Raw genomic sequence first — 72,089 nt, 5'->3', positions numbered from 1 at the left:
TTTGTATCTGCATCCTGAGGACACACATACAAGTGAATGTGGCAGTCGCTTGCACCGGGGCCCCCCTCATGTCCGGTGGCGTCGCTGGTGTCAGGCAGCACTGGCCCCCTGGGAGCCTTTGGCCCCAGGCCGTTCCCCGAACCGCCCTTATGATGATCCGCCACAGTATGCAACAACCAAGGTGTGTTATGTGTAGCACACTGGCTGGGCTATGTACAGCTCCGTCTTATATTATCTGTTATGTGTCACATGATCTTACAGGAGACTCCTGAATGGTTGTTTACATTTTTGGTATTCCGCAAGCAAACCTGAAAAAATTATATTTTCTAGAAATCTTAGGTAAAACATTTTGCTTATTACTATCCAAACATAGGAGGACCTAAACTTCAGAAACTTCGGAGAGCAGATGTGCCATGTATGCATTTCATTTCCTACCACTGATATAGATGTACCGTATTTTTCAGACTATAAGACGCACCCAGGGTTTAGCCAACCGAAAATAGGGAAAAATGATTTAATATTTTACTACTTTTACAAAGAAAAAACTATTAGTTAAAAAAAACCTGTTCTATTTCACCACATTCTGAGTGCCATAACTTTTGTATTTTTTAATCGATTGAGCGGTGTAAGGGCTTATTTTTTGCGGGGTGAGCGGTCGGTTTTTATTGGAACCATTTTTTGGAATGTACGATTTTTTTTATCACTCTTCATTAAAAAAAATTTAGCGCTAAGGTGACCAGAAAACAACTATTCTGGTGTTTTCATTTTTATTTGTTTTACAGCTTTCACCACGCAAGTTAAAAAATTGTGTATTGTTATAGTTTGGACTTTTAATGACGCAGCGATACTAATTTTTTACATTGTGCTTGGGAAAAAAATGGGAAAATGTTTTTTTTTTATTTTTTTACCCTCCTATCTACTTTATCTAACTTCTTTTTTACACGTTTTATTAGTTCCCCTAGGGGACTTGAACCAACAATCATTAGATCGCTGATACAATACACTGCAATGCAAATGTATTGCAGTATATTGCAATTTTTACAGGCTTCTGTTAAGCCCTGCCCGAGGCATGGCTTAGCAGAGGCAAACAGAAGGCAGATCTGGGGCTTTCATTTATTTTTCCCTTGACATAACCGTATGGGAGTTTGACTTTTGCGGAATGAGTTGAAATTTTCAATGCCATTTTTGGGTAAATATAATATATTGATTAACTTTTATTAACTATTTGGGGAGGAAATGAAAAAAACAGGTATTCCAGCAATGTTTTTAGCGTTTTACATTTACGCCGCTCACTATGCAGCATAAATAATATGTTATTTTTATTCATTGGGTTGGTACAATTACGATGATACCAAATATCGATATTTTTTTTGTTTTACTACTTTATAATAACGCTTTTCAAAAAAAATTATTTGTTTTTGCATCGCTGAATTTCAAAAGCCATAACTTTTGTAATTTTCTGTCAATGTAGCCATATGTGTGCTTGCTTTTTGCGGGATGAGATGTCGTTTTTATTAAGTACCATTTTGGAGTACATGGGACTTAATGATTGACTATTATATTTTTTGAGCAGGAGAATGATAACAAAAAAATAAAAAATTCTGCCAATGTTTTTTTGCTTTTTTTTTGTACAGCGTTCATCGTGGGGTTTACAGAACATTTTAACGTTATTGGTTGGTTAGTAGCCATCACGGCAATATCATATATGTGTATTTTTTTCTTTGTTTACACTTTTACAAAATAAAACTATTTTATATGAAAAAAATGTAACTCCAATTATTTTTTTTAGTCCCACTAGGGGACTTACAATGCAACCTTCTGATCGTTGATATAATGCTTAGGTATACTTTGTATACCAAAGTATATCTGCCTGTCAGTTTAAAAGGGTATGTTCACACACAGTGGTTTCAGACGTAATTTCATCGAATTACGCCTGAAAAAAATGCCCCTAATACGCCTACAAACATCTGTCCATTGCTTTCAATGGGAATTACGATATTCTGTTCCCTCGAGCCTTTATTTTATGCATCGCTGTCAAAATACGGCGCGTAAAATGACGGCTCATCAAAAGAAGTGCAGGACACTTCTTGGGACGTTTTTGGAGGCATTTTTCATTGACTTCATTGAAAAACAGCTCCAAAAGCAGCCGTAAAAAATGCTGCGAAAACCGCGAGTTGTTAAAAAAACATCTGAAAATCAGGAGCTGTTTTCGCCTGAAAACAGCTCCGTATTTTCAGACGTTTCTGGTCACTGCGTGTGAACATACCCTTAGAATGTGCCTCTGGCACGGCCTAATAGGCATACAGTCATGGCAGACCTGGAGCCTTTGTTAAGCCTCCAGCTGCCATGGCAACCCATCAGTGGACGGTGATCATGGGCCAATGAAGGGTGACAGAGGAAGCCCCTTTGCATTGTCAAACCTCTTAAATGCTGCGGTCGCTATTGGGGTTGGCATTTAAAGGGTTAAATGGCTGGGATTGAGGCACTTTTTCTATGTGGAGAGGCTAAGTTTGTGGGGTACAAAGGGACACTATTACTGTGTTGGGCCAAAGATGGGCACTATTACTAGCTGTGTGCCACTGTTATTTTTACAGGCCTATCTGTGTGGCACTATTAGTTTTGGGGCAATACTTGTGTGGCAATATTTTTGCAGCAGTAGGACAGAGGTAAAGGCGGTACCAGGATGGGACGTTTCCTTAAAAGTTGAGGATGTGCTGGTAAAGAAGAGAGCTGGAGACATCTAGGCAGCAAACTCGTCCGGGACAAGTCATGGCCAGAAACAGCCATAGCGGTCTGGGTCGGATGGAAAAAAAGGGAGGATAAATGACTAGAATCACAAAAGACATCACCTGTGAGTCACTGAATAAAATTGTACTATACATTGTGATTATACTGTGCAGAGCGCCTGTGTAGCCCTGGTATGTGACCATTGCATGGTGATATCATTGGTTATGTGTGTGTTCCAATATTGCCTGAGGAAGGAGCCGATTTGGCTCCAAAACGCGTCGCCTGTAGTTCATTAAAGACTTTTGATACTTCAAACCTTGTTTGCTTCCTTATGCAACACTAAGGACTAACAGACAACTACTATCCAGGGAACAAGCGCCGCTTCAATGGTGAATTTTTCTGAGTTTTATTACCGTCCCTGGTTTTGATTCTTACTACTCCACTATCCAATTAAGAACCGGTCCAAGGTTTGGCTTCCGGCACAACCCGTGGCTTGCAGTTTCCCTGATATCTAAAACTACAAATCTTAAGTCTACATCTTCAGGGATGTCGTGCGCCCAGCACGACATCACCAGGTGAGCAGTTCATCATCACATCATTTATTTCTCATTGTGTGTAGGTAATGCCCTATGGTTGCGCTGGTTTGTATTCTATTTTTCTTCCAGTGAAACTAATTTCACATGGAGCTGGTTAATGTTCGTGCCCAAGGGGGGGGGGGGGGGGGGCAATTCAGCAGTTTGCTGTGGGGCTCAACTTTTTCTAGTTACACCCCTGGTAGTGTTTAAATATCAGAAAAACCTATACAGGGCTAATTTAGCACCAACACCACATACATTTTTTTGCTACATTTTTTTTTTTTAATCGCAATAGTAGTAAAACCCATGGCAAAAACGCACATACAGTATTTGCATGCAATTTTTTCACGATGCAGTTATGTTAGGACTCAATGGAACAACATTACTGCTGGTGTTAACATGTTTTTTTACCCCTAATTACATTGCGGACAAAAGATCCATAAAAGAAAGCTATATTAGTTTCACCGCACAGTTTTTGATTGTGCGGCACTCTACCATGCATACAGAGTTCTATTTAAATATTGGATTTCAATTTTTCATTAATAATAAAACTAGGGCTTTGTGGGGGGCAGTGGTCTATGTAGACGTGTGATAATATATAAACAGGTGTAGGAGAAGTGCACTATTAATTACACTAGTTGGCATTAAGTGTGCTTGTACTAGCACCAGCCGTGCTGCGGATGTGTCTCGTGCAGCAAAACCGCACACGTGGTTTTATCACTAATTGCTGTGGACTTGCGATGCATAAGTGCTACTTGTACAGATAGCCTATACCTTTCCAATAGGGTCTCATCGTAAAAACCAAAAAGTATTCTGCATGGATTACATTTTCTACTGGATGCCTCTAGATTGAATAGTGTAGTCAACTACGTTTTTCCATACAGTAAAGAAATACAAAAAATTTATGCCGACACAGTTTCCCAACCTATCCTAATCCTATGGATACGGTAAAGACAACCTTAAATGTAAACCTAACTAAACATGTTATGTAGATTATACAGTATGTTGCAAAATGGTGTCTGAAGGTGGACATACCCTTTAAATTCAGCTACTTATTAGATATAAGGGTATATAATTTTTTTCTGTTGGAATAGTACAGAATATGACAGAAAACAAACCTCTGCATACCTACATTTGAAATCGGAGGTATACAGAGGTACAGTAGAGGGTTCATCAGGGGCGGACATATATGCAATCTGTGCACCTGCACAGGGGCACTGCAGGCAAAGGTTTTCCCTGTCCTCATAAAGGGGCATTCCCCACTTTTACATATATGACAAATAAACAAGATAAACCAATATGTCTGATAGGTGCAGGTCCCAAAGTTGGTACTTACATGTATCTCGAGAACGTGGGTCCTCCCTGACTGATGAGGCGGCTGCTGCATCCAGGCGGTACTCAGTGGGAAGGTGGCCGATACCACCGAAACTTAGCTGAGCTACGGCAGTCATGGAAACAGCAAAGCACAACGTGATACTGTTTCCAGAACAGGGGGTCGTAGGACCCCCGTTCGAGATAGATGTGGGTCCCATGGCTGGGACGCACATATCAGACATTTATGGCGTATTTCGTGGCTATGTCATAAATATTAGACGGGAGTACGGGAGGACCTACTGTCTATTCGGTCATGTATAAGGGGCTACCACTCTAAGTCACACAAATACTGGTGAATTGATACAGTAGTGAGGGATTTTCTGGAAAGCCATGAATGAGGTGATCTGTGGCTAGCACCTTATTGTCATCATTAGCAGTTGGAAATGAAGGAGCCCATATACTGCCCTCTGTTGTAGGTGTATGTACGCCCCTGGATCAGCTACTGTGCTATCACATGCGTTTGTCAGGTAAGCTACTGTGACATCACAAGTGAGTTTGTCAGGTAAGCTCCTATGACATTTTAAGTGAATTTTATCAGGTAAGCTCGTGTGACATCACAAGTGGATTTCAATCAGGTAAGCTCCTGTGACACGGCAAGTAGGTGTCAATCAGGTGAACTGCTGTGACATCACAAGTAGGTTTAACTCAGGTGAGCTCCTGTGACATCAGAAGTAAGTTTAAATCAGGTGAGCTTCTGTGACATCACAAGTGAGTTTTAAAGGGGTTTTCCCATCTTGGACAATTATGGCATATCCACAGGATATGTCATAAAAGTCCGATAGATGTGGGTCTGACCTCTGGGATCCGCACCTATCTCTAGAACGGGGCCCTCTAAATCCAGTTCTAGCTTACTCGGATCCCGCTGCCTCCCTGCCACTTCCTGGTTTGGTGGTCGGGAGTTACGGAAAAAGAAGCTGAGCTCACTGAGCTACGCTGTTTTTGTAACTCTCATAGAAGTGACTGGGAGTTACGGAAACAGCGTAGCACGGCGAGCTACGCGGTTTCCATAGCTACAGAGTTCTGGAAACAGTGTAGCTCACCGTGCTACGCTGTTTCCGTAACTCCTATTTACTTCTATGGGACTTACGGAAACAGAGTAGCTCAGTGAGCACTCGGCTGTTTCCGTAACGCCCAACCACCTAACCAGGAAGTGGCCGGGAGGCAGCGGAGCCGTGTAAGCTAGAATGGGGTTTAGGGGGCCTCTTTCTAGAGATATGTGTGGCCCCCAGAAGTGGGACCCGCATCTATTTGACTTTTATGGCATATCCTGTGGATATGCCATAATTTTCCAAGATGGGAAAACCCCTTTAGGGGCCATTCACATATATCCGGGAGGTCCGGCGCCGTATCCTATTTTAACTGTGGCCGGATGAACGCCGGGTGTTGCCGCATCCACCTTCCGGCAGCACCCGGCAGAAAGGTGGCCAGGGGTATGTCCCACTGAGTTGAACCCAATTCTGAAGCAGGGAACCATCAGCTCCCTGCTTCAGAATTAGTTTAGAGCGGAGGAGCAGAGGGAGCTCCTCCGCTGGACGAGGACTCCACGGGCACAGCGCTACTTTAAGCGCCGTGCTCGGGGAAGCCCTTGACGTCACTGTCCATATATGGACTGTTACGTCAGTGGCTACTGATTGAGCGGAATCTCCATTGCCGATGTGGTCGGGGATTCCGCTCCTAGAGGAAACTCCTGAGGTTACTGTCCGTATAAGGACATTGATGTCAGGGACTCCTCCTGGAGCGGAATCCCCGGCCAGAGTCGGCAACGGGGATTCCGCTCAAGGAGTAGCCACAGACGTCACTGTCCATAAATGGGATACTGTGGCATTACATACAAAGGGCACTGCAGCATTATCTACGGGGGGTGTGTGGCACTATCTACAGGGGAAGGGTGTAGCGCTATATACAGTGAGGGTGGCGCTATATACAGGGGGCGCTGTGTGGTGCCATCTACAGTGGGCACTATCTACAGAGGGGCTGTGTGACATTATCTACAGAGGGCACTGTGGCATTATCTAGAGAGGGCACTGTGGCATTATCTACAGAGGTCACTGTGGCATTATCCACACATGAAACTCATCTATTTTTAAAAATGTGTAAAAAAACGGAAAACACTGACATGGAACGGATACAAAACGGCCGTCAAAAACTGACCTAGATGGCCGTTTTCAATGGCCGACACCTGAGCCCTGTTGTGTGAATAGAAACAGCAGCAATCCCTATGTGGTGTGGGGTGGGTAGAAAATGCGGTGTGGGATTGGATAGCTGTAAAAACGCCAAAAACTAGCTACTCCCTGAAGTTAGGGCTAGCGTTTGGCATCTTTGCAGGCTCACAAGGCTGCATCGAAGATCTGAGTGGCCAGCAGCTGCCTTCTGGGCTCTTTCTCTCTCAGCGCCGGCCTTGGCGCTGCACTGAATATAACACACATGATATTACAATGTGTGTGTCAGACTTCAGTGTAGCGCTGAGGCCGTAGCAGAGAAGGAGAGCCCTGACATGATACACAAGTATCCAATCTATCATGTATCCAATCTATTAAAAGTTATGCACCACTCTGAGAAAATTGGCACATTTTCAGACCCTAGACTACCTTTTTGATGGACCATTGTGGTAAAAACGGATGTTAAAAACGAATGGTAAAAACCGAGGACAACTAACGACAACTGATGGTTTTCTAGCAAAAATCGTGAAAAAGCCTGATGGCAAGCAACTGATATATTTTTTGTGTCAGTTGTAATCACTTGAGACAAAAAAACTGATGCTGATGCAACTGATATATGTGAACGCACCCATATTCAGATGAGCTCCTGTAAAATCATGTATTATTCAGGGAAACTACTGTAATTGTTCTTGACGGAACCGATAGCGCAGTCGACTTAAAAATCGATATAAAAAGTCTGTTTGTAAAAACGGCGTGTAAAAAAACGCCCCGTAAAAAGAAGTGCATGTTGCTTCTTGAGCGATTTTTAGAGTCGTTTTTTATTGTCTCAATAGAAAAACAGCTCCAAAAATGTCCGTCAAAAAACGCTTGATGCTTTAAAATCAGTCGAAAATCTGAAGCTGTTTTCCCTTACAGACGTTTTCAGTTTAGCGTGTGAACATACCCTTAAGGTAAAGTCACACATGGCATATATGCCTTGTATTTCTGCAGCGTAAAAATAAGCTGTAGAAAACGTTACAATGTAAGACTATGGGAAAAATATTCTGCAAAATGAGAAATCTGTTTGACGGCTCACAGTAAATGCTCCTAATGTGATCAGATCACTATTCTGAGCGATCGGTGTATATTATTTATAATCTTATTTTGGCTTTCCGATAGATCTGTAATAAATGTTAGATGTCTGTGATTTCTGTTGTCCAGAAAAAAAATATCAGGTTGGCAACACTGGCGCTCATAATATTGTATAGCTGTATACTTTGTTTCCTGGGTATGTGCAGAAGAATAACAAATGATAGCAATTCCCACTGCTATAATGTCTTGTCAGATGTGTCATAGGAACTTCTTACAGTCTGAACTAATTGATCATTTTTAATAACTGTGTGCATAAACAAATCATTAGCTTTGCTTCCTCTAATTTAAACAACCATGTCTGAAGTGAAATGTTACTAGTCATGTTTAATGAAATATTTTATTAATTTGTTGCAAAGCACTGTGGCATATGTTGGTGCATGTTAGAAGTATATTATTAGAATTACATTTGGCTACAGACATCTGGATATTGGAGTTTGCGCATCTGATGTCGGATTCTGCAGGAGTCATTAAAACTTGTGTTAGTGAGCCCTCTAGTGGTTTTAATGAAAATTACATTTTATCTGGCAACATACGCTTTCAAGTTTTGTAAAAAAAACATAGGCGGTGATTTATTAAAATTAGTGCAAAAGTAGCAGCCAGATTCTACCTATTTTATTTTTTTGATTAAAAGCTGCAGCCTGATTGGTTGCTATGGGCAAACCCTCCACTTTCCATTGCACCAGTACCAGTTTTGATAAAACTCCCTCAATGAGTATCAATTAAAACTGTCAAACAGGAAAGTCGGCCTTGTTGCCACAACCAATTAAAGTGCAGATTTTAATTTCCCACAGCAGTTTAAGGCTGTTAACATCAAGTTTTTGTCCTATGCTTAGAGTGTGCATCGGGAATGCTCCCAACGTACACGATAAATGTGTCCATAGGGTTTCATTTTGAAATTTAGCCCAAAAAACTGTCCTTTTGACCTCCGTCTGTTTGGTATACCCCCAAAAAAATAAAAAGTATGGAATAGCATTTGTGTTTCTGGTGTTCTGCTTCGTCAGAGGGGCAGAACGAAAATACCAGAAGAGCGGGTTCCGTTGCATGACGGACACCATTGGTGCCTGACAGGCCCCATTGACTTTAATAGGGTAGGTTGGGTTTCCGTCATATTGTCTGTGGTTTTACCGAAAGCAATAGCGCAGCATACTGCGCTTTTTTTGGGCCGGATTCGTGACGTAGGCACATAACGGAGCCTTCAACGCAAATGTGAACAGGCCCAAAGGGTTAATTCAGAACCTCATCCGAAAACCACATCCGAAAACTGTATATAATTTTTTTCAATATTTGTTTTATGTTTTGCAAATTTATTTTTTTGTAAAATTTACATTTTTTAAAAACTTAGTCTAATTAGGAACATTTTACTTTATGCCAGTACATTATTCCTGTGCATCATCATCATAATATCTGTATTATCACAGGACAGCCCTGGGGTCCTTTCAAATGGCTTGACCTGCCTGTATAAAGTGGTGGACAAACAAATGCCCCTAGGCTTGGTTCATCGGAGCTGTGAACCGCGGCAAACCTTGCAATTTCGCCCAGAGCCTTAGTGCACACTCCATGGACATTTGCGATCATTATTGATTGCTGTGTTTAAGGGGTTAAACATCCAGATTGTATCAGTAAACCATCTCTGTTAGGCTAGATTCGCACGAGGGTGGGGAAACTCAGACGTAAACAAAGTGACGTTTTTCACGCCCAAGGTGCCCCCGTGCGGGTCCCGTTTTCACGGATCCCCATAGACTTGAGCCTATGGCGGGATCCGTGATAACAGAAGATAATAGGACCGGTTCTATCTTTCAACAGAACCTTCACACGGTTCGTTGTAGCAACGGTCGTGTGAACAGCCACATTGAATTACATAGGTCTGTGTGACGGTCATTGTTTTAACGGCCGTAACACGAACGTAAAATACGCTTGTGTGAATCAGGCCTTAGTATGAGAGGGCAGCTGTCAATAAAATCAGTCCACCTAGTGGTGATTGCATTGGCGAAACTGTGGTGCCTGCAAACGTATTGCTGAGATAGTGGGAACTGATTTGCAGCGGTGATGTCATGTCGGGTGTGGAGGGGTTGAAGCCGTCTTAGGACATATTTATGGAACCACTTATGTGGAAAACCACTTTAGGGAACGGAATTTTTTTAAACATGGTTTTTGGGAAATAAAAACAGAGTATGCTGCAAAAACCAAAGCAAATCTTAAAAAACTGTGGTTTTCCAATGCAAAGTATGTTTTAGAGTTGACTAAATCTCATTAAAATGTAACCTCAACAAAATGCTGCGCGAGTAGTGCCTAGTTTAGATGAACTGCACCGAACATAAACCTGGAGTAACAAGAAAAGGGGGAATTTGTTAGTCACTCTGCTTCATGTCATTTCTTCAGAAAACATGTTCACAGCCGTTATCACCAACTTACTAAAAACAGAATTTGTGATGGAGCGCAGCACTGAGGGTCAGGACTATGCTGCTGTGTTTTCATAATGCCGATCACCAGCCACTTGAATAGGTACAATAATTAATTTTAACTCCTTAATGACCAGGTGACCAATTCCATTTTTTTCATTTTTGTCTCTGCCTTTCAGCAGCCAAAACTTTTTGTTTTCATGGACGTGGCTATATTGGGGTAGATGTACTCAGACTGTCGTTTCATACACCAGTCTTAGGCCTCATGCACACGGCGGTGCCCGTAATCACAGCCCGCCGATGCCCGCGCGCCGCATTTTCGTGCCGTGCTCCCATACAAAGTATGGGAGCATGGCCCGCAAAATCCGAAAAGTAGGACATGCTCCATATTTCCTGGCACGGTTCTACGGCACAGACACTTTTCCGTAGCGCTACGGAAAGGTGTTCGCGGCCAATAGAACCAGACGGGTCCGCAATTACGGAGTTTTTCCACGGTTGTGTGCATGGGGCCTCAGTCAGAAGCCTGTAGGAGTAAGATGCGAGTAATTTATTAGGCACGCACCTTAGTAACTTAGTCGGATCCTGTGCTGTCCGGGCGCCTGAACGTGAAATCTACAGTAGCTCCAAGTTGCCTTAGATTTCCATTATAACTTACGCCAGCTTCTACAGGAGTAGCATTCCCACCAGCCCTAAGTGGAAGCCCGATAGGTGTGTTTCTTGCCGGTAATGGTTAATGGGATATTGCTTGATGTTGGTAGTATTCTTGTCACGGCAGTGGGAGCCCATGGAGTTGGTTGAAAAATATGATGTGCCCCACCGCAAAAGTATGTATCCCTCTAAACCGTAAAGGCGTTACTTACTCTGTCTGGCTTGATGGTGGGTGGCTCCGAGGGGGGGTCGGTGGCTGTTTAACTTATGGCATCTGCAGGGTGGCTTGGTGCAGGGTCACGGCTGGGGAGGAAAAATAGGTGTGCGCAGTTTGCGGACAGATTTTGTAGCTCCAAGACCCTCACGTTATATATGTTTGGTTTTAAATGTTTGCCTGGTTATTTATTGTGATTATTTTAGAATTTTTCTTAATAAACAGCTCCTGTGGCCAGTTAATCCAATCCTTTGTTTTCGAGTAGTTTAGCTACTATTGTTATAGTGTTGTGAAAATAAGGGGAGCTACAACAGGGATAAGATGAGGAAGATGTAATTGGTCCTCTGATCAGATGAATTTCATATATTCATATGTACTATTGACTTATGAAAAAAAACATGCTTAGAAGCAGCAATGGTATTATTGGCCTCCATACAATTGAGACTTTGGGGCTGGAACTGAAAATTAACCACTCATGGTAAACAGGAAATTGACCAAAAAAAACAACAAAAAACGCAATGTCCAAGGTAAAGCTCTGTAACTGCGGACAAATGTGCCTCTTCTAAACCTGGGAGGGGGGGGGGGGGGGTGTTAACATATCACTATTAAATTATATACTTGAATAGGGCTAAGCTGATGTACAGAACGGGTGCTGTTTTAGTGCAAAAAAATAAATATATACAACTAAACCGTGTTCCAAATTATTATGCACATTGGATTTAAGTGTCAAACATTTCATTATTAGTTTTTTAATTAAACTCATGGATGGTATTGTGTCTTAGGCATCATTTAGACGAGCGTAATATATGCATGTGCGTCGCGCGTGCTTTTCACACGTGTCGTACGCACCTATATTAGTCTATCGGGGCATGCAGACAGTCCGTGAGTTTTGCGCAGCGTGAGTCCGCTGCTAAAACTCACGACATGTTCTATATTTCCCCGTTTTTCGCGCATCACGCACCCATTGAAGTCAATGGGTGCGTGAAAACCACGCAGGTCGCACGTGCTTTTCTGTTTACAAGCATCCAAGCGGAGTGTCATAATGATGGTGGCAGCGCGAAAATCACGCAGCCGCACATCATACACTGATGACACACGCAGCTGTTAAATGCATTTTGCGCACGCAAAACGCCACATTATTTGCGTGCGAAAAACGCACACGCTCGTGTAAACCAGGCCTTAGGGCTCTTTGGATCATTGTAATTAATCTCAGACACCTGCGATAATTAGTTTGCCTTGTGTGCCCAATCAATGGAAAACTACTTAAGACGGACATTCCACATTATTAAGCAGGCCAGAGGTTTCAAGCAATATGGGAAAGAAAAAGGATCTCTCTGCTGCCAAAAAGCGTGAAATTGTCCAAGGTATTGCACTAGGTATGAAAACATTGGATATTTCAAGAAAACGTAAGCGTGATCATCGTACTGTGATAAGATTTGTGACTGATTCAGAGCACAGATGGGTTCATTCAGATAAAGGCATAATGAGGAAGGCTTCTGCCAGACAAATTAATAGGATTAGGAGAGCAGCTGCTAAAATGCCATTCCAAAGCAGCAAACAGGTATTTGAAGCCGCTGGTGCCTCTGGAGTCCCGCAAACCTCAAGGTGTAGGATCCTCCAGAGGTTTGCAAGTGTGCATAAAGCTATTATTCGGCCACCCCTAAACAATGCTCACAAGCAGAAACGGTTGCAGTGGGCTCAGAAATACATGAAGACTAATTTTCAAACCGTGTTGTTTACTGATGAGTGCCGTGCAACCCTGGATGGTCCAGATGGATGGAGTACTGGATGGTTGGTGAATGGCCACCATGTCCCAACAAGGCTGCAACGTCAGCAAGGAGGTGGCGGAGTCATGTTTTGGGCTGAAATCATGGGGAGAGAGCTGGTAGGCCCCTTTAGGGTCCCTGACGGTGTGAAAATGACCTCTGCAAAGTACGTAGAGTTTATGACTGACCACTTTCTTCCGTGGTACAAAAAGAAGAACCATGCCTTCCGTAGAAAAATTATTTTCATGCATGACAATGCACCATCTCATGCTGCAAAGAATACCTCTGTGTCATTGGCTGCTATGGGCATAAAAAGGAGAGAAACTCATGGTGTGGCCCCCATGTTCCCCTGACCTCAACCCTATTGAGAACCTTTGGAGCATCCTCAAGCAAAATATCTATGAGGGTGGGAGGCAGTTCACATCAAAACAGAAGCTCTGGGAGGCTATTCTGACATACTGCAAAGATATTCAAGCAGAAACTGTCCAAATACTCACAAATTCAATGGATGCAAGAATTGTGAAGGTGATATCAAAGAAGGGGTCCTATGTTATGATGTAACTAGGCCTGTTAAGTCTTTTTTGATTGAAAGAGCTTTTGATTTCTGTAAATATGACCTCCTGATGCTGCAAATTCAACAAATGACCATTTTAGTTCTCTTTACAACCTATAAAATGTTTTGATCTCTGTTGTGCATAATAATTTGAAACAGTGCATTTTGAGTTTTTTTACTTCTAAAAAAAAATCTGTTATCATTAGGAGATTTGTTCAATAAAATTTGCATTATACTCCAACGGTTGATGGCTTGAAAATTATTACTGACTGTCATTTGCATCGACTATTTAGGAAAATCAGCTAAAAATAACATTTTCATAATAATTTGGAATGCATTGTAAATAAAAAGGAAAATATTGGTATGGCTTCTCTTTTCTAGGAGTCGATCCGGTTTTTGGTGGATGATTATGGACAAAAGAGACAACAGATCTTTGGAAGAAAGAAGAGGACAGAGTACAAATAAATGAGCATTCACACAACTATTTTTTGGTCTGAGTTTCATCCATACCTTTTCACAAATTTAACCCGTTAGTGACCGGCCCATAGTCTTTTTACATCGGTCACTAACGGGCCTTATTCCGATGCCATAGACTTTTTACGTCGCATCGGAATAAGTAAACAGAGCAGGGAGCTGTCAAACCTCCCTGCTCTCAGCTGCCAGAGGCAGCTAAGGGCTGGGGGCGTCCCTGCTCTGCCCTGTGAGATCAATATCAGTATCGATCTCACCCGTTTAACCCCTCAGATGCGGTGCTCAATAGCGAGCACCGTATCTGAGTGGTTTTGGAGAGAGTGAGGGAGCTCCCTCTCTCCCCCACCGATACGATCGCCGAGTGTATGTGTCTCCAATGGCAGCCGGGGGCATAATAAAGGTCCCCAGGTCTGCCAGTAATGAATGCCTGCTAGATCATGCCGCATGCATGACCTAGCAGATGCCTGTACGTTTTAAACGAACAGGCAGTAATACACTGCAATACAAAAGTATTGCAGTGTATTATAAATGCGATCGGACCATCGCATAGTGAAGTCCCCTAATGGGACTAGTAAAAAAAAAAGTTTAATAAAGTTAATTTAAAAAAAAATGTGAAAAAAAAAAAGAAAAACCCACTTTTTCCCCTTACAAACTGCTTTAGTATTAAAAAAACAAAATAAAGTTAAAAAGTTTAAAATGGTGAACGGCGTAAAAATTAAATAAAAAAACGACGGAAAAATTGCTGTTTTCTGTGAATCCTGACTTTAAAAAAATGTGATTAAAAAAGTGATCAAAAAGTCGCATCTACTCCAAAATGCTACCAATAAAAACTACAAGTCGTCCCGCAAAAAGAAAGCCCTCATACAACTGCATCGGCGAAAAAATAAAAACGTTACGGCTCTTAGAATATGGAGACACAAAAACAAATAATTTTGAAAAAAAAGTGTTTTTACTGTGTAAAAGAAGTAAAACATACAAAAACTATACAAATTTGGTATCGTTGCAAACTTATTGTGTTATTTATACTACACGGTAAATGGCGTAGATTTAGGATGCAAAAGAGTGTCGAAATTTCAGGTTTTTTTCTATTCCCCCCCCAAAAAAAGTTAATAAAAGTTAATCAATAAATAATATGTCCCCCAAAATGGTGCGATTAAAAATACAACTTGTCCCGCAAATAAGACCTTATACAGCTATGTCGACGCAAAAATAAAAAACGTTATAGCTCTCGGAATGCGACGATGGAAAAACGTAAAAAATAGCTTGGTCATTAAGGTCTAAAATAGGCTGGTCATTAAGGGGTTAAGAGAATACTTTCTGACAACGTTTTTGCGTGTGCTTTAGCCAAATTAAGTGTTAGGACTTAAAATTGCACGAGCCTGTGCAGAACCTGAGTGCATGTTCCTACACACAGGACACACTGCAAATTTTCCTGAACAGAAAAAAAACAACCGCTGGTAAATCTGCCACAGAAATCCACACAAAATGGTGCATTTTACCTGCGGATTTATTGTTAAAAGCAAAGCGTATATACGTGCACATGCGAATTTCTAGTGTTTTTTACTGCATTTCCGCAACATAAACTCTGTACAAAACTGAACTTGCCTATTTTAGTGTGAAATTTATGCTACCTATTGAAGTTTATGGGCCAAAAACGCAGCATCTCGGCAAAGAACACTCCACATAAATTGACATAATGCGCAATTAAAAGTCGCACCGGAGAACACATTCAGCACAACTTTTCTGTGTTTTTTTCCACAGCAGGCGGCTTATTCTCATTCACTTTGCTGCTACCGTTAAAGCCGCAGAATTTCCGCACAGACTTCCAGTTTACGCTACGTCAGAACCTGGCCTAATAGTTTGTACTACTGATGTTGTAATAAAGATACCTAATTTACTGAAGAGTTGCAGTCTAGCAGGTGTTTCCTTTTGCTAGTAAAGATTAATTTCAGTATACACATTGATTGTTACTCTTGTTCGCTTATATTTCCGTGGTGCCTCAACCAAACAAATATACATTACAGCAGGTTGCTCCTTCTGGACAAATCCCGTCCATACGCCCTATTAGTTATGTACGTTTCAGAGCAGAATTCACTTTAATAATCTAGAATTGTTTTGGATAAGAAAAGAAATACAAAAAGGAATAAAAAAACAAAACCTGAAACAAGCTTGTCACTATGCCGATAAAACCAGAGAGAATGAGGGCAAGTCAGAGGATAGTTACATTACATTAACTGGTGCAAAGGGGGAGTTGCCCATGGCAACCAATTAGATTCCACATTTTTCAGAGGCCTTTTGGAAACTAAACCAGCAACCTGATTGGTTGCCATGGGCAACCCCTCCACCTTTTTCTTTGCACCAGTTTTGATACATCTCCCCCATTATCACCAACGCAAAAAACTGGAGCCCGTCTACAGTCCAGGGTGGCATGAACCCCTATCTTATATTTCAGGGTACAACCACAGGCATCAGTTTTGGTTTGTTTCCGCAACTGAAAAATGCGTTCTATACATGTGAATGGGGTTGTTTTTGCAGCATGTGCGTGTCATTTTACAAACCCCATTCAGATTTACAGGATGGATTTTTTCAGCCATTTCTGCAACGAACCTGCCACATGTGAACTTACCATGAATATTCCACAATCACGCTTCATTTACCGTGCGTCGTGTCCCTTCTCCATCCAGGTCACATGGTTATGATCTCTTCAGTAACCGGGACAGAGGATTGGGTGGAGAATTAGTCAGAAACATTTTTTTTTCTACAATTTCCAAAATTTTAGACTATGTACCTTTTAAATGGTCCGACAGCGTTTTACAATAACTGTAGCGCTAGTCTAGACAATCAGAAGGGGCGTCACACTGATCACACGTGTCAATATAAATCTTTATCAAGTAACATATTCCCTTCTCCTGATGGGATTCCTGCAGTGTTGTAATGCCACGGTAGTGTCGACATCTGCACAGAAACTTCCGGTCATGTGACTTTTACAAATAACACATTCGTGAGTGGCGGTCACGTGACAAAAGTTGCACGCCCAGAATAGTTTCGTATATTTACTTGGCTGCTGCAGTTAGACCAGGAAAAGGCGAAAATAAAGCCAGTAAACAAACGTCATTCCTTTCCATTTATAATCCCTTTTAAAAAGTAACCTCGAGCAAAAGTACAAGAAATACACTTACAAATAACAGATCCTTATGGGTATGTGCACGATAGCAGGCATTAACGTCTGAAAAGACAGACTGTTTTCAGGAGAAAACAGCTGCGTCGTTTCACACGTAAATTCTCCTCCTCGCATTTTGCGAGGCTTCTCTGACAGCCGTAAATTTTGAGCTGTGCTTCATTGAGTTCAATGAAGAACGGCTCAAATTACGTCTGAAAGAAGTGTCCTGCACATAATGTATATAAGTGTCCTGCATATAATGTATATGTGTCCTGCACTTCTTTTGACGAGGCTGTATTTTTACGCGTCGTCGTTTGACAGCTGTCAAAGACGCGTAAATGACGTCGTCTGCACAGTACGTCGGCAAACCCATTCAAATGAATGGGCAGATGTTTGCCGACGTATTGTAGCCTTATTCTCAGACGTAAAACGAGGCATAATACGCCTCGTTTACGTCTGAAAATAGGTCGTGTGAACCCAGCCTAAGACCTCATGCACATGACCGTAAAAACACCCGTTATTGCGGGTCGTAATTACGACCCGCAATAACGGGCCCATAGACTTCTGTTAGTCACGGGCACCTTCCCGCTTTCTCACGGGAAGGTGCCCGTGCCGTTAAAAAAAATAGAACATGTTCTATTTTTTCATTTTATGGGCCGTGCTGCTATACTTTATAAAGGGAGCACGGCTCGCAAAAGCAGCCGGCTGCCCGTGGCAGGCCGTGCTCGTAATTACGAGCACGGTTGTGTGCATGAGGCCTTAGCCTTACACACGCGTATTCAGGTTTTCTAGATTTCTTCAAGGGAGAAATCTCAAATACAGAGGCAATGTTATACTACGCAGTTCTTCTCACATTCATAGTGCCACTTACATGCCATCATTTTCAATCCACACATTCGGATGCCATATAACAGCTGCAGTCTTCCCCTAGAAGTCAATGGTGCCTGAAAAAGATTTATCAATAGCAATCCCTATTTTACATCCATATGGAATTTGTATTACGCATCAGTTTTTGTATCTGCAACATGGCAGAAACCCCCCCCTCCCCCCCCCCTGAAACCAATGCAGATTAAGGTCACTTTCACACCGCAGTATATGTAAGCCAAAACCAGTAGTGTAAATCTTTATTATATTTTCTCTGTCTTGTAGACACTACTGCAAACCAGTGCTGTGTAAATGAGGCCTAACCCAGAGCAGTATAAAAACCTCACTCCTGCTTTTCTCTTGCAAAAAGAAAAAAACACCAAAATTGCAGCATGCCTGAGAATATAATATAGCCATGTGAATGCAACTAAAAAGGAAAAATCGTGTGTAATCCTGGGCAACTTTTGGCTGCTTGCAGAAAAAAGAAAAATAGTGGCATGCTCTTTCTTTGATCTGTTTCCGCCTCTGACTTCACATAGAAAATCTATGGGAGGCAGAAAAAAAAAAAAAAAAGCCAGTTGCCCACAGTTCTTGTATTAGCTTCAACTACTTAAAAAAAAAACAAGCGAAAAACGCAACTCAGAATCTGCCTCAAAATTCCTGAAGCCATTTTTAGGCTATGTTCACACAGAGTTTTTTTTGACGCGGAAACAAAGCAGCAAAACTCGTCAAAGACGGCCCGAAAATGCCTCCCATTGATTTCAATGGGAGTCGGAGGCGTCTTTTTCCCGCGAGCGGTAAAACCGTCTCGCGGGAGAAAGGGACATGCCCAATCTTCAGGCGCTTACGCCTCTAACCTCCCATTGACATCAATGGGAGGCAGAGAAAGCGTATTTCGCGGCGTTTTATGCCCGCGGCGCTGTTGCCGCGGGCAAAAAGAACGCCACGTAGGGAGATGAAAATCTGCCTCAAACTTCCAAACGGAAGTTTGAGGCAGAAATTCCGCCTGCAAAAACTGTGAACATAGGCGAAGGCCTTGTTCACACTGAGTTTTTTGCAGGAGGAAAATTCTGCCTCAAAATTAAGTTTGGGATTTTGAGGCAGATTTTGTCCTTCCTGCACGTCATTTGCAGCGATTTTCGCCCACGGCCATTGAGTGCTATGGGCAAAAATCGCCGCGAAATACACCCCCGCCTCCCATTGAAATCAATGGGAGGCATTTTCGGCTGGTTTCTGCAGAGCGGTTTCCGCTCCAAAAAGCTAGTCAAAATACTCCGTGTGAACAGGCAGATTTTTTTCTGCCTGACAAAAAAAAACAAAAAAACAGTGTGAACTGATCCTTAGGCCTCATTCACACGGCAGTATTTTGCCTCAGTATTTGTAATCCATAACCAGAAGTGGAACCCAAAGAGAAAAGTATAATGAAAAGATTTGTAACTCTTCCATGTTACTCTTGGTTTCAGCAAACACTTAAGCAAAATACTGACCAAAATACTGCCATCTGAATGAGGCCTTCCAGTTTTAGTAGCGCAAGGCCATGTTCACACATCATATTTTCAAGAGACATTTCAGTGTAAATTTCTCGTATTACACTTCCAAGTACACTTGAAATACGCCTGCAAACCGCTTAATTCAGACAGAAAATACGCTGCGCAGTTCATACCAGGCGTATTTTCTTGCTGAATTAAAAAAGGCCTTGTAAAAGCATGCTAAAGAAAAAAGCGATACGTCTACAATTGAAGCGTTTAACAAGTAGATTTTTCCCATTGCCACTTCAAAAATAAGTTTCAAGAACGCTTGCAAAAATCAGCTCCAAAAAGCATAGATTCAGAGGTGGTTTTCTTTTGAAATCAGCCTCGTATCCTTCAGCTTGAACCTATGCCATACACAACCTTTACTGGTCTGGAAACCGGACACTACTATATAATACACATACATTCTCCTCTGTAAGGCCCTGGTCACAGATTTTTTGCAGGAAAGAGCGCGGCAGGAAAAAAACCTGCCTCCCTTTGAAATAAAGGGGGGGGGGGTTGGGGGGCTGTTTCAGATATCAAATTTAGCGTAAAAAAAAGTCACTGTAAACCAAGCCTAAAACTCTATTCACACCATGTCAATGCGAGGTCTCAAGTGGCTACATCTGGTAAGGGAGAGGAACAAGAAAAATACATAGCCTACGACATATCCATGGGCCAAAAGGAAAGAAACAGGTTGACACAAGACATTGTACTTTTTAGTTTTACACAGGTTTACCACACAAAACAAAAAATATGGTATACGTTAATGTATAGGTTTAGTTATTTTTCTTTTTTTTTAAATGAAAGTCAATGGCAGACAATGGTAGTTGCATTGATATAGTTGCCTGACTTTTTTTTTTTGGGGGGTTTCATGTCAAACCTGGAAGGATGCCCTATTAAACATGCATGGGTCATAATTAGGGTGGGCTCACATATATCACTTACGTCATCAGTTGTTTGTAACCCTAACCACAACTGATGACGTTTCATGCACCGGTCCGGCGTCCATAGTCAGACAGAAAAACTGCTGCCTGTAATGTTCTTCTGGCCGGCGAAATTAGACATCCACCATTAAAACGGAAGCAACTGATGCCAGGAACGATCCCACAGGAAACCATGAGATCAGATATGGAATCCGTTTCCCTCCAGTGTGATACAGAAACTACACCAGATACAAGGGAACCGGGCCCATGGCAGCATCCTGGGGGTATGTTGGCCACGTCTCCTAGAACTCTTCAGGAACTCCGGACCATATAATGGCAAGACTGGACTACATGCCACAATCTTGTGCTCAGTATGCCAGCCCCCCCAGAAATAAATAGTATGGCATGGTAACCTCCAGGAGGCATTTTTTTTTTTTGGGGGTGTGGGGGGTTCCAACCTCTTAGATTGCAATCTTCTACATATCAGGTGGTCTGGTTACAGTCAGATGGGTGGAAGAGTCTCAAACAATGTTAATTTCACCAAAGTATATTGCAAGTGACCCTACTATGAGAGTAATATCAGTTTTATAAAGGTCTCTTAGAACATATTATATTTACAGTCTTAATTATAAGTTTGTGCCGTTCTATGCAATAAGGCTGGGTTCACATCCGCAATGGAAATTTGATTGTTCTGCTCAGTCAGAAGAGCAGAACGGAAATACTGGAAGCGCCGGCTCAGTGACAAGAAGGACACCACCGGTACCCATTGAGTTAATTGGTGTTTGTGGTTTTACCGGAAACAAAAAGCGCAGCATGCTGTACTATGGTTTACGGCATGGTCAGCCGGATCTGCGACCGAGGCCCCAAACGGAGTCTCCAATGCATATGTGAACGAGGCATAAGTCAGCTGCAGTTTAAACAAGAGCAAAACTAATGTACGCAAATCACAGACTATTAACTCTTAAAGAGTAGCGGTCAACTATCCGGACCTGTCTCTTTTCGTAAAAAAAAAACAAAAAAAAACTTGTATACTCCTGAAACAACAATGTCTGGGGATCTTCTCTTAGAACCCCGATTGGTAGCGTTTTTCTTCATGGTAACATGAATAGATCAACAACTAGGCTTGATCACTCCCCTGGCCGTTAGGCTGTTCCTACAGTCTGAGGCCTCATGCACACGTCAGTATTTTGCTTCAGTATATGGAAGCCAAAACCGGGAGTGAGTCTAAAATACAGAAGAGGTGCAAATATTTCCATTATAGGTTCTCTGCGCTTATGTTCCAGTATGGATTTTGGCTTCCAAATACTGAAGCAAAATACTGACCAGAATACCGACATGTGCATGAGGCCCAACACTGCCCTATCATTGCAGAACGTGCCAAACTGTAGGAATACGCCCATTTAACAAGGGATTGGTAACACCCAGTATTACAATTTGTAATGTTTCCAGTAAGAATAATAGAGGAATGGCACAATCCAAGTACAGGACTAGAAGTTGTCCATCATTAGCAAAACATGGCTGCTTTCCTTCTAGAGCCAATACCACATACAAGCTGTGGAGATGTGTGGCACGGTTTCTGGAAGAAAGCAGCCATGTTTTTCTAATCTTGGACAATCCCTTTAAGTATCGTTTAGCACCGCATTTACAGCCATAGACTAGTAAAATCAGAGGACGGAGCTGTAGACGAAGTTTGGGCATTATGTCTCCATACGGCAGCTAATAGGGCTGTAATTTGTTGCCACTAACAAAAATGACAATGATGAAACAAAAATCCCTACAGCTCTGTAAGCAAAACACTATTACCAAATTTTGCCCGTCACTAACAAAAGTATATTTATGTTTTGAGTGCTAACCATTAGAATAATTTCTGGGGGGGGGATAAGATCAAACTGCTACCCAAACAAACTGGAATCTCTGCACAGAATAATGTACACCATTTTATTATAATACTTGCAGAATTTGATGAATGCTTCATGCAGTTATAAACACGTTACTCTTACCAACACTGTACATGCTTGCTTTTTAAAATGGGGAACTGGGTCATGAAACCATTTAACTTAATGAAATGGGAACAAGAACCCCCAAAGGAACAGCACAGAGCGAGCAAACTAATATACAATGGATGATGTGGCAGCGGACGTATAGCTGGGACCTGCACAAGAAATAGAAGCACCCATCGGTTTCATGTTTTTTCAGGTTTAAAACTTTTATTCTCATTTCAAGTTAGCAGCCTCAGGTTTATATTTCACATATTAAAACAAGAACTCTGCCCCCTGTTTCATGGTCAGACCATTGCGAATGCAATCTGTAAGCGGATAGCCATGTGTATATGTGAATTATGAGCAAGCATCAGGTCAGACAGATCGTCTGCTACACATTACAAACCCTGTGCCGGGACAGTGGCCGCAGGATGGCGCTGCTGCTACAAAAAGCTATACATTTTAAAGAAAGGGACTTTTTCTTTTTTTTTTTATTTCAACAAGCATAGACATTTGTTATATTTCACAAGATAAATATTCCAAATCGAAACTAAATCAGCAATTTCTACAGTATGTCAATTAAAATGGGCCTTCAGACATACAGAATGAGAAAAATCTGACAAGTGTCTTTATTTACAGAAATCCTAAAGTGAGTTTACACATGTATACTTTGTCCTTGGGTTTTCACCAAACTAATCTCAGACATCATTTAGAATCATTTTGTGGCCATTTCACCCCTTCGGTGCTGGGAAGGAAGTTTCATTTTATTTTTGAACCTCCCAGCAGCTTTCGTAAATAAGAATACCCGAACCCCCCCCAAAAAAAGTTAAGGAATTATATACAAAACATAAAAGGAATAATTCTGTGCAAAAGAAAACCCTCTTTTAAAGAAAATAAAAATATGTCACTTGTTAGATAAAGCTATGCGGTGTCATGTACTTGATTCTAACCCAGGCATTCACTACCACAGAGTAACATCTAGAATGCAAGGCACAAATGCATTCAACGTCCCATGCTACAGTGCAGGAAGACCCTAAACACATGATAGGACAGTTGGCATTAAAAACTAACTTGGTTTAAGAGAATGGACATTTTAATCATATGGCGGGTACTTGAAAGTCTGAGCGGCACTAACTGACCATTTAGTTGTCACACCCTAAAAAAAGGACTTTAAAATATTTAAAAGAATATTTAACTCCTGCTTTAAACATAAACCATAGTAATAAACGGATGTAGAAAAACACTGCGTGGACTATGACAGAATACCATGTCAATAACTTATAAGTGCTTAGCACAAAGGATTTAGATACCAATAACTAATCTGTTGCTTTCTTATGCAGACTGCTCTAGCCCAATGCCTACCATGTTTCTGGATGACCAGCCATTGCTGTAGGGGCCCAGGGAACAACTGCCGGATGGCGGTCCAGCATGCGGTCTCCCTTACTTACAACTAGGGTCAGGTTCTGGCAAAAATCGGCAATTTTTCCTCTGGCTGCCGGGATGACTGCAGACTTTATGTCTTTCATATTCCAATACAGTCATCTCAATGTCACCAGCGTGGCCATGGAGTACATGTGGTATCCTGGTTCTGGAACGTAAGAAACTGACTAGTCAAGGAAAATCAAACTGATTGAGCGCTACTTAAAGCTATTGTGTATGTCAGCTGGGAAGATATCTGCGGTTTTATTAAAGCACTACTTTCACCGTAACTATTGAAAATGACTACATAAAATCCTCAATCCTTGTTCTTAAATGATCTGGTTCAACTTTAAAACAGAGGAAGCTCCAAGCTTCACTGTACGGTAACGGGTGGGTGGGGGACCAATACCCTGCATTTAGAAGGTGTTTCTGGTAGGTTAAACGCATGCATAATGCAATTAGAACCCAGGAAAGCACAATGTGAGCAATAACTGGTGCCTATTTACAAGAATGTGCTAGTCTGGCAATGCTGTCATATGGCCAGAGAATTTAAGGAAGTCTAACCATCACAAAAAATACAAAAAAAAATAATCTGTAGGCAAAGACAATAAGCATAAAATGTACCACTGAATAGATTTAAGGCTATTCCTGTAAATGTTAAACCTTGACTTAAAACACAAGTGATTCTCACAATGATCCCGCTTGAAAAGTCTAGTAAACCAAGTACTGAGACGATCTTCATAGGCATCATTCCAGCACTGAGCTCTAGAAAGGTTCTGCTCCAGAAGGGGTGTAAGGAATGCCATCCTTGCAAAGTAGATGTTCCGACCGTAGTGAAATGCAATATTTTCATAAAGTTACTTTTCGTTGTGGACCACGTTTGTTTTTTGTTTTTAACAGGTTTTGTATCATTGAGATTGTGAGGGAGGAGAATTAGAAATGTTTAATTTCAACAGGACAACTCACTCAAAGCAAAAATCCTATTTTAAGCACCACTCAAAAAGTGGTCATAAAAAAGCATTTTTTTTTCTCCTTCTCCAAGCCTAGAAATGGTGGCTGCTTAGTAGACAGTTTATAACAACCTGTTTACACAACACTTTCTCTGTTGCCAGAAATCAAAACAGCTCGGCGACAGATGGGACAAGTAGAGTTTTCAGAAAGCCAACGATCAATACAGTGGACATGGTACTCATGAGAACAGGGGAGCTTGCGTAGTTTGTTCCCTTCGGTGTACTCCGTTATGCACACACTACAAGTTTTCAGGGCATCATTTTCACCATAATTACGGGTTGACAGGTTGTCAATTTGTTCTTTGGTAAGTCCCCTTGGTTGATCATCATCATCTTCATTGAGCAAAAAAAACTGTGCCAGCCTAAGAAATGGCAGAGATCCACTTTCCTCAAAGGTTACGGATCCTCTGTTGTTACGAACTTCCCTCCTACCCCCAGAGGTTGAAACTATTTCTGCATTGGCATCATCAGCTTCCACAACAGGGATTGGTGGTTCAACAGGCTCTGGTACAACTACAGGTGGTCTGGCAGTTGTTGGAATGGGGTTCGGAGTTTCAACTCCCACTGTTACTGGTTGAGGGGCAGCTGCAGGAGTGCCAGGCTCTGCATCATTATCACTATACATGAAGTAGCTGAGCTCCCCAAAACCAGTCATTATCTGCCTCAGCATGGTCTGGATAGCGACAGAGGTGGTTTCACTCAGGCCTGTGTTTAGTATCCTACGGATTGGGATTCTGATGGTACTGACATATGTCCTGACTCCAGCTCGCTCAGACCTTGAGAAAGTGCGCCGGAATCCTCCCCGCTCACTCTCGTAAGTAACTGTATTGTTAGGGGTCTGTGAGCGCGAGCGTGTCCTGTTTGCAATGCTATCTCTTTGACGATACTCGCCTGGACGAACCCTCCTAACCTGAAGATCTAAAACTATAGTTGGTGGCCTTTGACCGGTGCCTGTAGGCTCTGCATTTTCTGGAGTCTCTGTGGGAGGAGGCTGGGGAGAAGCGCTTGTCTCTGGATTTGAAAGCATTGCATTAGGATTCTGAGATTCGCTAGCAAGTGCTTGTTGCCTGGAAGTTATATGCTGTCTAGTTCTGGAGCTTCCCTCTGCCTCAGATGAAGAATTACTCAGGTATGCAGTTACAAGCTGCCTGGTTCTAGAGCTACCCTCTGCTTCATCAACAGTGGTAGCATCAACAGTCTGTGATGCACTATGTTGAGCCCTTCGAGTCGGCGGTTGCTCCACCGGTCGATTCAAAGGCGACCTGCTTCTATCAGTCCTTACCCGGATCCTTCGTTGGTCTGGGCTTCGGCTTCTTGCTCTCCTTTGACCTCTCTGGGGATTTGGCTCCTCAGTAACTACCTGCTCTTGTACCACAACAGGTGGTGGAGGTGGAGGTGGGGGTGGGGGTGGCGGCGGTGGTGGTGTAATTTCAGGTTCTGGCTCCGTCTCGGGTTCACCCTCACCTTGACTGCCAACTTCCATATCTTCCACTCCATTGGTTTCTGATGACTGCTCCGCTGAGGGCATATTCTGATTAGCAGCACTACGATTTACGTTTATTTCCAAACTAAACCTAAAATCACCACTATTCGGATTTGTTCTGCTCACTGCCCTCCACGATTGGTTGCCCCGCTGGCCGCTTCTTGTTGTATTTCCGGTCTGTCTGACTGAATTCAACCAGTCGATTATTGAATCTCCATTGGAAGAGTCCTCAGTCGTCTCCCCTGTAGGAGCTTAAAACAAAAGGATTTTCTCATTAATATAGGTTAATACTGTAGAGGTGCACAGAAAATAAATTGCAGAGAAATGAACTCTTGACTCTGAATTAATTACTAACATTAAGGCACTATTAACCCCTTCAGAACCAAGCTTATTTTGGCCTTCTGGACAAGCCCCATTATTCAAATTCAAGTGATTGAGAGTTTTTTCTTAACACATTGCTCTTTAGGTTAGTGGTACATTTTGTATGATCCGTTTACTCTTTATAGAAAAAAACCTAAAATGTAAAGAAAATTCTGAAAAATTTGCATTTTCCTACATTTTAAATCCTCTGCTCTCTTTAAATGGGACCACACAAATTAGTAAATAAATAAGGTTTACAAAAGGTCTTCTTTAAGTGGGCATTTTTTTAATTTGATTTTTAGGACGTTATAAAGGCTTTTAAGTTTACTAGCAGTTTTTCAAATATTCCACAAAGTTTGCAAAACATTTTTGTAGGCACTATTTCAGTTTTGAAATGGCTTTGAGGGGGTCTATATATTAGAAACCCATCATAAGTCACCCCATTTTAAAAACGTCCTAACTTTATTTTCCCGTTGCGTTGATTGAGTGGTGTGTGGGCTTGATTTTCATGGGACGAGCTTTAGTTTTTATCAGTACTTTGGGGTACATGTGAATTTTTGATCAGTTTCTTTTAAATTTAAGAGTTGGGGAGACAAAAAACAGCAATTCTGGAACTTGTAGATAGCACCCCCCCCCCTCCCTTGTAGGAGCAAAATTCCCTGCCAGGATGGGGTCTGGACGCTGGCCGTTTTTTACAGCTGTGTGAATGTAGCCTAAGAGCCAAATCATTTTTTTTTTGTCGACAGCGCAGTGTGAGGGCTTGTTTTTTGCGTAACAAACTAGGAGTTTTTATTGGTACCATTTTGGCACTTGCGACTTTATGATCAGTTTTTACTCAATTTATTTTTGGAAAGAAGGGGACCAAAAAAGGAAAAAATAAATAAATAAAATATATATATTATTTTTTAACGGTGCGGGATAAACAACATGATATATTTTATAGTTTAAGCCAATACGAATGTGTCAATGCCTACTATGTATATGTATTTTTTTTCTAATTATAAAGGACTTGATCAGAGAAACAGGGAGATTATGGTTTGTATTACTTAAAACTTAATCTAAAACTTTTTTTTTTTTTTTACACTTACTATGGGACTTAAGGCCTGATCTTCTGATCAATACACTGCACTACTTGTAGTGCAAATAGTGCAGTGTATTCTGTCATTTTTCAACTGACAGTCTATTCGGTCCTGCCTTTGGCAGGACCTAATAGGCTTCCGTACACGGACACCCAGGAGGCAATCGTTAGGCTTCCTGGATGCCATAGCAACCAATTGGCACCCCACGAGCCCCCTCCCTCTGTCAACCACTTGGATGCCGCAGTCGCTTTTGACTGCAGCATCTATATACATGTATTTAGTATCGTCAACCGTAACAAATTTATAGCGTCACTTATGAGGTTTACACGGTTATAAAATAAAAACGGCTTTCTTTCACTTATTAATGCGAGGCATTATGAATTTTGAACCTCCATGTGCCTAATAATACTAATTAACCCCATTATGTACCTCACACATTAAACCAATGTTGTCCATTATGACTGAGGAACATCATGGGGTTAATTACTATTAATGTGAGGCACATGGAGGTTCATAATGCATCACACCACGTGCTTCACATCAGAAAGTGGATTTTTTTATTTTTTTTATTTTTTATTGTTGGCAAAGTATCATTTTGGTATAGAGTATCGCAATACTACACGAAGTATCGATTCCAGTATCGTGACAACCCTACATATGAATATGGCCTTGGTGTGTTTACACGTTAACCTGTGATGTCAGTAGTATGTGAGAGGCCACCTATCACACAGATGTATGAGAGATAGATCACATTGGTGTACACCACCTAAGTAATATTATATAATTGAGGGAAGGAGAAGAGGAAATTGTGATCTATTAATATATAACTTTTCATAATGTTTATTAAAATTGACAAATAAAGATAACATTTCCAATGGTGCAATTGGATATGTGCGAGTGACCCCCAAACTCACATACCCTAGGGCCATATAAACAGTGTAATAATTTGTGTCACTGTAAAAATAACAGTTGAATGTGTGCTGCCATGCGATTGGCAAGCAGCTAGGTGTGAATAGGTTCCAGCCAATTTCCCACGATGGTGCTCCCTGTGACAGGAGCAGCAACGTGGCAGATGACTATTAGACTGGATCGGAATTAACAAGGATTGTTGACAAACTGCAGCGGCGCCCCAGCTGGCAGCAGTGTCAGTGGATCGTCGGACTGTGATCCCGGAAGTGCAGAACCCGGCACCAGCGTTGTGCCTGTGTGCAGGGCGGCAATGCAGAGAGCGCTGTACGACAAGGCGCGAGATATTCTCGCATGGTGAAACGGGGCAGTAGTACAGAGAAGACCGTACGGTGGAATATCCGACGGCATTCAGCAGTCAATACAGCAGGTAAGTGTTGGGTCATACCCAGCTGCTGGAGTGAGGCACAGCGGGGTTTGTTGCCAACTCCGCTATTGCCCTCGTGGACAGCTGACAGCCGTCAGCCTGTCCGGTCGCGATGAGTTTAGCTGCCTGCAGACTACAATTGTGCTGTGCAGCTAAAGGCCATGTTAGTGCACCATGGAATTAAGGAAGTGCTAAGCACCAGACGCACGTTTCGCCAGCATTCTGGCTTCTTCTAGGGGCCACTAACATGGCTTTAAGCTGCACAGCACAATTCTAGTCTGCAGGCAGCTAAACTCATATCACAACCGGAGGACAGGCTGACGGCTGTCAGCTGTCCCAAGAGCGCAATAGCTGAGTTGGCAACAAACCCCGCTGTGCCTCACTCCAGCAGCTGGGTGTGACCCAACACTTACCTGCTGTATTGACTGCTGAAAGCCGTCGGATATTCCACCGTACGGTATTCTCTGTACTACTGCCCAGTTTCACCTTGCGAGAATATCTCGCTCCTTGTCGTACAGTGCTCACTGCATTGCCGCCCTGCACCCAGGCACAACGCTGGTGCCGGGTCCCACACTGCCGGGATCACAGTCCGACACCTGGACGATCCACTGACACTGCTGCCCCAGCTGACAGCTGGGGCGCCGCTGCAGTGTATCAACAATCCTTGTTAATCCCGATCCAGTCTAAGGCTGGATTCACACGAGCACATTACGTCCGTAATGGACGGAACGTATTTCAGCCGCAAGTCCCGGACCAAACACACTGCAGGGAGCCGGGCTCCTAGCATCATAGTTATGTACAATGCTAGGAGTCCCTGCCTCACAACTGTCCCGTACTGTAATCATGTTTTCAGTACGGGACAGTTGTCCCACAGCGAGGCAGGGACTCCTAGCATCGTACATAACTATGATGCTAGGAACCCGGCTCCCTGCAGTGTGTTCGGTCCGGGATTAGCGGCCGAAATACGTTCCGTCCATTACGGACGTAATGTGCTCGTGTGAATCCAGCCTTATAGTCATCTACCACGTTGCTGCTCCGGTCACAGGGAGCACCATCGTGGGAAATTGGCTGGAACCTATTCACACCTAGCTGCTTGCCAATCGCATGGCAGCACACATTCAACTGTTATTTTTTACAGTGACACAAATAGTAACACGGTTTATATGGCCCTAGGGTATGTGAGTTTGGGGGTCACTCGCACATATCCAATTGCACCATTGGAAATTTTATCTTCATTTGTCAATTTTAATAAACATTATGAAAAGTTATATATTAATAGAACACATACTTTCCTCTTCTTCCCTCAATTATATATAACCTGTGATGTCAAAATATCATATCTCGGCTCGTACTATATTAAAAACAGGTTTTCACATTTTTAATGAACATTAATAGGGGTATCCAGCTTGTTACGTTTCTTAATAATTTTTTTTACTAATGGCAGCAAATGTCCTATCAGGAACACAAGACCTGAGTCCTCGGATTGGCTGTAGCAGTCACATGCTGCCTGCATGTAAACAATCACCAGGGGGGCCACCAATACGTCAGCACTGGATCAACAGGGAAGAGACAGTTAAGTGTTAGCCGTTTTTTGTTTTTTTTTGCAGCCATTAGTAAAAAGAAAATTAACAACACAGATAACCCCTATAATGGTCTTCAATTTTCTTTTGGCAGGTCTCTTTTAACCCCTTCGCGCTCAGGTCAGTACTATTACGTCCTGCTGAGCGCATCGTTCGCGCTCAGCTCAGTAATAGTACTGACCTGAGTTAACACGGCGCCATCTTTCCCCGGCGCGTGTCTGAGCTGTGATACCTGCTGTTTCCGACAGCAGGCTATCATAGCTTAGTGTGCAGGGACCGATTGCGGTGGTCCCCGCCGATTAACCCCTTAGAAGCCGCGTTCAATAGCGATCGCGGCTTCTTAGGGGTTAAGCTGCCATCGCCGGCCTGCTACACGATAGCGGGCCGCGATGGCTACTATGGCAACCAGAATCCTAACAATGGACTCTGGCTACGCCATCGATGGAAGCCTAGTGGGTCCTGACAAAGTCAGGACCCACTATGCTTGCTGTCAGCGAACAGCTGACAGCTCTAATACACTGCACTACGTATGTAGTGCATTGTATTAGAATAGCGATCAGGGCCTCCTGCCCTCATGTCCCCTAGTGGGACAAAGTAAAAAAAGTGTAAAAAAGTAAAAAAAAGTAAAAAAAAGTTGTGTAAAAATAAGAATAAAAGATTTAAAAGTAAAAATCCCCTCTTTTCCCTTATCAGTTCTTTATTATTAATAAAAATATATAAATAAACAAATAAACTATACATAATTGGTATCGCCGCGTCCGTAACGTCCTGAACTACAAAACGATGTCGTTATTTATCCCGCTCGGTGAACGCCGTAAAAGAAAATAATAATAATAAACCGTACCACAATCACAATTTTTTTGTCACTTCATCTCCCAAAAAATAGAAGAAAGAGATCAAAAAGTTGCATGTACCTAAAAATGGTACTGATCGAAACTACAGTTCGTTACGCAAAAAATAAGTCCTCGCGCCACTTTCCTGATGGAAAAATAAAACCGTTATGGCTCTAAGAATAAGGTAACACAAAAAGTGAATTATACTTTACAAAATGTATTTTATTGTGCAAACGCCATAAGACATAAAAAAAAAACTATAAACATCTGGTATCGCCCCGCAGAATAAAGTGAATATGTCATTTATAGCGCACGGTCAACGCTGTAAAAAAAAAATTGAATTAAAAACAATAGTAAAATTGCTGTTTTTTAGTCACCACGCCACCTAAAAATAGAATAAAAACTGATCAAAAAGTCGCATGCACCCCAAGAAAACTACAATGAATTCCTCAAGGTCTCTAGTTTCCAAAAAGGGGTCACTTTTGGGGGGTTTCCACTGTTTTAGCACCACAAGACCTCTTCAAACCAGACATGGTGCCTAATAAATTAAATTAATTAAATGTCACCTCTACTTTGCTCTAAATTCCTGTGAAACACCTAAAGGGTTAATAAACTTTCTATATGCTGTTGTGAATACTTTGAGGGGTCTAGTTTCTGAAATGGGGTGTTTGATAAGGGTGTCTAATATATGGGCCCCTCAAAGCAACTTCAGAACTGAGCTGGAAACTAAAAAATAAAATAAAAATGAGGCAATACTTCGCTTCTTACATTATACTCATAATGAGCCGTGCCCACCCCGAGATGACCCCAGTTTTGACCGTTTGTATAAACGGAGACCCCTATTAGCCCATTTCAGTGCCCGGTTCTCCCAAGCATTCACCCCCGAGAAGTGTATTTCTGTTGATGAGTCCTTGGTACATTTTAAAGGGAGGCTTCAATTCCGCCAGTACCTGCCGGGTAAGAAGGCAAGGTATGGCGTGAAGATGTATAAGCTGTGCGAGAGTGCATCAGGGTATACCTACAGGTTTAGGATATATGAAGGGAAGGACGACAGTATTCAGCCCCCAGAATGCCCCCCCTTACTGGGAGTTAATACAAAAATTGTGTGGGATTTGGTGCACCCACTGCTGGACCAGGGTTACCACCTCTACCTGGATAATATTTATACCGGCGTCCCACTCTTCAACTGCCTCGCTTCCAGAAGTCCTGCGGCATGCGGCACTGCTAGAAGAAACCTGAGAGGCCTCCCTAAGACACTGCTAGGGCAAACAAGAAGGGGTGAGAGCAGGGCACAATCCAGCAGCAACATATTGTGTGTCAAGTACAAGACCAGGGAGATGCCACACCAGTACCCATGTACCTGTACGAGGTACCAGTACAGAGACCCCCAAACCAGACTGCATCCTGGACTACAATAGGTACATGGGAGGGGTGGACTTGTCAGATCAAGTCCTGAAGCCCTACAGTACTTCTGGAAGCGAGGCCACACGCATCGTACCAGGGCAACACTTTTTAGGAGAAGTTCCCCAAACTGGCAAGAAGGGAAAAAGTCAAAAGAGGTGCAGAGTCTGCTATAAGAGGGGGATAAGGAAGGACACAATATATCAATGTGACGCGTGTCCCGAAAAACCAGAGCTCTGTATGAAAGAGTGTTTTAAAATTTATCATCCATCCCTTTATTTTTAATTTACCCCAATTTTACTCGCTCTGATCCACTTCGCACAGCTTACCCCTCCTCATCTTTCCCCTCTGAGCCAAGCTGCGTGCCCAGGCAGCTGATAACAGCCACATGTAGGGTATTGCCGTACCCGGGAGAACCAACATTACAGTTTATGAGGTGTATATCTCCGGTGGCGCATGCTGGGCACAATATATCGGACACTGAATTGGCATATATGTATAGAAAATTGCAAATTTCACTCTGCACCTACTGCTGCACATTATCTTTTACACAATACATGTGGGGTCAAAATGCTCACTACACCTCTAGATGAATGCCTTAAGGGGTGTAGATTATAAAACAGGGTCACTTCTCGGGGGTTTCAACTGTACCGGTACCTTAGGGGCTTCTGCGTACAAGACTTAGCACCAGAAAAGCTTCAGTAGGCCAAATGGTGGTCCTTTCCTTCTGAGCCCTGCCGTGTGCCCAGGCAGCTAATAACAGCCACATGTAGGGTATTGCCGTACCCGGGAGAACCCACATTACAGTTTATGGGGTGTATGTCTCCGGTGGCACATGCTGGGCACAATATATCGGACACTGACATGGCATATATATATAGAAAATTGCAAATCTCACTCTGCACCATCTGCTGCGCATTATCTTTCACACAATACCTGTGGGGTCAAAATGCTCACTACACCTCTAGATGAATTCCTTAAGGGGTGTCGTTTTTAAAACGGGGTCACTTCTCGGGGGTTTCAACTGTACTGATACCTCAGGGGCTTCTGCACACATGACTTAGCACCAGAAAATTCCCAGTAGGCCACATGGTGGTCCTTTCCTTCTGAGCCCTCCCATGGGCCCAAACGGCAGTTTATCACCACAAATAGGGTATTGCCACACTCAGGACAAATTGGGCAACAAAATGGGGTATTTTATTCCTTGTGAAAATAAGACATTTTGAGCCAAAACTACATCTTATTGGAAAAAATTACATTTTTTTAAATTCACAGCCCAATTCAAATAAATTCTGTGAAAAAACTGTGGAGTCTAAATGGTCACAACACCCATAAATGAATTCCTTGAGGGGTTTTGTTTCCAAAATGGGGTCACTTCTGGTGGGTTTCCATTGCTTTGATACCTTTGGGGCTCTGCAAATGCGACATGGCACCCGAAAACCAATCCAGCAAAATCTGGGTTCCTTTCCTTCTAATACCTCACATGGGCCCAAACGGAAGTTTATCACCACAAATAGGGTATTGCCGCACTCAGGACAAATTTGGCAACAAAATGGGGTATTTTATTCGTTGTGAAAATAAGACATTTTGAGCCAAAACTACATCTTATTGGAAAAAATTACATTTTTTTTAATTCACCGCCCAATTCAAATAAGTTCTGTGAAAAAACTGTGGGGTCTAAATGGTCACAACACCCATAAATGAATTCCTTGAGGGGTTTTGTTTCCAAAATGGGGTCACTTTTGGTGGGTTTCCATTGCTTTGATACCTCTGAGGCTCTGCAAATGCAACATGGCACCCGAAAACCAATCCAGCAAAATCTGGACTCCTAAGAACACATAGTGCTCTTTTCCTTCTGAGTCCTCCCATGGGCCCAAACGGCCGTTTATCACCACAAATGGGGTATTGCCGCACTCAGGACAAATTGGGCAACAAAATGGGGCATTTTGTTCCCTGTGAAAATAAGAAATTCTGATCAAAAATGACATCTTATTGGAAAAATTGTCATGCTTTTAATTTCACAGCCCAATTCAAATACGCGCTGTGAAAAAACTACGGGGTCAAAATGGTAACCATAAATGAATTCCTTGAGGGGTGCAGTTTCCAAAATGGGGTATGTTTTGGGGGATTCCTACTGTTTTGGCACCTCAACACCTCTCCAAACCTGGAATGCTGCCTAAAATATATGCTAATAAAAAAGAAGCACCAAAATGCACTAGGTGCTTCTTTGCTTCTGGGGCTTGTGTTTTAGTCCACGAGCGCAGTAGAGCCACATGTGGGACATTTCTAAAAACGGCAGAATCTGGACAATACATATTTAGTAGTGTTTCTCTGGTAAAACCTTCTTTGTTACAGAAAAAAAATAGAATAAAATTGAAATTCAGCAAGAAAAATGAAATTGGCAAATTTCACCTCCACTTTGCTTTAATACCTGTGAAATGCCTGAAGGGTTAAAAAAACTTTCTAAATGCTATTTTGAATACTTTGAGGGGTCTAGTTTTTAAAATGGGGTGTTTTATGGGGGTTTCTAATACATAGGCCCCTCAAAGCCTCTTCAGAACTGAACAGGTACCTTAAAAAAAAGCTTTTGAAATTTTCTTAAAAATATGAGAAATTGCTGTTCATGTTCTAAGCCTTGCAACGTCCAAGAAAAATAAAATGTTCAAAAAACGATGCCAATCTAAAGTAGACTTATGGGAAATGTGAACTAGTAACTATTTTGGCTGGTATAACCATTTGTTTTACAAGCACATGCATTTAAATTCGGAAAAATGAAATTTTTCTCTAAATTTTGCAATTTTTCACAAATAAACACTGAATATATCGACCAAATTTTACCACTAACATAAAGCCCAATGTCTCACGAGAAAACAATCTCAGAATCGCTTGGATAGGTTTAAGCATTCCGACGTTATTACCACATAAAGTGAAATATGTCAGATTAAAAAAATAGGCTCTGAGCCTTAAGGCCCAAACTAGGCTGCGTCCTTAAGGGGTTAACCACTTCTTTCTTTGGCCACTTTTGACCTTCCTGACAGAGCCTCATTTTTCAAATCTGACATGTGTCCCTTTATGTGGTAATAACTTTGGAATGCTCTTACCTATCCAAGCGATTCTGAGAATGTTTTCTCGTGACACATTGTACTTTGATACTGGCAAAATTTTCTGGATACATTCAGTATTTAATTGTAAAAAAATACTAAAATTGAGTGAAAAATTGCAAAAATTTGCATTTTTCTAAATTGAAGTGTATCTGCTTGTAAGACAGGCAGTTCTAACACACAAAATTGTTGTTAATTAACATCCCCCATAGGTCTACTTTATGTTGGCATCGTTTTTTTAATATTCTTTTCTTTTTCTAGGACGATACAAGGCTTAGAACTTTAGCAGCAATTTCTCACATTTCCAAGAAAATTTTCAAAAGGCTATTTTTTCAGGGACCAGTTCAGTTGTGAAGTAACTTTGAGGGCCTTCTATATTGGAAACCCCCAATAAGTCACTGCATTTTAAAAAAAAGTCACCCCTCAAAGTATTCAAAACAGCATTTAGTAGAGCTGAAATTTACACATTTCATTTGTTCGTTTTTTTTGCAGAAATTTTTAATCTATTTTTATTTAAGGAACAAAGTTTTAAACAGAGAAATGAAGCTCAATATTTAATGCCCAGGTTCTGCAGATTTAGGAAATATACCACATGTGGCCCCAGAATGCCTATAGACTGAAGCACAGGCCTCGGAAACAAAAAGGAGCACCTAGAGGATTTCAGGGGCTTCTTATTAGAATATATTTTAGGCACCATGTCAGGTTTGAAGGGCTCTTGTGGTGCCAAACCAGTAGAAATCCCCCAAAAGGGACGCCATTTGGGAAACTATACCCCTAGATAATTTCCTTGAGGTGTGTAGTGAGCATTTTGACCACACAGGTTTATTGCAGAAGTTATTGGAAGTATGCCGTGAATATTAAAATCGAAAATTCTTTCAAAGAAGGACTAAAGGATTAAAACCACCACAAAATATGTAAAGCAATTTCTTCCGTGTAAAACAATACCCCATGTGGTTATAAATGGCTGTATGGACACTCAGCAGGGCTTGGAAGTGAAAGAGCGCCATTTGGCTTTTGGAGATGACATTTAGCAGGAATGGTTTGCCGAGGCCATGTCATATTTGCAGAGCCCCTGAGGGGACAAAACAATGAAAACACTGAAAAAGTTACTCCATTTAGGAAACTCCACCCCTTGAGGAATTCATCTAGGGGTGTAGTAAGCATTTTGACCCCACAGATGTTTCATAGAATTTATTAGAATTGGGCAGTGAAAATAAGAACAATCGTTTTTCTTCAATAAGACATAGCTTTAGCACAAAATTTTTCATTTTCTCAACAAATAAGGGACAAAAAGGACCCCAACATTTGTAAAGCAATCCCATATGTGGTCATAAACTGCTGTTTGGGCACACGGCAGAGCTCGGAAGGGAAGGAGCGCCATTTGGCTTTTGGAGCGTAGATTTTGGTGGATTGGTCCCTGTGGGACCAAAACAGTGGAAACCCCCCAGAAGTGACCCCTTTTTGGAAACTACACCCCTCAAGGTATTCAGCTAGGGGTGTAGTGAGCATGTTAACCCCACAGGTGTTTATGCAGAAATTAGTGTGCACTCGATGTTGGAGTGAAAATGGGAATTTTTCCATAGACATGCCAATATGTGGTGCCCAGCTTATGCCACCATAACAAGACAGCTCCCTAGTTATTATGCTGGGTTTCCGGTTTTAGAAACACCCTACATGTGGCCCTAATCTTTTGCCTGGACATTTGACAGGGCTCAGGAGTGAAAGCGTACCATGCAAAATTTAGGCCTAATTTGGTGATTTACAAAGTATTGGTTCAAAGTTGCGGAGGCTCTGATGTGAAATAAAAAACTCCGGAGAATGATTGCGCTGTGGATGGTGCAAAGCAAAAGTTTTACATTTTCCCCTAGATATGCCATTTCAGTGGCATATATGTCGTGCCCAGCTTGTGCCACTGGAGAAACCCGAAAAAATTGTTAGAATAGTTCTCCCGGGTATGGCGATGCCATATATGTGGAAGTAAACCGCTGCCTGGGCACGCTGTAGGATTCAGAGGGGAGGGAGCGCAATTTGGCTTTTGTAGCGTGGATTTGCTTGGTAGTAGTTTTGTTTGAGTATTGCTAGTGTTTCCATTTATAATGTGGGGGTACATGTAAGCTGTGTGGAGATAATCAGGGGCATAGGCAGGTGGTATAATAATGGGGTAAAAAGAAAAAAACACACAATAAAATAATCCATATATGTGTGTTATGCTGTGAAGCAACCTTTTATGCACAGGCCAGTGTCGCACTGATATATGGCGTCCTTTCTTATCCCCTTTTGGTCCACACTCTGCACCTTTGTAGTTTGGGGAATTTTGCTGGGAAAGTGTTGTCCTGGTATAATACGGGCATCCTCGCTTCCAGCAGATATGTTTGGGCTCTCCCCTTCCTGGTTCCCTAGTTTTAGGGCCTTGATAATTTGCCTCTTGAAACAGAAGAAATGTTCTCCTCGGGCCTGCACAGTTGCAGATCTTTTCTTTCCTGACTTTTTGGAGCCTTAACTAATATTATTTTTTCATAGACGTAGTGGTATGAAGGCTGTTTTTTTGCGAGACGAGCTGTAGTTTTTATTGGCACCATTTTGGGGTAGATGCGACTTTTTATCCTTATTTTTGGGAGGCATGGTGACCAAAAATCTGCAATTCTGGCATAGTTTTTTTGTACAGTGGTCACCATGCATTATAAATTACTCTGCGGGTAAGTCCAATTCTGGCGATACCAAATTTATAGCACTTTATGTTTTAAAACTTCTTCACAATAAAATTACTTTTGTAAAAAGGATGTATTTTTTCTGACGCCATGTTGTGAGAACCATAACGCTTTCATTTTTCGTCGACGGAGCTGTATGAGGGCTTGTTTTCTGTAAAACTAGCTAGTTTATATAGGTACCATTTTTGGATACATGCAACTTTTTGATAACTTTATTCCAATATTTGTAGGGCAGTAACCAAAAAACAAATTCGGATATAGATTTTTACGCCGTTCACCGCGTGGAATAAATATCATATTTTTATAGTTTAGGCCGTTACGAACGCGGCAATACCAAATATGTATGGTTTTTGTTTTTTTCAATAATAAAGGACTTGATAAGGGAAAGGGCGATTGTGTTTTATTTTACTACTTTAAGCTTTTATATATATTTTTTTTACACTTTTTTTCCAAGTCCCACTAGGGGACTTGAAGGTCCAACGGTCAGATTTTTTTTTTTTTTCTAATACATGGCACTGCCTATGTAGTGAGATCTGTCAGTCAGTCACTAACAGCAAGCCGATTAGGCTTCACCTAATCGGCTTCCGTAATTGCAGAGCAGGAGGCCATTGTTAAGCTTCCTGTTGTCATAGCAGCATCGGCAGCCCTGATTGCATGGCAGGGCTGCTGATCTGCTAGCAACCTCTAAGCTGCAGCTATGGCTTCCGATCGCCGCATCTAAGGGTTTAATGGTTAATCGTTAATCGGGAGCCAACTCCGGTTCCTGCCATTACAGGTGGATGTCTGCTGTAACATACAGCGGACATCAACCGCTGACGACACCGGCTCAGCCCCTGGGCCGGCGCCATCTTGCCGTCTGCTACGGAATCCTTTCAGGCTCCGTCTCTGGGCGTCTGCAGTAAGTTGGCTATACTTCTCCTCAAAGTCCTTAAAGTGCAGCTAAACGTTTGACAAACTTCTGACATGTCATAGGGACATGTCAGAAGTATGGATTGGTGAGGGTCCGAGCATGGATATCCCCACAAAATCGCTAGAACAAAGCAGCTGAAGTGCTTGTGTGAGTGCTTAGCCGCTTCGTGTCTGTTTGGCATTTTCAAGGAAAGCCCACGTATCGAAGTACGGGCTCATACACTTTCTATTGTGTCCGTACACCGAAACATTTATTTCCGGAAAGTCTAACAGACATGATGCGGCTGAGCGCTCACACAAGCGCTTCAGCTGCTTTGTTATAGCGATTGGTGGGGGTCTCAGTGCTTAGTCCCCCACCAATCCAAACTTCTGACATGTCAGAAGTTTGTCAAACGTTTAGCTACACTTTAAAAGACTAAACTTTCAAAAAACTAGTGACATATCAGTAGGGGCCAGATCACAGAGACCCCCACCAATTGCTAAAACGAAGTGGCAGAAGCGCTCGGCTGAGCACCGAGCCGCTCCTTTTCTGATCGACTTTTCTCGAAAAGCCGATCAAAGACAAAGCGGCTCAGCGCATGGCTTCACAGTGTGAACAAACAGCGTGGAACTTCAAAATATAAATTGGCTATATTTATGTTTCCCTCCAATTTGTAAAGATTATACATAAAGAGACCAACCCCCTTAACCCCTTCAGTACTGAGCCTGTTTTGGCCTTCAGGACGAAGCAGATTTTTAAAATCTGACATGTGTCACTTTATGTGGTAATAACTCGGGAATGCTTTTACCTATCCAAGCGATTCTGAGATTGTTTTCTCGTGACATATTGTACTTTATGTTAGTGAAAAAATTTGGTTGATAAATTCAAAATTTCTTTGTAAAAAAACACCAAGATTTGGAGAAAATGTGCAAAAATGGGCATTTTTCTAAATTTAAATGTATCTGCTTGTAAAACAGATAGTAATACCACACAAAATAGTTACTAGTTAACATCACCCATATGTCTACTTTATGTTTGGCATAGTTTTTTGAACATTCTTTTATTTTTTTAGGACGTTACAAGAACTTTAGCAGCGATTTCTCATATTTTCAAGAAAATTTCAAAAGGCGATTTTTACAAGGGCCAGTTCAGTTCTGAAGTGGCTTTGAGGGCCTTATATATTAGAAAGTCCCCATAAATCACCCCATTTTGAAAACTGCACCCCTCAAAGTATTCAAAACCGCATTCAGAAAGTGTTTTAACCCTTTAGGCGTTTCACAGGAATTAAAGCAAAGTAGAGGTGAGTTACAAATTTCATTTTTTTTTTACAAAATTCATTTGTAATACATTTTTTTCTATACCACAGAAGGTTTTACCCGAGAAATGTAACTTATTATTTATTGCCCAGATTCTGCAGTTTAGAAATATCCCACATGTGGCCCAAGTGCGCTAATTTACTGAAATACAGGCCTCAGAAGCAAAGGAGCACCACCTAGTGGATTTTGGGGCCTCTTTTTTTAGCATATATTTTAGGTACCATGTCAGGTTTGAAGAGGTCTTGTGGGGCCAAAACAATAAAGACCCCCAAAAGTGACTCCATTTTGGAAACTATACCCCTCAGGGAATTTATCTAGGGATATAGTTAGCATTTTTAACCCACAGTTTTTTTGCTAAATTTATTTGAATTAGTATGTGAAGATGAAAATCTACTTTTTTTCTGAAAAAACGTAGACATTTTTAATTTTTTCAAGGAATAAAAGAGAAAAAACACCCCAACATATGTTAAGCAATTTCTCCCGATTATAACAATACCCCATATGTGGTAATAAACTGCTGTTTGGACCCACAGCAGGACATTTTGACCCCACAGTTGTTTTGCTGAATTCATTGGAATTATTCTGTAAAGGTAAAAATCTTTTTTTCCTGAAAAAAGGTAGCCATTTTAAATTTTTACAAGGAATAAAGGAGAAAAAGCACCCCAACATTTGTAAAACAATTTCTCCCGATTACGGAAATATGCCATATGTGGTAATAAACTGCTGTTTGGATTCACAGCAAGGCTCAGAAGGGAAGGAGCGCTATTTGGCTTTTGGAGCTCAAATTTAGCGGAAATGGTTTTTGGGTGCCATGTCGCATTTGCAAAGCCCCTGAGAGGCCAAAACAGTGGAAACCCCCCAAAAGTGGAAATTACACCACTTAAAGAATCTATCTAGGGATATAGTGGGCATTTAGACCCCACAAGTCTTTTGCAGGATTTATTAGAATTAGGCCGTGAAAATGAATATCAACATTTCTTCCACTAAAATGTTGCATTTTTTCAATTTCACAAAGGATAAAGGGGGAAAAAGCCGCCCAACATTTGTAAATCAATTTCTCCCGAGTACGGCAATACCCCACGTGTGGTCATAAATGGTTTTCATTAGAAAGTAATTAACCCTTTCTGGACTGATCCATTTTTTTCTTTTCCTTTTTAGTTTTTTCCTCCCCGCGTTCCAAGAGCCACAACTTTTTAATTTTTCAGTCAATAGAGCGGTGGGAGGGCTTATTTATTGAGGGACGAGCGGTCGTTTTTATTGGTACCATTTTTTGGTACATACACTTTTTGAGAACTTTGTATTACATTTTTAGGTAGAGCCGAGGTGACCAAAAAACAGCGATTTTGCCAGTTTAAAGTCTTTATTTTTCACGTGAGACGCTCCATACATCACCCCCCACACTAAGACATGCTATGTTGTGGTGCGCGAAGGGGTTAATGTGCAGCGGATGGTGGTCGCACTGATAAAGGTGCTCAATCTTATCTGCTTTTGGAACACTCTGCACATTTTGCATCGCTATATTCTGAGAGCCAGAACTTTTTTTTATTTTTTCTCCACCGGAGCTGTGTGAGGGTCTATTCGTTGCGGGACAATCTGTAATTTTCATTGGTACCATTTTGGGGTACCAGAAATTTTTTTGATCACGTTTTATTCCATTTTTTGGCAAGCAAGGTGACCAAAAACCATCAATTCTGACAATGTTTTTTATTCTTTTTTTTTATGGCCGTCACCCTGGGCTATAAATGACCATTATACTTTATTCTGTGGGTCGATACGATTACGGCGATACCAGATGTATATAATTTTTTTATGTTTTGCAGCGTTTTTTGCAATAAAATCACTTATTTATAAAATCAATTATTTTTTGTGTCACCATATTCCGAGAGCCGTAACTTTTTTATTTTTCAGTCAAAAAAGCTGTGTAAGGGCTTGTTTTTTGCGGGACGGGTTGTAGTTTGTATTGGTACCATTTTGGCGTACATGAGACTTTTTGATCACTTTTATTGTATATTTTGGGAGGGTTGGTAACCAAAAAAATTGTGATTCGGGCACAGTTTTTCGTTTATTTTTTTTGCGGTGTTCACCGTGCGGGAAAAATACTACAATTTTATAGATGGGGTCGTTACGAACGCGGTGATACCAAATATGTGTACTTTTTTTAACGTGTTAATTTTTTTCCTATAATAAAAAAGACTTATGAATAAAGAATGCTTTTTTTTTCCTATAATGTCACTTCTAACTTTTATTTTTACACTTTTTAAAAACATCTTTTTTTTTTAACTTTTTTTACTTGTCCCACTAGGGGACACAGACTTGCAGCTCTGATCGCTGATGGAACACATTACACTACCTACGTAGTGTAATGTGTTCTAACTGTCATTGTGACGTAACGGTCACACTGACAGGAAGCATCGGAGAACCGGCCGGAGGCTGCTCCTCCGAGGCTTCCGTACATGGCAACCCGGAGGTCATTGTCTGGCCTCTGGTTGCCATGATAAGGATCGCCAGCCCCCGCAAATGCATGTGGGGGGCTGCCGATCCGCTGTAAACCTCTTCAATGTGGTGACCGCATCGAAGGGGTCAATTGCCGATTTCAGCGGTGACAGGCCGCTGATCAGCAACGGGGAGAGCAGGGCAGACACCCTGCACAGTTAACCACCGCTGCGGTGTAGCGCTGCGGTTAACTGTTAAAGCGCAGATGTAACTGCACGCCCAGGTGCGCTAAGTTACTGTTCACCTGGACGTGCATTTACGCCAAGGTGCGGGAAGGGGTTAAGCTTCAGAACTGCTGTTACAAAACAAATACATAAAAGGGCTTGTTCACATTCGTGCCGGAGGCTCTGTAGCTGTTGCTGGACAAAACAGCGCAGCATGCTGCACAATATTTACTGATAAAACTACAGACACCCCAACGGAGCCGTTGTTGTCCATCATGTGATGGATTCTGCACTTTCGTTTTTTCATTGTTCTGCTCCTATGACGGAACAGAACAACTGAAAACCATAACGCAGATGTAAACAAAGCCTAAAACATACTAGGTGTAAAAATGAGTGACACAATTACAGCAGGTCTTTCTGTAGTCTCAGCCAAAAACAAAAAGAAAATTATGAATATTCTGCCTATATTAGTATTTGCTGATGTTAACCAATTTGCCATTAAAAAAGCACGTCACGTAATATTCATATTTGTTAAAAAGTACCTGTGTTTTCAGCATTCGGTTGAGGTGGTCCTTCTTTGATTTGTTGCAGCCTTCTCAGCAACTCCTCTTTAGTAATTTCTCCTAAAGTGGGGCGCAATATAAAATAAATGAGATGTAAAGTTATAAACCCACAAGAAATACATTTGCAACATAATACAATAATTTATTCAATTTCCGGATGAGAAGCTCTTCATTTTTCAGCGGATCAAAAAGACCTTAAAAATAAAAAATTTAAAAAAAGACATTGCAAGTCTGTAGTGTCTGTGAATGGAGTTGTCATAAGAGATAACACATCTATCCTTCTATACACAAACACACACACACCACCTCCAAGCTCTAGATGGACAAAAAAGGAACGGTCTGCCTAGTTGTTACATGTCCCTCTGATGTAACGGTGCAACCATGGCATAGAAGCAGGTGGTGTCATGTGCACAGAAGCACTACTCACTGGAACAAAGACCCACAACTTTAAACCAAATTTAATTAAATATACATTTTTTAAACATTAACCCCTTCTCTGGCAGGACAATTTTTTTTTTTTTACACTTGACATACCACACACACACACACACACACACAAATCAAACCTGAATTAAAAAAAAAAAAAAAAGTTTGTAAAAAAAGAAAATAAAATGCATTAAAATTCATGTTAATAGCTGAAAGTCTGACTGAAGCAGAGCCCGAGAGGCACAACTACCCCTAAAAATAAAACTCCCCTAAACATTACAATTGCAGATATCCTTTCGTGTGAACGGCCCCATTGAAATACATGTGTCCACGTGGCGGTCGTTGCTTTAACGGTCGTCACACAGACTAGTTGCACACGCTCGTCTGAATGAGCCTTAACAGCCTATGATCAATTTTGCTGCTGTCACAGCTCCCTGCCCCCGTTGCGGCGACACAGAACCAGCAAGTATAACATTTTATCCCGCTGCCCGACTTCAAACAAGTGCTGCCCCAACATTGCACCAAGAGCTTTGATCCTATTATTTGAAAAACCTAGCCCTTATATTTCAGTTGTTACAAGTGTTTATTAGTCAGGACTTTTTATATACATTCTTTTTAGTGAAAGGATTAAACGAGTTGTCCCATTAGGATCACCCCTGTCCATATGCCCTACATCAGCTGCAGGTTCCATCTTATCCCTTTGAGCTTAAAGAGGATCTGTCACTAGTTTGGTAATGCCCTATCTTCTAGCCAATCTGATAGGCGCTGTCACACTTATATGGCTAGTGAAAATTGTGTCCAAAAATATGCAAAGGAGCTTTTACTTGACAAGTGGGAGGTAATAGCAGCGATTCTCCTGAGGAGGAGCTACCTCACAGCCTCGGACGCTGTCCTATCAGGATGAAGCTGCTTCTCACACAGTGTGAGAGACTGAGGGGGATCACTTCAAATACCCATATCTGGGGGCTGTGGACCACCTAGAAGCAGTATACTACATGATCACACCGTGTAGCTGGGCAGGGAAGGGCAAGAAGCCGTATGCGGATTAGACCGCGTCATACAGAAAACATTACACCGCCCAGAGTGAAAAGAACGTTACCTCCTATTCGGCTATTAGAGCCAAATTAGCATATTTATAAAACCGCTCATGACTTTGCAAATAAATTTTCTTGAGGGGGGGGGGGGGGGGGGAGAGAATCACACTATGGTTATCAGCATTTAGAGCTTATTAGCTTAGTTAGGTGCCATGGAATTAATAAACTAGTGACAGATCCTCTTTAAAGGGGTTGTCCCACTACAAAAACGAATCACCTTACCGGGATGGGTGATAAGCGTTTATTGCTGGGGCTCCCACAAATCACAAGGCGGCTACAGAGTTCCCTGCTTGTTTTGAGCGCCGGTCACACGTGAGCACTGCCGCTCCACTAATTCTCTACGGGACTGACGAGACAGCTGAGCACAGTACTTGACTTTAATACACATTCGGTATTGCCACATTCGTAAAAACCCCTAAGACAAAATAAACACAATATTCCCACATGGTGAACGTCATAAAAAAGAAAAACAATTTGCTGGTTTTTGGTTTTATTTACATCCCGCCCTCCAAAAACCTGGAATAGAGAGTAATCATAAAATAGTATGTACCCCAACATTGGTCTGGCAAAAAACAAGAAAAAAATAAAATAAATCGGTTCTCAGATAAAAATAAATATAAGGTTATAGGTCTTTTTCTTAAAAAAATAAAGAATGTTCTTAAAAAAAAAAAAAAAAGGACGTTTAATCTGGCAAATACAGAAACCCTCCCAAAAAATACAAACATTTGGTATCACTGTAATCATAGCGACCCACAGAATAATAATATCATGTTTCTTTTTTACTGCACAGTGAACTCCATAAAAACAAAACCCAAAAAACAATGGCAGAATTGCGGTCCGTCCCCCCACGCCTCAAAAGAAAAAAAATTGCTGCGTCCTTTGGTCCTAAATAAGTGGTTAGCGGCTATATATGTAGCTAAAAGCTGTTGCCATAAAGTTATGTACAAGCAAGCAAGAAAGGGTGGTTCAGAACTTCCAAGCCCAACAAAGAGTAAATTTTTTGTATTCTGAGTGATGAAAAGGTGCAAAAAACTCACTGATGTAATCTTTAAGCACAAAAATTTGCCTCTAAAAACAGACATGGGCTACAGTTAAACTGCAGCAGCAGCCCCTTAGACACTACATGATCTTCTGCTATTTCCCAAGTACCCACATTTATTTAAACAAATACCTGCATGCTTATAGAGGTAATGGAAGCTCAGCAGGAGCCGCTAGAACAGGGATTGAAAATCTTTTTCTACTGGGGCCTCACCAGCTAGAACATTGTGATGCCGGAGCCTAACCTTTGGTGGTATCTCATGCAAACATTTTAAAAAAAATAAAATAAAAAGATACCTCAATCTATTCTAAATGGTCTCTTGAACCGAGTAAAACAAAATAAGCACAAAAGTAGTTAGTGATGTTGCTAAACCAAAGTTTGCTGCAACAATTTAACCCCTTAACGACTGCCAATACGCCTTTTCACGGCACTGGGACATAAGCCCGGCACGGGTGACCTGTGCCGGCTAAAGCGGGTATCGGGTGGTCTAAAGACAGCCGGGCACCTGCTCTTACAGGCGGGATAAATCTCAAATCGATCTCACCTGTTTAAACCCCTAGATGCGGCGCTCAACAGCGAGCGCCGCATCCAAGTGGTTTTGGAGGGAGGGTGCTCCCTTTCTTACCCCATCGGCACCCTGCAATGGCAATCGCAGGGTGCCGATGGCTTCTATGGCAGCCGGGGGCCTAAGAAAGGCCCCCAGGTCTGCATGTAGTGGATGCCTGCTAGGCCTTGCCTGAGGCATGACCTAGCAGCTGCTTGTCAGTTTTACACTGACAGGCAATAATACGCTGCAATACAGAAGCATTGCAGTGTATTATAAAAGCAATCAGAAGATCGCATAGTAAAGTCCCCCAGTGGTAGTAAAAATAAAGTTATCAAAAAGTCTTATGAAGTTAATAAATAAAAAGCCCTAATAAAAAACCCACTTTTTCCCTTACTTTAATATGAAAAAAATATATATTAAGACATTACACATATTTGGTATCGCCGCATCTGTAAAGACCCCACCTATAAAGCCATTATGTTATTTAACCCGCACGGTGAACGCCGTAAAAAATAAAAAAACAAATACCAGAATTGCTGTTTTCTGTTTATCCTGCCTTCAAAAAAATTGGAGCAAAAGTGATCAAAAAGTCACATGTACTCCAAAACGGTACCAATGAAAACTAGAAGTCATCCCGCAAAAAACAAGCCCTCATACAGCTGCATCGGTGTAAAAGTAAAACAAATTATGGCTCTTAAAATATGGCGACACAAAAAAACTATTTTGAAGAAAAAAAAGTGTTTTTACGGTGTGAAAGTAGTAAAACATACAAAATCAATATAAATTTGGTATCGCCAAAATCGTAATGACCCAGTGAATAAAGTTATTATGTTATTAATACAACACAGTAAATGGCGTAAATCTAAGATGCAAAAAAAATTTAAAATAGTGGCGAAATTAATGCTTTTTTTCCCATTACCCCCCCAAAAAGTTAATCAATAAATTATATATACCCCAAAATGGTACTATTAAAAAATACAACTTGCCCCGCAAAAAACAAGACCTTATACAGCTATGTCGACGCAAAAATAAAAAAAGTTATAGCTCTTGGAATGCGACGATGGAAAAACGTAAAAAATGCGCTTGGTCATTAAGGTCTAAAATAGGCTGGCAATTGAGGGGTTAAAGGCCTGTGACGTATACCCTGACTGCTGTCCTAACTGCCGCACTAGCAACTGAGGGGCACCTCACAGTTTGAGATGCATTGCTCTATAGGGATTTACTGAACATGAATTTATGGAGGTCTATGAAGTCAGTGAGTCATAAAAATGTACACCCAATAAACATCCTCTAGGGGAACCGTGGAGCTCTGCAGATCAAATATAAGACTGAGGGTTAAGCAGAGCAAACTGATTTTGAGCTTCTTATATGGGAAATAGAGCTGCAAACCCTGCGTACATTACAACATCCATGGCCGCAACAGAAAAAAAAATACTAAACCCGGACATGTTGATATCAAAATTAAAAATAAAGAAAAACGTCTTTCAGATCAGAGCTATGTTCTCATAAAACAGCACTAGAAGGATCATAGCTACAAATATTGTGATGGATTGGTCACAGTTGACTAAACTTGTACCTGGAGTTCCTAATAAATTATTATCCCTCATTAACCGGTAGTCCTCCTCATTCAGGTTATTCACAAACTGATAGAAAGCTTCCTCTCTGTCCAACCGGTCCATCTGACTCTGGCGTTGAGAATCGGATTGTTCAGAACTTCCTTTCCCAGGTGAATCAGTACTTTCCATGTTTATTGATAGATGTAAAGATGAATCCGTCTAATGACAAAAAGAAAGTTGTGTAAGAAATACTTGTTACAGCAGCATTGATGAAGGTAAAGGATTTCAATACACGTAACGTCAGGAATGGTCACTCCAAGATGATCTCGGCCGACTAAAAACAGACAACCCATTTAAAAGGAGTTGGGTGAGCTTAAAAAAACATAAAAAAAAAAAAAAACATAGGCTATCATCCAAATCACAATGGATTCATATAGAACTATGTTCTCCCCAGCGAGAAGATCTGATGGTCATGCAGGGAAGTTGAAGCTCGAAATCAAGAGATTCGACTTGGTTAAAGCTGAATTATTCATTAAAAAAATTAAATGGGTATGCCTATAACATTTTGGCATATCAACAGGATAAGTCAAATGTGTAATAAGTCCCAGAGCTGGGATGCTCCTACCTATCAAGAATCTTTGTTCACCGATTTACAAACAGCCCTCCCATGGACTGCCACAGACACATAGTCACCCTTACGCACCACCCTATCCATTAGGGCCTATGGCCATTATGGAAAGAGCCAAGCAAGCAGCACGTCTCTTTCTGTAACTCCCGAAGACTTCAAAGGAGAGGGCCGCACATAAACCGCACCTCTCCATAGCAGACTACCGGGCAGCACTGCCCATGTGACTCATCTATTTTGCCCAATAGGTTTGGGTCATACTGGTGGGACCCGCACCTTTCACACATTTATGGCATATTCTGTATATACATATATGAGTATACCCCATTAAACTGAAAATCGCTATGCATAAAACATCAGAGACTGAAAACAAAGCTCAACCTTATGATGCTGTGTGTCGTGAAAAGTGCCTGCAGCCGGGAGAACACTATGCAATAGAATCATAGTGTCCTGTATATAACGTGAACCATATGAGACCGGAGATGTGCAAATTAAGATACCTCTTCATTTGCAAATGGTGTGAACTTTGAATCGCTGCCCTGAACACCCACTGATGGGATTTAGAAAAAACACCAGCACATACACATCATATAGCTGTTGGCTGAACAGTCAGCCGAGAGTGCATGTATTCTGAATGGGGAGAGTGGAATAAGCCGCTGCCAGACACCTCTGGTGGCAGCTTATCTTCACAGAGAACAAAAAGTATTGGGCGTGTTGAAATCCAACAACCTGATGCTGCTCTCTGCTGACATTTGCCATCGGAGGAGTCAGGAAGGCCACATACACATCAGATAGTCGACTGATCCTGCCAAAATCAGCATGCCCGGCCGTCATTAATCTACTGCATATGCCCGCCTTCAGGGGTGTGTGTAGTTTGTATGTAGCAATAGTGAACGTATACTAGTCCTAGTACATTAGTACTTTGTGCAGCTTCATTCCGCAAAGGATTCATACTAAGTACTAGAATTGGGTAGTATTCTGTATGTTACTAAAACAGTAATATCGGAACATGATATTGCAAATTTTCAATATTGAAATATATCCTAAGGTCAGGAGGAGCAACTACACTAGACCACTCTAGTGACTTAAAGAGGCTCTGTCACCAGATTTTGCAACCCCTATCTGCTATTGTAGCAGATAGGCGCTGCAATGTAGATTACAGTAACGGTTTTATTTTTAAAAAACGAGCATTTTTGGCCAAGTTATGACCATTTATGTATTTATGCAAATGAGGCTTGCAAAAGTCCAAGTGGGCGTGTTTAAAGTAAAAGTCCAACTGGGCGTGTATTATGTGTGTTACATCTGGGCGTGTTTACTTCTTTTACTAGCTGGGCGTTCTGATGACAAGTATCATCCACTTCTCTTCACAACGCCCAGCTTCTGGCAGTGCAGACACACAGCGTGTTCTCGAGAGGACACATCGGCACCAGAGGCTACAGTTGATTCTGCAGCAGCATCGGCGTTTGCAGGTAAGTCGATGTAGCTACTTACCTGCAAACGCTGATGCTGCTGCAGAATCAAATGTAGCCTCTGGTGCCGATACGATGCAGGACCTGGGGCAGGAAGTGAGTGACGTCACAGCGTGATCTCTCGAGAACACGCTGTGTGTCTGCACTGCCAGAAGCTGGGCGTTCTGAAGAGAAGTGGATGATACTTCTCGTCAGAACGCCCAGCTAGTAAAAGTAGTAAAAACGCCCCGATGTACGCACATAATACACGCCCACTTGGACTTTTGCAAGCCTCATTTGCATAAATACAAAAATGGTCATAACTTGGCCAAAAATGCTCGTTTTTTAAAAATAAAAACGTTACTGTAATCTACATTGCAGCGCCTATCTGCTGCAATAGCAGATAGGGGTTGCAAAATCTGGTGACAGAGCCTCTTTAAGACGGCAGTTTTATGAACGACTTGTCGTTCGTGGTTGGTCTATGAAGTCTGTGGTTCTGAATGACCACTCTAAGTTGTGACATTAAATAGCCCAATCTCTGCTTGATCTATGGCCTGGTCTGAGACACTATTAATGGGGTGCACATCTGTCATTCGGCATAAATGACTTTCCGAATATTGTCAGAGACAGTGCCCAACAACCAAAGAGAGATTGGAGCATGAATTTGCACAAGATGATGAATTGTCATCTACAATGCAATCTGCTCTCAAAGACATCCATTGGACCAGTAGCTGCCCTAGTTATCTATCTGCCTCCACGCAGAGGGGCTCGCCAACCTCAGAGCTGAGGCTAGGCTGCAAGTAAACATGGTGCCCTGCTGGTTACTGTTGAAATTACAATACAGTTTAGGACTGCAATGTTCCTTGTAGAAATCAAACAAGCAAGATTTGTCTTAAGGTAAAACAGAGCTGGATTATGATAAAAGTAAGGTTAGGGGATGGGGTAAAATGTAATTGTGCTGCTGCAATTTTTTTTCTTCTAAAGGGTAACATTTAAAAAAAAAAAAAAAACTTTCGGACATGTCACAAGCTATTCTCTGTGGGGGGCCGAGCCCTGAGGCCCCCAGTAATTGCTAAAAGGAAGCAGAAGAAGCACTCAAGTGAGCGCTGTGCCCCTTTGTTTCTGATCGGTTTTTCTCAGAAAACCGAGCGAGCAGCGTACAGGCTGAAAGACTTTATATTAAGCCCGTACACTGCTCCGAGGAAAGCCGATGAGGAATGAAGTGGCTCAGCATTCACCAGAGTGCTTCTGCCACTTCGTTTCATAAATTGGTGGGGGGGGGGGGGGGTCTTAGCGCTCAGAGCCCCAACTATCAAACGTCTTATATGTGACGTGATCTACACAGTGATACTGTTGGGATTAGTCTATTGTAGATAGTTCAGACAGGCTGGACTGGCACAATGATGACACTATGTCAAAGTCATCTCAATTATAAATAAGCCGCAGTTCACATTTTTGCAAATGTGACAACAGGAAGTGAAACATTTGTGGTCACCTCTAAATTGGCTTCTCAGAAAAGGTTAATGATACATGCTGACAAAATGACAGGTGACAACCAACGTGGCTGCACTTCTTGTAGTCCCCTTTGCAAAAATGGCTGCTGCAACAAAACATACTGAACAAACTTTGGTTACAGCTCAAACGCCTGACTTCTAATATATTGCAAGTTTTACATTATCATGCATGGGTCATGTTAAGAATCGCACTTGTGAATGATACTCTGGCATCGTACGGTTGCCACAGCAACTGTTCCGTCCGGCGTGCAGGAGCGTTTCTCCATGCCCAATGCCACTCCCGGCAGGAAACTGTAGGGACACTAAATTATTTCATTCACATTTTTACATACAAGCTTTTAAATGCGCACAATGCTTTTTTTCAATATGGTGCAATGCATGTTCCAATGGATGCGTATAGGTTATGTTTTGAACCCATAGAACTGAATGGGTTGTTTTTAGAAAAGTAGGTTCCGTTTTTCCATTGTTCACACGTGCAGATTTGTTCCATTTTTTTTTATTTACATCCGTATTTTAGCAAAATTACAACAGCAAAAGAGTGTCAATTTTTTAATCCAAAAAACGGAACAAATCCAGATTTAAAAAAAATATAAAAATTGACAATTCCTAACAAAATACAGAACAAATTGTAGAAATGTTTTTTCACTTAAGCGTAAGGGTATGTGCACACACACTAATTACGTCCGTAATTGACGGACGTATTTCGGCCGCAAGTCCCGGACCGAACACAGTGCAGGGAGCCGGGCTCCTAGCATCATACTTATGTACGATGCTAGGAGCCCCTGCCTCTCCGTGGAACTACTGTCCCGTACTGAAAACATGATTACAGTACGGGACAGTTGTCCTGCAGCGAGGCAGGGACTCCTAGCATCGTACATAAGTAGGATGCTAGGAGCCCGGCTCCCTGCACTGTGTTCGGTCCGGGACTTGCGGCCGAAATACGTCCGTCAATTACGGACGTAATTAGTGTGTGTGCACATACCCTGAGGGAGCCCTAAACCGCGAAGGCAGGAGATGCGGATACAGTATTTTAATAGGTAGTGGAGACATTTTTTTTTTTATCCTTATTTGACAACATAAAGGAAACTAGGGGCAGCCATCAGTCCCAGTGTGTTACATTACCCCTACTGATGAGAGGATTAAAGGGAGTCTGTCATCAGATTTTAGCCTACCAGACGGCTACCACCACTAGTTAGTCATAGTAACATACCAGTGTTTAATATCTTAATGCTTGCATCAAAAAATAAGTTTTATTCTGCCGTGCGCCGAATCCACCGAACCAGGAAGTGTCCGGCATCTTGATCTCCAACCCCTCCACCCCGCAGATGATTGAAGGTTCTGCTTGTATGACGATGAGGTCAATCGACTGCAGAGGGGAGGGTTTGGTTGTCATTCTAAATGCCATAAGAAAAAACGTAAAGTCACAGATCGATTTCTGCTCTGATCTGTGATTTAGGCCGGGCTCCTATTGATGAGGTGCGTTCAGCACGAACAACTGCACCTGATAACGAAACAAAGAATATCCAACCTGACAGATTGAGTTTTCCACAGACATGGCTTCGGTCGGCGCCATCTACAGAAAATGGTCTAAACTGATTAATATATGGAATGCTTCAGTTTGCAGGCGACATCAAAAGGGCATGTCACATTTATTTGATTTTAGTTCCATTTGTTTAAATACATAGATTAAGTATTTTGTGCCACGGTGAATGCCCTCGTGGTCTGTGTGAAAAGTATATTTACTTTTTTTATTTTTAGAAAAAATAAGAACCCACCACCAACATTTTAACAAAAATAGGTTTATAATAAAAACCTGATTTAAAAAGGTAACTAAACGTCCAACAACTTCTGGCATCTAAGGCTGGGTTCACACTGAGTATTTTGCAGGCAGATTTTGCTCTGCCTGCACGCCAATTTTTCGTGGCGTTTTTCGTCCACGGCCATTGAGCGCCGCGGGCAAAAAGACAATGCAAATTACACTTACTCTGCCTCTGATTGATGTCAATTGGAGGTCAGAGACGTAAACGTCCTAAGATAGGGCATGTCGCTTATGAAATCAATGGGAGGCATTTTCGGACGGTTTTTGGCGCATTTTCTGACGCGGTTTTCGCGTAAAAAAAAAACTGTGTGAACTGACCCCTATAGTGACACGCCAGAAGTTTTGATCGGTGGGGGTCCGAGCATGGAGACCCCCCTAATCGCTAAGACTAAGTGGCAGAAGTGCTTGTGTGAGCCGCTTTGTTTCTGTTCGGCTTTTCCCAGAAATCGATGCAGCGGTTTACGGGCTCAATAGAAAGTCTATGAGTCCATAAACCACTACATCGGCTTTCTGGAAAAAGCCGAACAGAAACAAAGCGGCTCAACGCTCACACAAGCACTTCTGCAGCTTTCTTTTTAACAATTGGTGGGGGTCTCGGTGCTCGGACCCCCACCGATCAAAACTTCCGACGTCACTATAACACGTCAGAAGTTTGTTGAACGTTTAGTTACCCTTCAAGTAATGTCATTTTCTTTCAAGATTTTAGTAAATAGTTGTATTCCCCATAAAATCTTTACTCATCAGGCCTTAGTCACACAAGCGTTCTTTTCACCCAAAAAAAACTATGTATCGTGTCCATGTGATTTCCGTTTGTCATCCGTTTTTCTCGTCAGAGTTTATCCTCTGCAAGCACTTACCGGTTTCACTTTTCTTTTTATTTCTGCATTTCTTTAGCAACTGACCCGTGAAAAACAGACAGTACACGGATGTCGTCCGTGTGCCATTAGTTTTTTGAATGCAGCCATATACTTCCATGGGCGAGTCTGGTCCGCAAAAACGGTCCAGAATAGGACATACTGACAGTTTCTCGCAACGAGCACAAACGCTGTGGAAAAAAAACAGGTGTGAATGGTTGCATTGACTTATATGGGTCAGTGTGCTGTCCGTTGTTAAAACAGACAGCACATGGACACGAAACGCGTGAATAAGGCCTAACTCCTTAGTTTTATCTCCTAGAAATGTATGAACAACGTGACAACTTTGGGGTGGGGGGGGGGGGGGGGGTGGGGTATCCCTACACAGTCTGACATTGTCCAACCAGTGCTCAGTCTCAGAGTGTATAGGGACACACCCTTTTGACAAGGGAAATGGCAACCCCAACTTATTCATACATTTCTAGGAGGAACAACAGAGGAAAAGCACAACGCAGATTTCTAAGAAAAGATGCTCCAGAATTTAGTTTTTTTTTAAATACGTAATACAAGTATTCCCTAAAACAGGCATGTCAGGAGAGGTGACAGGTCCTCTAGATTTCAAGGACTGGTGAAAACACCACACAAGCACTGCATCCCGGCAGGTTTTAAACTTTTATGGTTGTCGCTGTAAAATAGACATACACAAATAGTAAAACTAATGAGCCGTTAATAATGATATCTTTCTAGAGAAGGTGTGGAGGGAGGACGATAACCAACAGCCCATACAATGTACTTACAGGTTGACATGTCAAGGAGTCAAAACATAAAATCCTCCAAAAACAATGTCCAGCTGTTAAGTCACTTGTACTGATGTGAAGGAATCCAGCGTTTACTGCAATATGATAAAACCTTCCCTATAGGTTGTACACAGGAACGGCACTGGTGCGGAAGAAGAAATCTTCTGGCCTCTGCCCACTAACTACCACTCTCCGGATTGAAAAAAAAAAAAAAAAAAAAAAAAAAGGTTGTCTTTTATAATGAGCCCTCGTGCATACCTATGTATTACGAGTTGTTTTGTACAGAGCTTTAATAGGGCACCCAAAGAGGTTCACGGGGCCCTGCTGTACCAAATGTCTGGGTCTCCTGCATAGGGCTTTTTTTCTGTCCGATTCCAGGTAAATTAAGTGGCATAATCCATATTAATGTTCACCCCTAGGAGTAGTACTTCTAGAGGAGCATACCTCCCACTTACAAGACCCAACAGACGGTACAGCGAAGTACGAGACAAGTCACGCCGCCAGTCTCCTATGTCAGGTTGTCCTTGGCGCATCTTACTGCCACTTGTGGAAATCTTTAGTGAGTGCAGTGTGAAATAAATATGGAGCTCAGTTTAACCATCACGCTTCTCAGTACAATTACGCTAGAAAACACTAACTTTGTTATGAGGGTATTCTCCCCTAGACACATGCTCATGAAGGCACCATATGGTGACACCAGCAGTACAAAGGTCTGAGGACATGACATTGCCATGTGCATGATGCCAAATCCATGTTCACACTTTGCTTTGTCATACACTTTAAAGCCACAGCATTATAAGCGCAGGTTAAGCCACAATCATGGTTTTTGCAGTAAAGAAACAGTCCTAGGATACGATGCAAGCACTGGTTAGGCATATGTGGGTTTTTTGTTCTTTTAATGCGGACATGCTGCAGTTTCAAATTACTCTCAGCCAATCAGAAGGGCCATAACCGTTGAGGTGACAGCTCCTTTTGGTTCTGCGGCTTCTTTCAAACGTTAAAGTCTCCACAGCAATCACATGAGCCGCTGGGCACCACTAACTGGCTGTGTAACCTTCAATCTCCCAATCAGATTCTGGAATTAGATGCCCTAAAAGTAAGAGCTGCATGGTATCAAGTGTCCTGTAAGACAAATCATGTCACATACCAAAGACCACTAACATTGTGTAAACTTCTGCCTCATTCATGTCACACAAGACATGAGCGTCACATGCAATATGTAGCACTTCCTGCCTTCCTTACCATCCCATCTCTTGTGATGTCACAGTCCAGCTGTATTATGGCTGTTACTTAGGGTATGTGCACACACACTATTTACGTCCGTAATATACGGACGTATTTCGGCAGCAAGTACCGGACCGAACACAGTGCAGGGAGCCGGGCTCCAAGCATCATACTTATGTACGATGCTAGGAGTCCCTGCCTCGCTGCAGGACAACTGTCACGTACTGAAAACATGATTACAGTACGGGACAGTTGTCCGGCAGCGAGGCAGGGACTCCTAGCGTCGTACATAACTATGATGCTAGGAGCCCGGCTCCCTGCACTGAGTTCGGTCCGGAACTTGCGGCCGAAATACGTCCGTATATTACGGACGTAATTAGTGTGTGTGCACATACCCTTAGAAAAACACACTGCATTCCCGCTTCCTCACTCTCAGGCTGGGGCGCCATCACTGTGCCCATATTATGTATCACCTTAGGCAACATTTTCTTCCCGTCATAATCATGACAAAACATTGTGGCGTTTGCAACAATTTGTTGATTTTGGTAACAATCACCTGTCTGAATATCACCCGCTTTTGGCAGGTGGATGACACTGAAGTTTCTATAGATACGTGGCATTAAAGGACAAACAATGCCCAGTTAGACAAACGGATGACATATTCATACATGATCCCCAATGTGTCCCCAGGTAAACAACAGTACAAAGAAATGTAACGCAACAGTAACAGGAATGTTGAGGAGTTACCCATAACAACCAATCAGATTCCAGCACATTTTTTCTCAGGGCTTAAAAAAAATGAAAACTGCTTGCTGATTGGTCACAAGAGGCAACTCCTCCACTTTCCTGTTGCAGTGTATTTAGAGGGGGCAATATATATATCCTAAAACGGGATTATTACCTATACCATTATACAAAATCATGAACCAGACTAGAATTTTGGGATTTTCGGATCGCCGACACGTATGGGGCCTTTAGGTTGGGACATTCATACAGATCGCTGGAAAGTCAGAGGGACCTCATCATTCCTAAAAGGTCCATTTACGCTGAGATAATGGGTCTAATCGGACTGGTTTACCACTTGGCAAACTGATTCTTTATATTATCCTGTAAGCATAATCACGATACTGGCACAAAATTGCGATGGTAACTATTTCACTAGATTAGCAATCCCTGGTCATTAGTGAGGAGAGTCACTCTATATAATGCAGTATATATAATCTGTATTTATTCTGAGCGCTGAGCTCCCTCTATATGTCTGTAGTAATTCATATGTCACCAAGGTACCGGGATTACATCACACTCCATCACAGACACAAGGAGACGACGCCACTGATTATATAAGAAACGCTTCACACACAATGTACATCTATAACCCGCCACAATCACGCTTCATACGGTCCGGAGTGTTGGATATCCGCTCGTAAGCCATTGGGCCTAGTCAACCTAGGTAAAGCCTCGGCCTCTCGTAGCTTTAAAGCCGAAAGTTCGCCACATATCGCAGCCCTGGTATACGTTACCTGATTGTAAGAATGACGACCATTTTATGTCCCACTCCTGCCCTAAAGATTTTCACAAGGTACAAACCTTAAGGAGAGCCTCTTGCTCCGGTATCCGCTCTATTCCGGCTCCTCCGCCCAGACCTCTCCTTATTCCGCCATCTTCTCCATTGTTACGAAGGCAGCCCGGAAGTGAGAGGAAGGGGCGTGGCTTCAACTAAGCACAGGATGGTGGAGCACCGCGATAGTATGCGTAACGAACTTTTTACGTCACGTCAGTGTCGAGGCGCCATGTCAGTTGTGGCGGTAAATGGGGTGACAATAAGCTATGGCGCCATCTAGTGTTGGGTTATCCTTACTGTAGTCGTACAAAATGGCTTATGTGGATATATTCGAGTTAACAAATCCTGTGAGATTTTTTTATATACATTTACCCACATCCGGCAGTCATGTTATGTTCCCTTGCTTTTATTTATATATAGATATGTGTATATAGATAGATAGATAGATAGATAGATAGATAGATAGATAGATAGATAGATAGATAGATAGATAGATAGATAGATAGATATGAGATAGATAGATAGATAGATAGATAGATAGATATGAGATAGATAGATAGATAGATAGATAGATAGATAGATAGATAGATAGATAGATAGATAGATAGATAGAAAACAAAGGAACATAAAATGTATGAAGCACTGTTTTTTAAGGATGGATATTTTTACAATTAAACCTGTATGTTAAAATATTATATTATGAGGATGACACAGAAATGTATAAAGTCAAGACTTGAACCGCTTTCCACCGCAGCCATTTTTCATGTTTTCCTCCCCACCTCCCAAAATCCATTATTTATTTATTTATTTATTTTTTTAAACATTTGATCTTTATTAAATATTTTACAATTATTACATCATGAACCGTTGTTCAAAGAAAGAAAACTTAAATACTAAAATAAAATAACAAGACTAAAAACCAAACACTGTCAATGCTGTAAGGTACAGAAGGTAAATAAACATTCCATAAAAATGACATCATATAAAATATTGAGATTGAGACCAAGCTTCCCACAAATGCGTATTTCTACGGTGTACCTTTGCATCATTTTTACATTTTTTTGTCAACATTTTTTTTTGCGGGACAAGTTGTAGTTTTTAATAGCACCTGTTAATGTACCATATAATATATTTTGTGGGGTAGAATGAAAAAATAACCAGCAATTCCTTTATTAATTTTATTTATACGATTCCAGTGATACCAAATTTATATTATTTTTCTTTAACCCCTTCAGGACTGAGCCTATTTTGGCCTTCAGGACGAAGCCGATTTTTTAAATCTGACATGTGTCACTTTATGTGGTAATAACTCGGGAATGCTTTTACCTATCCAAGCGATTCTGAGACTGTTTTCTCGTGACACATTGGACTTTATGTTAGTGAAAAAATTTGGTTGATAAATTCAATATTTATTTGTAAAAAACACCAAGATTTGGAGAAAATTTGCAAAAATTAGCATTTTTCTAAATTTAAATGTATCTGCTTGTAAAACAGATAGTAATACCACACAAAATAGTTACTAGTTAACATCACCCATATGTCTACTTTAGTTTGGCATCGTTTTTTGAACATTCTTTTATTTTTTTAGGACGTTACAAGAACTTTAGCAGCGATTTCTCATATTTTCAAGAAAATTTCAAAAGGTGATTTTTACAAGGACCAGTTCAGTTCTGAAGTGGCTTTGAGGGCCTTATATATTAGAAAGTCCCCATAAATCACCCCATTTTGAAAACTGCACCCCTCAAAGTATTCAAAACAGCATTCAGAAAGTGTATTAACCCTTTAGGCGTTTCACAGGAATTAAAGCAAAGTAGAGGTGAAAGTTACAAATTTCATTTTTTTTACAAAATTTGTAATAAAACAAATTCTATAACACAGAAGGTTTTACCCGAGAAATGTAACTTATTATTTATTGCCCAGATTCTGCAGTTTTTAGAAATACCCCACATGTGGCCCTAGTGTCCTAATTTACTGAAGTACAGGCCTCAGAAGCAAAGGAGCACCTAGTGGATTTTGTGGCCTCCTTTTTTTTAGCATATATTTTAGGTACCATGTCAGGTTTAAAGAGGTCTTGTGGGGCCAAAGCAATAAAGACCGCCCAAAAGTGACCTCATTTTGGAAACTACACCCCTAAGGGAATTTATCTAGGGATATAGTTAGCATTTTGAACTCACAGTTTTTTTGCTAAATTTATTTGAATTAGTTTGTGAAGATGAAAATCTACTTTTTTTCTGAAAAAACGTAGAAATGTTGAATTTTTTCAAGGAATAAAAGAGAAAAAACACCCCAACATATGTAAAGCAATTTCTCCTGATTATAGCAATACCCCATATGTGGTAATAAATTCCTGTTTGGACCCACAGCAGGACTCAGAAGGGAAGGAGCACCATTTGGATTTTGAAATTCTGATTTTGCTGGAATAGTTTTCAGTGCCATGTCACGTTTGAAATGCACTGGAGGGAACAAAATAGTGGAAACCCCCGGAAAGTGACCCCATTTTGGAAACTACACTCATCAAGGAATTTTTCTAGGGGTAAAGTTAGCATTTTGACCCCACGGTTGTTTTGCTGAATTCATTGGAATTATTCTGTAAAGGTAAAAATCGACTTTTTTTCTGAAAAAGGTAGCCATTTTTAATTTTTACAAGAAAAAAAGGAGAAAAAGCACCCCAACATTTGTAAAACAATTTCTCCCGATTACGGAAATATGCCATATGTGGTAATAAACTTCTGTTTGGACCCACAGCAAGGCTTAGAAGGGAAGGAGCGCTATTTGGCTTTTGGAGCTCAAATTTAGCTGAAATGGTTTTTGGGTGCCATGTCGCATTTGCAAAGCCCCTGAGAGGCCAAAACAGTGGAAACCCCCCAAAAGTGGAAATTACACCACTTAAAGAATCTATCTAGGGATATAGTGATCATTTAGACCCCACAAGTCTTTTGCAGGATTTATTAGAATTAGGCCGTGAATATGAATATCAACATTTCTTCCTCTAAAATGTTGCATTTTTTTCAATTTCACAAAGGATAAAGGGGGAAAAAGCCGCCCAACATTTGTAAAGCAATTTCTCCCGAGTACGGCAATACCCCACGTGTGGTCATAAATGGTTTTTCATTAGAAAGCAATTAACCCTTTCTGAACTGATCCATTTTTTTCTTTTCCTTTTTAGTTTTTTCCTCCCCGCGTTCCAAGAGCCACAACTTTTTTATTTTTCAGTCAATAGAGCGGAGTGAGGGCTTATTTATTGAGTGATGAGCGTTCGTTTTTATTGGTACCATTTTTTGGTACATACAACTTTTTGAGCACTTTTTATTACATTTTTAGGTAGAGCCAAGGTGACCAAAAAACAGCGATTTTGCAGTTTTAAATTCTTTATTTTTCACGTGAGACGCTCCATACATCACCCCCCACACTAAGACATGCTATTTTGTGGTGCGCGAAGGGGTTAATGCGCAGCGCATGGTGCGGAGTGAAAATTACAATTTTCCACTGATATGCCATTTTAGTGCACTACATGTTATGCCCAGTTTGTGCCACTGAAGACAAATACCTCATAAAATATTAACCGGGTTCTCCCGGGTATGGCGATGCCATATCTGTGGACGTAAATTGGTGTTTAGGCACGCTGCAGGGCTCAGAAGGGAGGGAGCGGCATTTGGCTTTTGGGGCACAGATGTAGCTTGATAGTTGTTCTGTTTGGGGTTTTACTGGTGTTTCAGTTTATAATGTGGGGGCATATGTAATCTGTGCGGGGTACATCAGGGTACATGTTATCTGTGCGGGGTACATCAGGGTATAATAAGAGGGTATAATAATGCAGTAAATAAATAATAATCCCCAGATATGTGGCCGGTGTTGCACTGATAAATGGCGCCCGATCTTATCTGCTTTTGGACACTCTGCACATTTTGCATCGCCATATTCTGGGAGCCAGAACTTTTTTATGTTTTCACCACCGGAGCTGTGTGAGGGTTTATTCGTTGCGGGACAATCTGTAGGTTTTCATTGGTACCATTTTGGGGTACCAGAAATTTTTTTGATCACGTTTTATTCCATTTTTTGGCAAGCAAGGTGACCAAAAACCATCAATTTTGACAATGTTTTTTATTCTTTTTTTTTATGGCCGTCACCCTAGGCTATAAATGACCATTTTACTTTATTCTGCGGGTCGGTACGATTACGGCGATACCAGATGTATATATTTTTTTATGTTTTGCAGCGTTTGTGCAATAAAATCACTTATTTATAAAATAAATAATTTTTTGTGTCACCATATTCTGAGAGCCATAACTTTTTTAATTTTCAGTCAAAAAAGCGGTGTAAGGGCTTGTTTTTTGCGAGACGGGTTGTAGTTTGTATTGGTACCATTTTGGTGTACATGCGACTTTTTGATCCCTTTTTATTGTATATTTTGGGAGGGTTGGTAACCCAAAAATTGTGATTCGGGCATAGTTTTTCGTTTATTTTTTTCGCGGTGTTCATCGTGCGGGAAAAATAATATTACAGTTTTATAGTTGGGGTCGTTACGAACGCAGCGATACCGAATATGTGTACTTTTTTTAACGTGTTCATTTTTTTCCCTATAATAAAAAACTTATTACAGGAAAAAAAGCATTCTTTGTTTATGTAACTTCTAACTTTTATTTTGACACTTTTTAAAAACATTTTTATTATCTTTTTTTTACTTTTTTTTACTTGTCCCACTAAGGGACACTTAGACTTGCAGCTCTGATCGCTGCTAGAACACATTATACTACACACGTAGTGTAATGTGTTCTAACTGTCATTGTGACGTAACTGTCAAACTGACAGGAAGCATCGGAGGACCGGCCGGAGGCTGCTCCTCCGAGGCGTCCGTACATGCCAACCCGGAGGTCATTGTCTGTCCTCTGGTTGCCATGATAAGGATCGCCAGCCCCCGCAAATACATGTGGGGGGCTGCCGATCCGCTGTAAACCTCTTCGATGTGGCGATCGCAATCGACCACCGCATCGAAGGGGTTAATTGCCGATATCAGCGGCGACAGGCCGCTGATCAGCAATGGGGAGAGCAAGGCAGACGCCCTGCACAGTTAACCGCCGCTGCGGTGTAGCGCCGCGCGGTGGTTAACTGTTAAAGCGCGGACGTAACTGCACGCCCAGGTGCGCGAAGTTACTGCTCACCTGGACGTGCATTTACGCGAAGGTGCGGGAAGGGGTTAAACTTTTAGTACTTTTACAAGATAAAAACAATTTGTGAAAAAAAACTTTTTTTGCTGACATATTTTGAGACCCATAAACTTTTTATTTTTATGCCGATAGAGCTATTTAGACCGGGTTCCCACGTAGAGTAAATCCTGCGGAATTTCCGCAACGGAATCGTGTGCGGAAATTACGGAGAATTTACAGTAGCAACAAAGTGGATAAGATTTAGAAAATCTCATGCCCACGCTGCGGAAAAAAAACGCAGCGTAAACATTAATAAATTGACCTGTACTGCAGTGTATTGCATGCAGGGCCGCCATCAGGGGGGTATTAGGGGTACTACTGTAGGGGGCCCGGCCAAACTTAATTGAAAGGGGGGCCCGGCAACTGCCGCGACTTGCTTTTGGTAGATAAAAACAAGCCCCTGCAATGGGGCCTGTTCTTTTCACCAAAACAATGTCGTGAGCTGCAGGCCCCCCTCTCGTCAAACACCGCCGTGAGCTGCGGGCCCCCCTCTCATCACCGCCGCCGCGCCTCGAAACACCGCCCGCTTGCGCGTGTACGAGCGCCCGCGACCGCGCGCGAACGACCGCAAGCGCGCACGACCGCAAGCGCGCGCCCACGCGCGAACGACCATGCGCGCTGCCGAGAGGGAGCAACACAAGTACATCAACGTGGAAGGACAGCCACACAGGGACAGCGGCGCACGGTCTACTTACCTGCTGGCCCGCCTCCGACTCTGCCTCCTCGTCCTCCTTGTCCTTTTCCGCCTCCTCGTCCTCCTTGTTCTCCTCCGCCTCCTCCTTGTCCTCCTCCGCCTCCTCGTCCGACTCCGCCTCCTCGTGCTCCTCCTCGTCCGCCTCCTCGTCCGACTCCGCCTCCTTCTCCAGAGCGTAGCTGCGTAAGGAGAGGGGGAGGAGTCTAGTTCTTGCCCGGCGGCAGTTCTACGATCCCCGCCATTTTCTGGAGCCTGGAGGTGAAGGACGACGTCTGGACCGAAGACATCGCATGAAGAGGACTGGAGTGGGAGCAGCTCTTCTCACACGGTGAGTAAAGTGTCTCAAAGTGCTGTTTAAGTATGGCCCTGTTCACACAGTATTTTGCAGGCCGAAAAAAATCTGCCTCAAAATTCCTTAAAGAATTTTGAGGCAGATTTTGACCTGCCCACACTATCTTGCTGCGTTTTTATGCTGCGTTTTTTGCCCGCTGCGATTGAGGACAGCAGACAAAAAACGCAGCGAAAAATGCATTTTCTGCCTCCCATTGATTTCGATGGGAGGTCAGAAGCGGAACCGCGGCAAGAAAGGACATGCTGCTTTTTCTTTTTTCCGCGACTGGCTCCCATTGATTTCAGATTAAATCAATGGGAGGCGGTTTTTGGAGTTTTTTGGTGCTGATTCTGACGCAGTGTCCGAGTCAATATCAAGGCCCAAAAACTCTGTGAACTGGGCCTTATTGTTAGGGCTTATTCAGACGAACGTGTAATACATCCGTGCAACGTGCGTGATTTTCACGCGCCTCGCACGGACCTATGTTAGTCTATGGGGCCGTGCGGACTGTCAGTGATTTTCACGCAGCGTGTGTCCGCTGCGTAAAACTCACAACATGTCCGATATTTGTGCATTGTTCGCACATCACGCACCCATTGAAGTCAATGGGTGCGTGAAAATCCCGCCCAGCACTTCCGCAGCAGTATAAACTATGAATGAAAACAGAAAAGCACCACGTGCTACAAACATACAAACAGAGTGTCATAATGATGGCGGCTGCGCGAAAATCCCGCAGCCGCGCATCATACGCTACTGAAACACGGAGCTGTTATGGACCTTTTGCATGGGCAAAACGCCACGTTTTTTGCGCGTGCAAAAAGCACACGCTTGTGTAAATCCGGCCTTAGGGTAGGAACACACTAGGCATGAATGCTGCGGATTTTATGCAACACATTTTATTGTGGAAAATCCGCAGCGTATTACAGTCGCAGCAGAGTGGGTGAGATTTGAACTAATCTCATTCACACGCTGCAAAAAAAATGGACCTGCAGTGTGGCTTTTGGCTTTTTAAGCCGCAGCATGTCAATTTATTCTGTGGGATCGCTGCTCCTCTGTTGCGGAAATGCTGCGGTTCTGCCGCAAAAATCACAAATGAGAAAAAAAAAGGCACTTTTTTAAATTTATAAAAAAGTTTAGACTTACCCCGGACGTAGTTTAGGTGACGCGATCCTCTATTCTTAGCGCAGCCCCGCCTCCTGTCATGACGTTTCATCCCATGTGACCGCTGCAGCAGTCACATGGTCTACAGCGTCATCCCAGGAGGCGGGGCTACGTTCAGAAGAGAGAGATGCGTCACCTAAACCATAGGCTGCGGTGCGGAATTTGGTGTCTGCAGCATACACTGGTTGTTGCTGACGTGTAGCGGACTTGTTGCGGACTCATTGCGGAATTTCTCCATTGACTTCAATGGAGAGTCAAAATTCCGCAATGAAGTCCGCAGATGTTATGTGTGCTGCGGAGCGTATTTGTTTTACGAACATGACATTTCTTAATTCTGGCTGGACCTATATGTATTTCTAGGTCTACAGCCAGACTGAGGCCCCATGCGCACTAACGTAAAAATGCCCGTAATAGTAGAAGTAATTACGGGAGCGTTGCTAGGCGACGTCAGTAAATAGTCACTGTCCAGGGTGCTGAAAGAGTTAAACGATCGGCAGTAACTGTTTCAGCACCCTGGACAGTGACTTCCGATCACAATATACATCAACGTGTAAAAAAAATAGAAGTTCCTACTTACCGAGAACTCCCTGCTTCTTCCTCTAATCCGGCCTCCCGGGATGACGTTTCAGTCCAAGTGATGGCTGCAGCCAATCACAGGCTGCAGCGGTCACATGGACTGCCGCGTCATACAGGGAGGTCGGGCTGGATGTCAAGAGAGGGATGCGTCACCAAGACAACGGCCGGGTAAGTATGAATTTCTTTTACTTTTACTAGGGAAAGTGCTGTCCCTTCTCTCTATCCTGCACTGATAGACAGAAGGGAAGTACTTTCACCTCAATACGCAACGGCTAGTCCGCATCAATTTAATGCCCATTTTAAGCAGAGCCGCAACAGAATCTGCAACGCAGATTATGTACGGCATTGATGCGGACAGTGGCGGAAGAAATATGCCACGTCTGGTCATGCCCTTAAAATATCAGATTATTTAACCTGCCGGGTGAATGCCATAGGAAGAAAATAAATTCACAGTGCAAGCATTTCTGTTTTTTGGTCACCTTGCTTCCCCCACAAAATGGAATAAATAGTAAACAAAAATTCGTATGTACCCCAAAATGGTATCAATACAAGCTACAGCTCGCCCTCAACAAGCCCTCAACAAACCTTAACTCTGCTCCATCGACGGAAAAATAACAAGGTTATAGCTCTCGGAATATGGCGACACAAAACAATGGGTTTTTTAACAAATAGTTTTTTTTCTTTATAAAATTAGTACATCATAAAAAAACCATATACAAGTTAACATGTTGTTCTTACTGCACAGTGAACACAGTAAAAACAAAACCCCCCAAAAAATAGAGGAATCGCTGTTTTTTCCCATTGCATTCCACACGCCTTTTTTTTTTTTTCGTTTCCCAGTACATTATATTGTACGATTAAAGGCTTTGTACACTTTTGAAATCGTGTTTGCTTGTTTTTGTTTTTTTTTAATAAAAAGGTCTATCAGTGTGTTTGGTGCAACTTTCAAAATACTTTTTATTAAAAATTATTTTAACTTTTTGAGATACAGCTGCTTTGTATACTGTATCCCGGGCAGCTGTATCTAGTGCTGAAACCTGTATCTGTCAGGTCCGCGGGACTGACGGGTTCAGTGTTCAGCTGTTACCGATCATATCTAAGTTCATAACTGTAATGAGCGGGATCGTGCTTGAGTGCGATCCTGCTCGTTTAACCCCTTAGATGCCACGGTCAATAGCCACCATGGCATTTAAAGCATTAGATAAAGGGGAACAACCCCCTCTGACAACCCATCGGCCTCACTGCGACGCGATGGTGGGGTGCCGATGGCTGGCATGGCAGCCATCTTTGTACCCCTAATAAGCCGTGCCTCGGGCAGGGCTTAAAAGGAGCCTGTCAGAAACACAATATACTGCAATACATTAGTATTGCAGTATATAGTGCGAGTCAGGGGCGTAACTAGGAAAGACTGGGCCCCATAGCAAACTTTTGACTGGCGCCCCCCCCCTCTGCTGGGTATCACACAACCCCCCCCCTTGTAGATAGTGCCTCCCTATAGATTCCACCACACAGCGCCCCTATAGATAGCACCATACACAGCCCCCTGTAGATGACGCCATACAGCCCCCTCTGTAGATAACGCCATACAGACCCCCTCTGTAGATAACGCCATACAGCCCCCTCTGTAGATTACGCCATACAGACCCCCCCCCCAAAAAAAAAAACGGCCTATAGTTTGTCCTACAAAAGACATGCATCCCCTATCCACAGGATAGGGGATACATGTGTGATCGCTGGCAGCGATAATGAGAACGGGGGACCGAAAGTCCCCCGAAGTTCTCCTTGACTAACCTCGGACTTCCGGCGTCTGCGCAGTTCAATAAAAATGAAAGGAGCGCTGGTCACGCATGCGCACAAGCACGACCGGTGCGCAAGTCATTTCCATGGAGCTGCAGACAGACTACGGAAGTCCGAGGTTTGTCATGGAGAACTTAGGGGGGACTTTCGGTCCCCCGTTCTCCTCATCGCTGGGCGTCCCAGCGATCCCACATGTATCCCCTATCCTGTGGTTAGGGGATGCATGTCTTTTGTAGGAACAACCCCTTCAGTGGCGTCGCGCTGTAGCAGCCATAGTGGCTGCTAGCGGAGCCTGCGGCCATGGGAGGGGCCGTGCCGGCGGGTGGCACGGGCCCCCTCATGCTGCAGGCCCCGTAGAAGTCGCTACGGCTGCTATAGCGGTAGTTACGCCACTGCGCATAGGTTTGTACGGCGTAAAACTACAGCTCCCAGCATGGCCGAAACAATGATAAGGATATGCTGGGAGATGCGGTTTCACAAAAAAAAATCATACCACCATCATCTCGCTGCAGATCATACAGTGACTACAATACTGATTAGAGGCAGAATAAACATTTACATTAAGTGACTCACCGGTGACGTCTCAGATTCTAGTTCTTTTCTTCTCCCTCCGGTTCAGACATCTATGATGGATTTCTCCCGGCCATGACCCATTTCTGCAGTTTTCCGTTTAGATGTCTTCAGCTTCTCACTTTTAAAACATTTCTGCACCTGTAAACAAAGTTAAAACTCTCAACACATCTAAATATAACTGTCACACACACACACACACACACACACACACACACACACACACCGTGCCCCCTGTAGATAGTGCCCCCTGTAGATAGTGACCTACATAGAAGCCCCTGTAGATAGTGCCCACATATGGACTCCAGAGCTGAAAGGCAATAGTGCTAACCACTGAGCCACCGTGCTGCCCTACATATAGCTTCCCCTATAGTTAGTGCTCCACGTATAGCCCACCTCTGTAGACTGTGCACTACATATAGCCACCCTGTTGCTAGTGCCCCACAGGTAACTCACCCCTGTATATAGTGTCCCACACATAGCCCACCCCTATAGAAAGTACCCTAAAAAATAGGTCCCCTATAGATAGTGCTCTACATATAGCCCACCCCTGTATAGTGTCTCACATATACTGCCCCACATATAGACCCCCCTGTAGATAGTGGCCCACATCCCCACATACAGACCTCCCCTGTAGCTAGTGCCCCACATATAGACCCCCGCTGTATATAGTGGCCCACATAAAGACTCCCCTGTATATAGTGGCCCACACCCCCACATATAGACCCCCCTGTAGCTACTGCCCCACATATAGACCCCCCTGTAGCTACTGCCCCACATATAGACCCCCCTATATATAATAGCCCACATAAAGATGACCCCCCCTGTAGATAGACTCCCCCACTATAGATAATGCCATTCACATTTTTATGAGGAAAAAAATATATAAAGTTGATATACTCACATTCTCCGGTTCCCACGCTGTTCACTGGCGATGCAGACATGCTCTCTTCTGAGCATGTCTGCAGGAGCTGAATGAGCGTCCTTCAATGACGCTGATTGGCGGGGCAGAATGACTTGCCCCGCCAATCAGCACCTTCCAAGCATGGAAGCGGCGCGATGATGTCATCGCGCCGCTAGCCAATCAGTGTCATTGTAAGGCACTGGATGGTCAGGCACGGAACATGCCCGGCCATTCAGTGCTAATACATGTATTTGGCTGCCGCTAGCACTGGGGCCCCCTCCGGTGCTAGCGATACCTACAGGCATGAGAGTGCCTGTGTAAGGCTCGGTGGCGCGGGCCCCACAGTAGCGGTGCTACCCCTGTAGCAGCCATAACGGCTGCTAGCGGCACCACCGGGCATTTGGGAGGGCGTGTCGGCTGGCGGCACGGGCCCCCCAAGCCCCGGGCCCCGTAGCAGCCGCTACTGCTGCTACCGCGGTAGTTACGCCACTGGTGCGAGTTCAAGTCCCCTTGGGGAACTAGTAAAGTTTTTCCCCTAAAGAATTGTAAAGAAAAAAAACATAATTGGTAACTCCGCGTCCGTAAACGATTACAATATAACATTATTTAACATGAATGGCGTAAAAAAATGAAACAGCCAGAATCGCTGTTTTTTTTTTGATTACCTCATCTCCCACAAAAAATTAAATAAAAAGTAATCAAAAACTCACATTTATCCCAAAATGGTTCCAATAAAAACTACAGCTCGTCCCGCAAAAAATAAGGCTTCGCACTGCTCAATCAACGGAAAAATAAAATAGTTATGGCTCAGAATATGGTGACACAAAATAAGTTTTATAGTTTACAAATAGTTTAGTAGTAAAAAATAAATAAAACTATATCAATTTTTTTCCGTTTCCTAGTGTATTATATGGTGCAATTAACGGAGCCATAAAAAAAACTACAACACGTCTTGCAAAAATCAAGCCCTCATACAGCTATATGGATAGAAAAATAAAAAAGTTATGTCTTTTGGAAGGTGTGGAGGAAAACATGAAAATGAAAATCTGAAAAATGGCTGCGGCGAGAAGGGGTTAATAGAACGACCAAGATGGCAAACCTAGGAGCCTTCATTGGGACCGCAGGCTGTGATGACAACCACCTTCACCCCGCATTCGTGTCACGTGGGGCAATCAGGTGACAGACGGGGCATTATTTAAAGGTTTGGATGCCACTGTAAAGGATCTGCCAGGCACAGCTTCGGGGTTAACTCCCAGAACTAATCAGTCAGCACCTGAGAATACATCCCTGAGACTGACTCCAGCTTCCACCATTCAGGCTGGCAGGCTTAGGAGTGGGAGAGCCTATCGTAACCTGGCCAGACTCAGCTAGCTCCCGCCCTCGGTCTATTTAAGCCTGCCCTTCCTGTCCCTCGGTGCTTGTGATTTCTTTCCTTGTGGTTTCCTGGCCCAGCTACAGCTCCTGCTATTTTTGATCCTGCTCCATACAGACCCTGGCTTACCGACTACTCTTCTGCTTTTCGTTTTGTACCTCGCACACTCCTGGCTTGACTCGGCTCGTTCACCACTCTGGTTGCTCACGGTGTTCCTGTGGGCAACTGCCCCTTTTCCTTGCTTGTGTTCCTTTGTATGTTTGTCGTGTTTGTCGTGCACTTACTGAGCGCAGGGACCGCCGCCCAGTTGTACCCCGTCGCCTAGGGCGGGTCGTTGCAAGTAGGCAGGGACAGAGTGGCGGGTAGATTAGGGCTCACTTGTCCGTCTCCCTACCCCCTGCCATTAGATAATCACAAGCCCATACCTAGTCTACCCCTGGTCCCTGACACCACTATGGATCCCCGTGAGACCCTGGCTCAGCAAATGCAGGGTCTCTCCCTACAGGTCCAGGCCCTGGCTCAGAGGGTCAACCAGCCTGATGCTACCCTGGTAGTTCCCCTCACCGCACCTCTTGAACCCCACCTCAAGTTGCCCGACCGGTTCTCAGGGGACCGGAGGGCTTTTCTCTCCTTTCGGGAGAGTTGTAGGCTTTACTTTCGTTTAAAGCCTCATTCCTCAGGTTCTGAGAGCCAGCGGGTGGGTATAATTATGTCCCGGCTCCAGGAAGGGCCCCAAGAGTGGGCCTTCTCCTTGGCTCCTGACGCCCCTGAACTTTCCTCCGTTGAT

General features: G+C 42.4%; 1 protein-coding gene across 1 annotated transcript; it reads right to left on the bottom strand.

Moving 5' to 3' along the window:
- Positions 1 to 22,665: 22,665 nt before the first annotated feature.
- Positions 22,666 to 58,839, bottom strand: RLIM (ring finger protein, LIM domain interacting). Its single transcript, XM_075835720.1, has 4 exons — positions 58,720 to 58,839; positions 48,872 to 49,070; positions 44,169 to 44,249; positions 22,666 to 26,620 (listed from the first exon to the last, which is right to left on the bottom strand). Exons 2-4 carry the CDS (start codon positions 49,038 to 49,040, stop codon positions 24,963 to 24,965), a joined length of 1,908 nt encoding a protein of 635 aa, XP_075691835.1. The 5' UTR covers positions 49,041 to 49,070; positions 58,720 to 58,839; the 3' UTR covers positions 22,666 to 24,962.
- Positions 58,840 to 72,089: the final 13,250 nt, after the last annotated feature.

The sequence above is a fragment of the Rhinoderma darwinii genome, chromosome 8, assembly GCF_050947455.1.
Source record: "Rhinoderma darwinii isolate aRhiDar2 chromosome 8, aRhiDar2.hap1, whole genome shotgun sequence".
Classification (NCBI taxonomy): Eukaryota; Metazoa; Chordata; class Amphibia; order Anura; family Rhinodermatidae; genus Rhinoderma; species Rhinoderma darwinii.
This window is presented reverse-complemented; position numbering and strand designations above follow the sequence as displayed.

Excerpts from the sequence above, each read along its gene's own strand:
- RLIM (XM_075835720.1), bottom strand. The coding sequence starts at position 49,040 with ATGGAAAGTACTGATTCACCTGGGAAAGGAAGTTCTGAACAATCCGAT. Across the intron at positions 44,250-48,871 it reads TAATTTATTAGGAACTCCAG|GAGAAATTACTAAAGAGGAG; the intron begins GTACAAGTTTAG and ends GCCCCACTTTAG. Across the intron at positions 26,621-44,168 it reads ACCGAATGCTGAAAACACAG|CTCCTACAGGGGAGACGACT; the intron begins GTACTTTTTAAC and ends TTTTGTTTTAAG.